Source organism: Teleopsis dalmanni, chromosome 2, assembly GCF_002237135.1.
Source record: "Teleopsis dalmanni isolate 2A chromosome 2, ASM223713v2, whole genome shotgun sequence".
In the NCBI taxonomy this organism is placed as follows: Eukaryota; Metazoa; Arthropoda; class Insecta; order Diptera; family Diopsidae; genus Teleopsis; species Teleopsis dalmanni.
In genome coordinates this window covers 148668137-148740225 of record NC_051847.1, presented here as the reverse complement: position 1 = coordinate 148740225, position 72089 = coordinate 148668137, and the positions used below count along the sequence as shown (strand labels likewise).

The following is a 72089-nucleotide window of genomic DNA, read 5'->3' as shown; positions in this document are numbered from 1 at the left end:
ATTATTATGTCGAAATTGCACATATATTTGTTTGTAAAATATTCATTAAATGTACAAGAGCCATTGTATTTGTCTCAAAAAAACTTGAAATTTAAATATCACAGACAACACATTCGACACCACAACTGAAATGATTATTGTCACACGACATAATCAGGATCATTGTCTATACTATACGGGGCTGAGCTAAAAGTTTTATTCCCAGAATATGCATTTAATTTAAGCAGAAATGTACCATTTGAGGATCAAGTGGAGAGAATTTATTGCATAAACTATCGAATTTCATTAATTATTGATTTCACATCCTAAAGTTTCATTTCGCACTATAATACCATTTTGTAACAAAATTATGATTTCTTAGAGATTATGTTTAATATTTTAAACAAAAAATTATACTCTTTTTAAATATTTAATGTCGCAAAGTATTCTGATGTAATACAATTATCAGCAAAGCATCTAGCAACTTTGTAGTCAAAAAGAAATTAAATACTGTATAATGAAAAAATGCTGGAAATAGATTGGGAACACACTCCGTAAAAACCCCATTAATATATAAAGAGCCGCATTAGAATCGAATTCAGCGGGTAAACAAAATGTCGCTTTTAGCAGAGCTTGAGTCTACAGGGCTGAACTGGTCAAAAATATCTCAATATACAATAAGATACGTAATTGCTTTCAAGTAGTGGGAATAGAGGGGGCAAAAATAAAACATATTGCGAAGTAATTTCTTCAATATAATTTTAAAAATTTATTTTCCATCTTTTTGAATTGGTTAAAAATATAATATATTCAGTAAAATTTATCTTCAAAATCCTGTTTTATTTGCTAACAGAAATTGTTTAGTGCATCTTTTTCGTTGCTACGCAATTTATGTTGCGTGAAAAGAGTAAGATATTTCAGTCACCGATTTGTGAGCAAACTGCTATCCTTTTGTATACTCAGCATAAACGAATAGAAAATTATTTGTCATATTTTTTTGTGCATGACACCATAAGTACTGAGCTCATGTGATAAACATTCTAGCTCAAGAATAATGATACACATTTGAGGAAATTATAGTTTATATAATAATCATAAACTAACTCAAAACTTTTCTAACTTCGCCATCAAAGAGATTGAAATCAAATACTGAACCATCTACTGCATGTCCACTTTCGCAGTAGCAACTCACCTACCGACAATATAAATTTTGAAATTTCACACCAAAATACTACAGAGACTGATTTTATCTGCGAACAATTTTGTTTTTATGTTAACTTTTAAGACTTTTTAACATCGAAAAATTAAACGAAGTAAAAAGAAAAAATTGAAAACTTAATATTCGCAATAGAAAATTTGTAGTCCCATTTGTTTTGATAGCCGGAAGAGCTTAGAGAAATGTCCTTTACTACAAAATTTATGTACATTTTATGTTATTTAAAAAAATGAAAAATTTTATACTTTATGTCTTTGGAATTATACTCGCCGAGCTTAACAGACACACTTACTTGATTTAGTTCATGTTCAAGTAAAAGAATAACGACCGAAAATTAAAATCAACGAAACGTGAATAAAGTTGAATAACACAAGAAAAGTCCATTAACTTTTCATTGTACTCTCCTGCTTCGTCCTGTGTTTTATAGCGCAAAATTCCTATCAATATTTTTCAATTTGGTAGCTGCTGAATCAGATTTTAGTATTTTGCTTTATGTTGCTTTATTTTTGTTTATTTACATTTTTTATTTATTATATTATTTATTCTTAGTCTTCTCGGTCTGTTTCACCAGTTCTGCGCTTGTTTTTATTTTAATCGCACTTGTAACGCCATCACAAAAACAATCAAATTTGCTTTGCTCAAACTGGAATCAACAAAAGGAGCCCAAACAAAAGTTACGACGGGATTGAATTGTCAATCCCTGAGCTGATTCTCTTGCTGTGGGAAAACTGAGGAAAAATTCTTTGTACTTCTTCAGCTAAATGGGATAGATTCAAATTGGTAGAAAATAGTTGAAAATATATTGAAACAAGCTCAGCTTCGACTTTAATCCTTAATCTGCGAAATCGTAGTTCACTACTTGGCCTTGCCTTGCACTGTAAATAAGTGCGTTGGTCTTTGTGCTCAGTTCAAAAAGGTTCACTGACTGCAGGATTATTTTTAATATTCTTTAAGAATAAATAAATAGCATGAATTAAGAATAAATAAATCACAAATGTATTCGAATTTTTACAAGCACTTTTTGCACTATGCTTACCCTTTTTTGTACCCTTCAACCACTTGCAGACGGTGTTATAAACTTCTCTAAGCACAGAGTTAAAAGTGACTACTATAAATGAGTTCAGTATAATTAATATACTATTGGAATAAAAGTATGCTCTAAGTATTAATTTTTTACACCCTTTTAATAGTTTAATTTGCGTTTATGGAGTAATTTAAGTAAAGAAAACTTTGTAAATATGTTTTACAACACACTGATAAAAAAAAGTAAGTGGTTGATTCAAACATTTTTATCTATCTATCTATCTATTTTTATCTAAATCCCACGTCAATGCCGCTTTACGCAGATGACACGTGCTTGATCTACTCGGATCGGGATGCCATAAATGTAAGCAACACTTTGCAGGGAAAAATAGACCTTATGGTGCAATACTTCCAAAAATGGAAGATTAAAATTAATAATGACAAAACCAAGGCTATATTTATAACTCGAAAAAGAAGACAGCATCCTCCAAGGGTGGGAGGATAGCATAAAATATCTGGGGGTCACTTTTGACAAACGGTTCAATTGGCTTATACATTTGAAATACAAACGGAATAGCTATACGGATGTGTTACATATAGCAAAGTCTCAAATACTACCTTAAAGCAATTACAGATAGCTCAAAACCTGGCCTTAAGAAGACTGTTTCAGATTCTATGGTATATTAGATCAACAGACATACATAGAGATCTTAGGATTGACTCAGTGAAAAAATATATCAGAGACACAGCTCTAAAATTATTCACTGAAGTTGATACGCTACTTAACCCCACCCTAACAATCCTCAAGTCCACATCTGGATTCTCAGGAAGATATGCTGATTTAAAGTCCGTCATCAACTAAAAGACAAATAAATGATATGATTTCTTAGCCTAGTTAAAGCCTAGTGTGGGGTAGTGATAAGCCCCCCAGCCATTATAGAGTAAAAGGGCGTAATAACACTAACTCAAGAACAAGAAGAAAAAGAATTATCTAAAAACAAAAATAAACAAACTGACTGTGCTTCTCTATACGAAGCTGTGCGTAGCTAGAATAAAAGTAAAGTTATATTTTTGAATATTAATTTTTTGAGAAGCAGGACCGATTTCTCTATTGTTCTTTAAATAACAGCATCTAGCAGGAAGTAAAAAACGACTATACATTTCATGAAACAATAAATGCTAACACTCTTTCTGCATAATCTCAGATGTTAACAGCCACTACGTCAGTCCCTAACGGCAACAAACCAGTTTCCACAACAATCGACTTTTCCAACACACTTAGTTCCCGTGGTGTCAGATTCCAGCCAGAGTGGCAAGTAAAAACCCACTTGCTACGACTTATATTCCGAAACAGCATAGGATAGTGTCAAATTAAAAATAGTCGCTTTTGGCTTATATCGGAATCATTTTAGTCTCTATTCTAAATTGAAAGTAATGAATGTGATATATACAATTTTAATAAAACTTCTCAATGTTCCACTTCTTACACTATATAGTTATTTAAACAAAAAAAAAAACGCAACGTTTCTTAATATTTTTATTAAACTTCAAACTTTTATTAAATTAAAAACTATTTCAGTCAAAAAAAAAATTTAGTCTTTATGAATTTATGTTTAACTTTAACTTTGCAAACTTATTAAATTTATCAAACTTATCAAACTTCTCAAAAACTATATATATTACTATATTACTTATATTACTATTTTACTTCTTCTCTTCTTCTTATCTTGCTTTCATTTCAATCTTTACTTTTATTTCACTACCTTATTTCCCCTATTACACTACTTTATCTACATAAATGTACGACAATATTGGAAAAAAAAAGATGATCAACTACCATACTCGGAATATACACAACGAGATTATAAAAAATTTAAATTAAATATTGTATGCGAACCAAAAAATGGCAATGACGCAAAATTAAATATTTTATTATAAATAATTAGTATTATATTATTAATTTTGTTTTTAATCTAAGTTGTTCTGTGGGAGTCAGTGTACCCTACCATTATTGTCATTTCTTAACACAATATGTGATACCACTTTAGTTTCTATATATCTATGTACATAGAACTGAAGCTATTAAGCTAAATATCAACTCATTTTAACATAAAGTCTTTGCCAACTAAAAACTGGCATCTCTATCTCCCGGTCAATTCATTCATCTAAGAAATTCTACTTTTATTGATAAAGTTGCGCAAGAACGAAATAATGTAGTGACTTTAAGCTGTAGCTGGTGACTTTAAAGTTCGAATGATATTCTACAAGAAGAAATTATGTGAGTCAAGGATATAGTTTTTTATATTCAGTTCCTGTTTTTATCTTTGCAGATATCTAAAAAGATATATAGATAAATAACTGAAACATGGGTTTCTATATTCTGTGTAAAAACCAATCAAACTTTATAATATGAAGATCTTGTTGATCTTGTTTACTGGCGCTTTAAGAAAAAACACCAAAACATTTGTTGTACTTTTATCCATGCTGATTTAGATCCAGTTTTAAGCTTACACTTTAATTCACCCTGCAATATTTCTAATAATTAATATCGCCAGATGCTTACATACATTTATCAAACTGTCTAGCTGGTTCTAGTTTGTCGAACCATATGTCCATTATTACGACGAATATGAACTCAAAATGATTTTTTTCGTTAATTAAAAATAAATCAATCTCCAATCATTTTTACAACGTCACTACTTTTTAATATAAAAACAACGTGTGAAAAATATCACGTTTTGCAAATAAATAATGAATCTTATTCACCAAGCCCTATTCCTAAAGCTAAAACCACTAGCTGAACAAAAACAATTTAAGTCTATTGCGATAATGAAATAATGTTTTCAAAGAGAAATAAACGTTACACCTAATGACTCCTACTTTACTTTCACACAAAAAGTATTTACTTTTTTAATTTTGTCTTTCTATCAATACTAAACATGTCTAAATAAATTCTATAACCTCCAAAAATCGATATTTCTTGAATTTTTATACCAGACGATAGAGACATATTTTAAATGATTTAACTTCAAGTAGTTTGGATACTATTTAAAACATCAAATTTTTATATTTGATGCGCATAGGGAACTTTGAGTTGTTCGCGATCAATACAAAATCTTGAAAAACCTTGCCCTCCTGAAAGGTGTAGCACGTGTAATTTAAAATTATCCTTTTATCAATTTCAAAAGGTTCGACAGAATATTTTTCGCACACAAATAAAATTTTACAATACAAACTTCGAGACCATCAAATAAAGCAGAGAAGATAAAACTAAATTCCGAATTGAATTAAAAGGACTAAAAACACATAAAACAAAGAAGGAAGTGTCAATTTGCAAATTAATTTTTATTATATGTGATAAAATTCTAAAAGCTTTTTACTTCAGGAAAGCATCAGAAAACTCATCTCAAAAAAGTCAAATACAATAGAAGTATTTAAATTAAAAGAAAAGGATTTGTGCCTTCACACGAAAGTAACAAGGATTAAAATCTCTAGAGTTCCTTTTCTTTTAAACTTCACAACCTTAAAGCTAAATAAAATACTTTTTTAATAAATTTCAAAATATTAAACATTTGACAGAAACATGAATTTATCTCACCTTTTTTTTCCATTATCGACTGAATAAATCTGTTATCTTTTCATACCCTTTATATAACAATGTAAGAGTTTCATCGAAATGTTTTTAAGTTGGTCAAGACAACATCGGATATCGTATTAACCCTTGACATTTCAAATCGAAACGGATCTTTAAGTGTTACGAGCTGCTGCAGTTACTTGCAGTTCGGTAAATCTTTATTGGTTCTGCATCGCAGTGGAGTTGTGGGAAATGAACAAGCTGATGAGCTAACTAGAACTGCATCAAAAACTGCTTTCACACCCCCTCAACCTTTTTGTGGATTAAACTAGACCAGTACAAAACCAATTATAAAGGATAAGGAAAATCATATGCAGCTGCAGTACAGGGAAGAATTGCCTGTACTTCGACAAAGCAAAGCACTGATCAAACCGTACTCCCACAAAAAGGTTCTTAAATTCCCAAAAAATAATTTAAGATTGATAACGGGTTTCATTACGGGTCATTAGGGTCTGAAAGGTCAGCTTCATAGACTACGATTATGTGCTAATTCGAGTATGTGTAGATTATGCCTTGAACAAGAGGAAACTACTATGCATATACTTTGTGACTGTCCAGCTTTAACAACGCACAGAAGAAACTTACTTCATATGAAATTTCTGTCACCAGAACCGATTAAGTGCTCTTAGATTTAGTTCTGGACATTGTTTAAAGCTTCAAAGGGCTTTGTGTAATCAATAGTGAAATTTGTACAATAGGATTCTTCTGGCCGCAGTACCGGCTGTTGGGCGACTTCGTGGCAATAATTTTAATAAAAAAAAACATTGACATTTAAGACTAGAATGTAGGCTTAAAATAAATCAAGTTTATTTATGAATGAAATTAATTGACAATCTACATAATATGGCCACATTAAACAGAGATATCACAACTTATCTGTAACTAATAGATAGAAATTGTATTAAATTTTACATTTACAAAAGTTTTGAAATTATTTTGATGTGTAAATTTTTTTACTAAAAATATCGAAAAGCAAAATAACGAGTTCCAGCAAAAAATTGGATGATAAATAAAAACGTTATTTTTTAAAAACTCAAGCTATCGATACTCACACCAATAATCATACTAATCATACAGCATCACCTGACTCAGAAACAATAAAAACAAATTATAAATAATTCTAGTTAGTTGAAAATAATAAAATTTTGTTATTGCAATTCATAACTGTTTGAAACATGTCTATTATTACGTCATAAATTCCTTGTTCAATTAAATAATTTCGACAATAATAAACAATTAACGGCTAACTTTGAAGCAACCTAACCTGTATATCAACTACGCTGTTACCAGCATTTTAACTTTTTTGCTAAATAATTAATTTATTTATAAATTATAAATTATTACTGAAATTAAAAATATTCTTATAATCCTGAACCAGTAACGATGCATGCAATAATTGGGAGGGTTTGCGACTATTCCACAACACAACACTAGAACTGGAGACGCATAAACCGTACTTATAAGCTTTCTACCTGAAGTGTGTTTTATTGAACAATAAAATCACTTTAGTATGGACTTTTAGCAATTTTGAATATCTTTACTATATTATATCCTTATGTTCGTTGTTGTTTAGAATATTTTTTTAATAAACAGCACCTAAGAGCACAAATTGGACACAGCAATTTTTTTTTGTTGTATTTGAAAATATTGTTTTTTTAATATGGCACATATCGCAAATCAGATATACTCAAATAAAGGAACAATAATTATTGATCATTCTTTCGTTGATCCACAAGTCGCAATTTTTGGAGAATATGATAAAAATTAAATCTAGATAATACCTATACTATTATATTATATTACTAATAGTCAACAATTCCAAAACAAGATTTCGCAGTTTTTGCTTAATTTATTTTTATTATTTTATTTTGTATATTAACAATTCTAATAAATTCGTTAATAAATTTCTTTTAGAAAGGATCACGTATAAAGTATGATGAACATATAACTTTGTTATCTGTTATTATCTTCATTATCTGTAAAAATAGAAATCCGAATATTTCGTTTCGTGTAGTTATGCTCATTTAAGTAAGTTAGTATGCATATTATGAAAATCATATCGTGTTTTTTTATATATCCGACCTATATTATAAATTTGGTCCCAACTTCAAAACAAGTCACACGGTATTTTGACTTATTTTACATTTAATTCAACTGAAAGGCTTAACAAATTATTAACTATACTTGTTTTTATTAAAAAAATTTTTTTTAGAAATGAATTGTTTTTATTTTTTATTTCCGTAATATATCAAAGTCCTTATGTATACATACTTTACACATATTGCAGGATTTTTTTGTCAATAGTAATTATTAATTCGCAAGAAAAGCAACTATTGCCCTTAATATTCATAAGAACTCCTAATTTTATAGTACAAATCACAACAAAAAAATTAAGCTCCTTTATGAGTAAGAACACTTTTAGTAGAGAAGCAATAAATGTTCCATTTCTAATTTAGATCCCTACTTCAATTCTGCGTAATTCTGCAGTTCTGCATTACAGTTCTTTAACAAATTCTTTTTCTTTAGTTTTGCAATCAATTTTTTTCTGGAAATTTTCTTGTTTTATGTTAACAACCAAATTGAAAAAAATTGTCATTTTTTCAATTGAAAGATTAGAAAACTTGTGCATGCTCTGCTTCCCTCGCATGCCCGTATATGGCAGTGTCTTAAAGTCAAAACTTTTAGAAAAATACAAAGAACTTTTACAGCTTAAATCGTAGAAATAATGCAAGAGGAACTTTTCAATGACATCGTTTTGCAGATATGAACATAAATTGAAATTTATTGCTGCTGTAGAGATACGAATGCACTTAGAAAATCCAAGTAGAAAGGATAAGGAAATATGTTATACGCAATTGAAATAAGAAACAAGATTTTTATTGAAATTTTTTATTGAGTAAGTACAGCTCCTTAGTTGTTTAAAAAATTCAAAGTAAATGTTAAAAGGAAGTGATTTCTATTAATTTTCTTTTGATTTTCTTACAAACACACACCTTTATTAAAATCAATTCTTTTTTAAGTTATGCTTTCTATAAATTTAAATTTTTATTCAAACATATTTTAAAATTTATTTAAAAACTTTCTCTTATCAATATTATTCATTAATATGCAAGCCCTCATAAAATGTATGTACTCAGTCATCAAAATCTATTTACTCAACCAAAAACCGCAATCGAGCACCAACGGCAAAGTTTACTAATATTGAGCTCTACAGAAGCCACAAACAGTTTGTATCTTTGATGTCACTTCAAAGACTCGTTCCAGTTAAGTATTGCGGTCAATGGGGCGCAACTTAAAAATATTATATTTGTTATCTGAATTGAATGTGTGAGGCTGTAAAACATTCAATATATCCAAATAACCCGATTTATTTTGTGGTCAATAATTTCTTATTGGGTACTACTGTGTAAATAATTTAATTTGTTTTTATTGTCATTTTTATTTCTAAAAATTAGTTTGAAATTAAAAAAGTACAATATTTAACTAGTAAATGCTTCTTATAAAAAAATTACTATTACATATTTTGTTATTAAAACGAACACTAATGCGTTTGTAAGGATCACTCGTACTAGGTATATAGAAGGCAGTTGGGAGCTGTGTTAATAATGCAATCAATACCGCGACAACGGAATAATTAGATTCTAATAGAATAATGACTATTACAGAATAATAGAATAAGTAAAAGAAAACCTTTATAACTTTTAAATAGATGATTACATATGTAAAACAAAGTGATTTCGTTGAACTCTTCGGAATTTAAACTCAATCTAAAATCATATGTAAATAGTTTACCTGTAGGTATTTATTAAACTATAGAAAACATTGAAAATTTGAAAATATAAAAGTTATAATTCAAATAATTATTTTTGTAATATTAATATTTCTTATAGGAAGCTGTATCGAAATTCAAAATTTTATTCCTCATTTTAAATTAAGTTATACTTTAAACCATGTTCAGATTTGTTATTAATATTACTTTAAGGACATTTGTACGATAATACACATGTTTATATAAAATCTTTTATTAATAATTATAAAGTAGAGCTGTGATCCACAATAATACTTACGATAGTAATAATTGTGCGGTCGATAATACATGTAGAGGTGTTGTAAATAAACAGAGTAACATTGAAGGAGAAAAGTCACTGTCTGAAGAAAATCAAAGTCACTATTTGAATAAAAAAGTGGAGACATCACTAAAATAACAAAAATAATGACATTGCATTGTCATTAAAATCATGCTGTAGACCGGAAAATAATGCAAAATACGCCTGCTCTTTCCAGAAAATTGTTGCATAAATTTTAGTGAAAAGTACTTTTCCGTGTGTGTAGTAATGTAATAATACAATTAATTAATGATATTTTATTAATTTAATTTTCTTATACAAAAAGTTCAAAATCAATTCCAAGTAATGAAATGAAGACTCTGACGTATTCATTAAAGATTGCTATAGTCAGAATTTTGAATAACAATAAAGACATATCTGTATATACTTGTATGTAATTAAAAATATATTTTGTTCTGATTCATATATGTTTCAAAATTCAAAACTGCAGTATATGTCTATATGAAATTGAATAAAAATATAATGCATATTGTTATTCCTTTGATTATAATTATTACTGACGCAGATTGCAATTTATAGTAAGCAATACAAAAAACTTTACTTACGAGTATATAAAAAGGGACATAGATTTTTAAAAATATTATTCACTGAGACCGTACTAAAATATTTCAGCTAAATCGATTCATATAAGATTATGTGCATTTAAGATAGTAAGCTTTAATTTTTGATGCCAAAACCAATGAATATTCCTCCTGCTTCTTTTAAACCATCTATGAGCTATATGACACATTTTTTGATAAATTAGAAAATGTTATCCATTAAATTGGCAAAGAGTATTCTGGTCGACAGCTGATTGAGACTTACTTGGTAAATTAATCAATTTAATAAGCACAGTTCACAATAATATTAAATTCGTTGAACTGCAATAACTTATCAATAGTAATCCCATTTCTCCATTTAATTACAAGGTTTAGTAAGGACCTGATAAGACTTCGCTCGCAGTGAACTTCAAAACTAAAGCGGCTGTTCCAATAGTTGAGAAAACTACTTCGATTTTTTTAAAACTAAAGTTGAATCAATACGATGATTTAGTCGTCCACTTGATTAAAGTCGTCGAATTTTTTTTTAAAAATAAATAAATAAAAAATAAAAATAAATATTTTTTTAAAAATAAATTTTTCACTATATAATATTTACTATATAAATTATTTTTATTAAATGAATTAAACTATATAACTTTAAATGTTTAATGAAATGTAACCAGTTGAAGTTAGTGAATAAAGCTTTTACTATTTTCTCTTCAATTTGCTCTCATTTATGATGAAATCTATCAGACATGATGGTGAATAATAAAAATTTCAGAAGCTTCACAAATATATAACCACTATATTGTTAACCCAATGACATATGGTGAAATTAAACAAACAAAGATCACCTCTAAACTAAGCTCTATTTAAATATACACCGGACAACGTCAACGAAACAACCAAGGCTAACGTATTGCATATTTAAATATTTTTACCTAAATTAATACCGCAATATAATGCAATGCATTTAAAAAAAAACATTGACTATAAAAAATGCGTTAATCTTAGCCCCTACCATGAAGTATCGCATTATAACAAGAAGAAGATAAGATGAAGAAAAGTGGAATAAATAATATAATCTATTTTACAACTGTTATAAGAACAGATGTGAGTCCTAAGAAAACTACAATAAAGACAGATTACTGAAGCGCCACATTATAGAGAAGCAATAAAATTTCCTTTCACTCTCAACTTTACATGCTGACGCTAATGTTTTCGATATTTTAGTAAATATTTTCAAAATAAAAAAAATCTGAATAGATTTTCGAGTAAAGGATATGGTATATGCTATCACGTACAAACATTTTGTTTCTACTTTTAAATCATAGTTTGATTATAAGTTAAAAACGTGCTTAAAAAATAATATTAATATTATATATTAGACCTAAAAAAATTTATTTTAAAGATTATTATCTAAATTCAATTGTTAGTATAATGGAGTTCATATTAGAAAGTAATTACTTCATATAAATTATTTTTCATAATTTATATATTCAATATTAATTATATATTACGCCTAACTTATTGATCGAAAAATATTTGCTGATATATATTTTTTGTATTTACATGACAAAAATAACTATTAATTCCAATATTTTAATTTTAGTTTTGTGCTTTCAATTGTAAAAAAAAATTTTATTTTGTATTGCCATGAAATCAAGTTTTCTATACCGGATGATAATTATACCTCAATCAGTTGTATGATGTATAATAGAAAATATAAAAAAACTTAAATTAATTAAATTTACAATTTTCATTAAACATATTACTAAGACTTTGAACTACATAGTAACTCTGCATTATTATCTGCAAATTTAAGAGGTTTCCACTTAAATAATTGAGAATTTGAAAAACAGTAAGTAGATGCACTACAATATAGGTGCAAATTCAATTCAAAGCCAAAGTGTAAGTGCACTTGAACCACTGCCTTAAGTGTACAGAAATAAATAAGTACAAGTATATTTGCTTTTAAGCCATAAACACTTCGCATAAAAGTTTTTGTCTGCTCTTGTACATCCTATAGATTTCTTTTATAAACATAAATCACTTTAAACCGAATAACAAAAATAAAAAAAAATTAAAACAGATATCCGTACTGCAAAATAAGGGAAAAAATGGATGCAAAGAAAACATGGAAAGAAACCATTTTTATTTGCTGCAATAGCTACTTTGTTTCGCAGTTGACCCACCCAATAAAGCACAATTGAGAGCATCGTATGAATACGCACGACTTAAGAGGCCACTTCAACTAATGCAGACTATGTTCCGACTATGTTCCTGTCACACAGGACATAGCTTGCCTTTCGAAGCTGCAAAATTTATAACTTATACGCTACAGTCATGCGGTTGACATTTAAGCTCAGATTTTCAACAGGATCAACAAACACATTTTGTACAAAAAACAAGCAACACACTCACACACACAAATACACATGAGCGAATGCCGACACACTCATACATGCCTGTTGTGCATATATGGGAATAAAGAAAATTGAGGGAAGAGAATGTCATGCTTGACTATAAAATGACAAAGGACGAGGTTAAGTGCGCCATATAACATTTTTCTTACGCTTTTCTTAACTGTTGCTGCAGCTGCTCTTTGCGATTATAGTCGGCGTTATTGCTGCTCACAGTGCTAATCTAGCTGACTTTTTGTTACTGCAGCCGCTGTTTATTCCCTGACCTTTGGGGAAAAAATATTGATGGCTTCTTTGTGTGTCTCAAATGCATAAATCTTTTTATAAGCATTTTTATAGAAACGTAGATCAATGCAAAAGGGATACTGTAATGCATGTTTGGGATATGGACATCAAGTAGTTGGGGAATGGCGCTAATCCATGTATATTTATTTATAAAATTATTCGATTTTTCACAATTTAATTTATTTGGTCAAATGCAATAGATGTAAATATAAGAAATTTTGAATATTTAAAGTCTGTTAATCTTAAAAAAATTAATTTAAAAAAGTTTAACCCAACATCTAATTTCTCAAAAATAATACTTCTGATTTTGGAATACTCCATTGCGTTAAAAAGAAGAGCTTTGGTAACTTTGCATATCTTATAATATATAAATTCTAATTCCTTCCTATATTCCACATTGTCTATATTGTGTACTGAAAGCAAACGTAACACTTTGTGTTTTGACAGCAGAAAATATTTGACTATCTTCTTCCAAACCAATGTCAAAATCAATTTAAAGTGCAAAATATTTTTGGCAAGTGCAATTCCATTTCCTTTTGCTGCAGTGTTTCATGAAATATTTTTGTCTGAAACAATTTAAACACTCTACATACAAAAAAATAATGGTCAGTTCGTTTACTGAAAATATAACTGAAAAGCATAACAAGCTTTGAAGCAAAATTTGATAGCTGGGGGGTTTTTGCAGAGTCCTACCCTTCTCACTGACTAATTTATGTATATTTCTCAAAAGCTTCTTGAATATTCGTTGACTGATATATGATCTGCGTATCGCCCCATACGGCTAGAGATGAGATTATTTTGAGATTAGATATTGCTAAGTGGAGCAACCAGTGGGTTTTCTCGAAAAGCTTCAGAGCTCTGTCCGTTATATATTTTTTAACCAAAATGTACCAAGACATGTTATTTAAGTTATTTAAGAAATTTTAATATATCGAAGTTATACATTAAGACTGAAAAGTTTTCGGAAATTCTCATTTAAAATTCGCGCGCTGTATATTTTTCGATATTTTAAGTTTATGTAGTTTGGCAGCACTGTCCTTAATTACTATGCCAAAAATGAGCGCGATCTGTCAGACAGTTCGTTTACGGCAGCTGTTGAAACCAGTTCACCTCAGTAGTGCGTTGCGAAATGTCTTCGACGGTCGTACGACCGTCCTGAAAGGCTTTGTACCACTCATAAACTTGAGTTTTCGATAAAACTGATTCCCCATAAGCCTTTTGTAGCATTCGCAACGATTCTGCACACGAAATTTCGTTCGAAACACAAAATTTGATGCAAACTCTTTGTTCAATATTTTTTTCCATTGTTTTTTTCGCAACGCACTACTGAGGTGAACTGGTTTCAACAGCTGCCGTAAACGAACTGTCTGACAGATCGCGCTCATTTTTGGCATAGTAATTTTCCTTAATTGCTGCCAAACTACATAAACTTAAAATATCGAAAAATATACAGCGCGCGAATTTTAAATGAGAATTTCCGAAAACTTTTCGGTCTTAATGTATTGTATATAATAAAACTGTAAAACATGTGTAAACAATAGAAAACATTGCAATAACTTTGCAACGGAACTTAGACCTAAATATATATATATAAATATAATATATTTATGCATTACAAATATATATAAATTTAATGATAATGATTTTGATAATTTAATGAATATAAAAACTTTAAATAAAGAATTTATTTAATCCATAATCCAGCTTATATTTAAGAGCACTGCCTATTGTTTAAAATTTCATTTAATACCAGTGTGTGCTGTATCTTAAAGTCGTTCTCTGTCAAAGGAAGTGCATATCTTCCATTTTATAATTTAGCGAAGTTTTTAGCAAAATCCATTTTAAGTCCATTGAACTCTCATTGTTTTAATTTAATGCAGCTGAGCAAGACAACTAGGAACTACTTTAGCACTAACATCGAATCAAATTATTTGCTAAATTATTAATATCCTTTATGCAAAAGAAAAAATCATGAAACGTGATTTAGAAATCAATTTAATAATATTTTGCATTAAAAACGGCATTTAAAAAATTCCGTATTTGGCAAGGTTAGCTTTAAAAACTTTTCAAAACAGTTTATTAGAATTCTAATAGACAAAATTTTTGTGAAATACTGCTAACAAAATAGTAAAAGGTTTAGAATAATTTAAAATGATATAATGATTTAAAATTTAGTTTAAAATTAATATTTTATCATATTTTTTTAAACTTACCTTATGCGATCTGCCCTTATCAAAAGGTAGATTCTTCACTGTTATAATGATGACATTACTGCTTCTGAAGTGGCAATATATTTGTTGCTACTTACTACACGTCGACACTAATTACGCACTGTTAAAATTTTTAGATTCGATACTGAAATTTTCAAAGATCTATATAATGTTTTGGTTTGCAGCAAACACTAAAACTTGTAAGTATTTGAGAAAAGGTAAGAGTGTATGAAAAAACTTTGTCAAAGTTTTTCTTGTGTTGAGGTAAAATAGATATTATATGATTAGTTAAAGAATTTTATAAAAATTTTAACTTTAAAGTCCAATTTTCCTGAAAAGCAAAGCAAACAGTAGACTTATTCGTTAGTAACTAAATTTAAATGAAAATCGATCAATTAATGTTAGCAAAAAAAGCCACAGAACCTAGACAAGAACATCTATATTTGCTGGGGCTTTACACCAAAGCTACTACAGTGTCTTTATACAACAATTATCAGGTTCATGATTACTTATGAAAAAGTAATAATAATTAAAAAACAAAATACAATTGGGTTTCAATCACCTAATTCGGTTTATCATCGGCATGCAAAGGGTAATTACTTAACCATATAAATGAAAACGATGCTATGTTGTCCAGGATTCCTCAAAGTTCAAACAGTTTAAAAATTTTTTTCCGTAGAAGCAAGAGAACTTTTAATTTCTGTCAATATTTCGTTATTATTTTTTCACACTTATCTAATTATAAATTATATTAAAATTTTGTTCAACACTTCCTAGTAATAAGAATTAGCTGATGTTTTACCGAATACAAAATAACTTTTTAAACTCGATGCCTAGGTAGTTCGTTACCGAATTACCGAGCACGTGTGTTTTATATTATTCATCTTAAACACAAATTTAATAACTAAAATGCATTGGGCAATAATAAAGTGTGAGAGAACTTTTGATTTCATTGCATTTTTTTATATCCCTCTTTTTTAATTATTTTTAATTAAAGCACATAAATGAGTTAGTAAATTCGAGCAATAAAACAAGAAAAGCTATAAACAACAAAAATACAATTAAATATACCAACCCCACCGAAGTGTCCAAGTTCTTAATTTTGTTTAAGACCATAAAGTGAATTATAAAATAGAAAATAATTCATGGAATTCCCTTGTATAATAAATTAAGTTTATCTCCAAACAAAAGTTTGTGGCATTTATTAATTCACCACAAAATCAACAAAAACCAAAAACTTTATGAAACTAAATTAAACAATTCCAAAGTAACTAAAGCCCTAACCATTAAAGTCAACTATCGACCCAAAATATTTTTTGGAAATAATTCGAAGCTTAACAAGTTCGGTACGGGTATGACAATGGTAAATCCAGTTCAAATGACAAAATGGCAGTGGCATTAAGCATAAAGGCAAGCAGAAATATGAAATCCTTGCAGCAACATAAAAACAAAATGCTACATGCCCGTACTGAGAACCCTATAAAGCACTCAATACACTGCAAATTTATTATTTAAGTTCAAATTCTTACTGGTCGTCATATTCTATATTTTTCCAGAGAATTTCTACCAAAATTAATTTTAATTTTTTTTTCCTCTTTTTATTGCTATACGTATGGTGTATCTGTACTTAATTTATTACTCAAACTTTATTTTCAACTTGTATTTTATAGTCTTAGAAAAATTATTTTAAAAACTTGCTGCATTAAATATCTCAAAAGTCTTTGCGTAATAAATTAATACCACTCAAACACTCACACACACATGCACACAAACACAAATGTAAACACATATTAACGCAGCCAACAAAGCCAATTTAATAACATAAAATGGCGTTTTTAACACACATTACGGAGTGGAAAATTATTACGAGTTTTGTATGGAATTCAAAAAAAATATGTTTTATTTCACTGTAAAGTCGGTTTATTGACTTTTCATTAACCACAACAAACGACCTAAGTGCACCATTAGAAAACAGCAGCGATATTAAGTACAACAACGACTACAAAGGATACGCAACTTATGGACTACAAAATGATACGATTCCTACGGACTACGACGCAGTCACAAAAACAACAATTGCTGCGAAATAATTTACTACAGTCAGTCATAATTGGTACTCCTGTCTGGAACATAAATATTTGCTATCTCAACTTCAACCACCAATTTATCCTTATCCCTAACGCCGTCACCATCACCGTCACTATTATCACAGGCAACGAAATAAGTACCAATGAGGCCAGCAAAAAAACTTTCAACTTCTCAACATAAATTCTTTTACTTCCGGCGCCAACATTGTCGCTTTGTGATCCTTTTTTAATAAATTGGATACTTAACTTCCTTAACAATTAAATAACTACGCCAACGGCAATATAACGAGTCTACATTAGATTCAGTTATGAAATATTATGAAAATATTAAAAATACAACAACAAATAAATAAGAAATTTTCGTAACAGGAGTAATAACAAACAAATAGAGGAAAACAAAGTAAAATAAAACAATAAAATTTGTTTAAGTATCAACAACAATTACCGGTAGTACTGTAAATCCTTGGAATAAGGCAAAAAGTCGGCAAGTCTGCATGGTGACTCATTTTGGAGCTTTTATCGCTGTTCCGCTGCCTTGCCCTTCAGCATTTTTATGCAAATATTTGCGATTCCAAGAATTTTTAATAGTTTTTGTGTGTAGTTCGGAACAATGCAAGCAATGCAATATTTTTTCATTTCAAATAGCTAAAAAGATTATAATCACTTTATAAGGATATTTTGATTTTCAACGCTTACGAAGAATACAGACAGTTTTCAACTGGATATGAGATTCTCTCTTGTGGGAACTTGTAAATACAAAGCCAATAAATGGACTTTCAAATAATCTGTTTCCGAATTTTTGTCATTTTAGATCAAACCTACCCCTACTTACACCCTAACACTATATCAGAAAAATGCATATGGGGGATATATCCCTTCATAGTATCGTCCACTTCACATTTTTGTAATGCCTGTGGATTTTAATAATAGCAGAGCTTTCTGTTTTTTCCAATTAGTGCATAGATAGTCTTTTGTTTCCCCTCACCTGGTCACAAAAACTTTCAAAACTAACGCGCAGATGACAATAAAGTTAGTTTCTTAAGATCAATTTGTGGAATATCTGTCGGACTCATTAGTTCGCATATTATCATAATGGAATATTTCAATATTAGCAAGTCCATATTAACGCAGCCAACAAAGCCAATTTAATAACATAAAATGGCGTTTTCAACACACATTACGGAGTGGAAAATTATTACGAGTTTTGTAGTATGGAATTCAAAAAAAATATGTTGTATTTCACTGTAAAGTCGGTTTATTGACTTTTTATTAACCACAAGTGTTGTTGGGCATCTTATATGGATAGGCATATTAACTAATATTTTGAGTTTGATACGTGTCGCTTCTCGGTTGGTGCCAAAAAGCTGATTTTCATTTAAAAAAAGCGTCATTGTAATGGCCAAAGAGATGATTTCCAACGCACATAGTCACCCCACATTCATCGAACGCATCATAACTGGTGATGAGACATGAGTCTATGAATTCGACATGCCCACCAAACAACAATCTACCGAATGGTGCTTCAAAGGTGAGCCAAAGTCGGTCCAAAACCAAGATTATGCTGACTGTTTTCTTCAATATTCGTGTTGTGGTGCACTATGAATTCCTTCCGGACGGTCAAACGATCAATACGGAGTATTATTTTTTCGTTATGCGTTGTTTGCGTGAGGCCATTCGCAAAAAGAGGCCAGATTTATGGAAGGAAAACTCATGGATTTTACACCACGATAACGCACCGGCTCACACAGCGTTGGTTATGTCGCAGTTTTTGACCAAAAACTCCACCAATATCATTAACCAAGCACCGTAGTCTGCACATATGGCCCCGTGTGACTTTTTCTTCTTCCCCCGACTTAAATTGCCATTGCGAGGAACGCGTTTTGAGTCCATAGAGGCCATAAAAGAGAATTTAGCGTGAACTAAAGGCCATACCTTCGGCGGCCTATAAAACTTGTATGGAAAATTGGATTAAGCGTTGGCATGCATGTATTGCCGCAGGAGGAGAGTACTTTGAAGGCGATAATAAAGAAAATGATTAAAAATTAAAATTTTGCGTTTCTGATTTTAAATTCTTGTTCTTTTTATATATACTTATTTATTAGTTAGATTAGATTTTCAAAAAAGTATTAGTATATAATATCAATTGTTATAAAAAAATTAATTATAAAATGGAAATAAATATAAATAAATACGAAGTAGTAAAACAGAACAAAGGAGAACAAATTTAGAGTGCAAAATTTAAATGTATATAAAATACACTATAATACTGTAATAACACTCAGTATTGTTATTGTTCATTATAGAACATATAGTATTATTTGTATAACTTCAATTAAATAAATCGAACAATCTTTAACAAGTGTGACATAACGCTGGGAATTCGTCTCTTCTGTCAATCCACATTCTGTTATAAATTGTATAGAGCCCCTTTCGCAATTTCACATCCAGTAATACTTGAACAGCCCTAATAATTTTTGGCTTGGACAGGATTTTAATCAGATTATATAAATAACATAACTTCTATTCAAGCATAAAAAACTCGTCATTATTATTTCTGATATTTTCTTGGTGTATTAAAACTAATTCGATTTCTAAATATTCCATTAACTTCTGTATATTTTATTGTTACTAAATTATGTATAACCTTACATTCTTACTTAATTACTTGCTACCTTATTTTAGAATTAGAAATCGTATTTCAATTATAGTGTAAGTGGATTTCAACATACTTAATCAAAGTTAGCAGAAGTTTGCAGGAACAGCAAGAAAAGCGAGTACTACAGTCAAATTATTTGTTTTAGTGACAATAAAACGATTATGCATGATAGCAATAGCAGGTATTGGCACAAAATTCTGAATATACTAGTAAGTAGCGCTATTTCACAACTCATGATAATCCTGATCTGTTCTTAACTTGGCAACATAATTGCATAATATGTTGTGGAAAATAAAAATTCAGAAGTCTAATGCTAAACTGTTGTTGGAAGCAAGACTGGATTTCAAGATCTGTATAGTACTTAACATTTAAACATTTTAACATTTTAGCTGAACAATTTATTAAGTGCAATGTTGTCATCTATTAACTCTAATATTTTTTTAAATTTTAAAATATTTCAATTAAAAAAGATTTTGCACCTTTAAAAACTCCATTTCATTTTATCATTAAAACTAACTTTCTCTTTGAAAGTTGCACTAAGCATAATAATTTGAAAACAAAACCATAAAAAACGCACACAATTTGGGGAAAAACAACAATAACAAGAAAATTTTTAAACTTTCGGAATGAAGACTGTAAAATTATTACAGGAAAATCGAATACTTTAACAATTTTGTATGAAATGAAAGAAATTTCTCCGTTTGGCACGTGTACCGAATGCAAATTATTTCAATACCTCAGGGGAATTTTGAGAAATTTTAACGTGTTTTACATTTTTTGAAATGCATTTAATGATGATGATTGCAGTACCGACAACTGCAGGAAGGAGACTCGTGTCAATAGTGTAAATGCAAATGAAATGGAATAGCATAGAACAGAAAATTACGGGCACGGAATAAAATGCATGAATCTCCATTCTTGTAACACATAAAATATTAAAGGCTTTAGGGCTTTTTGCTGACACGAAATTTTCAAAGTATATCCATTGTTTTCGTAATATTAAGCATTAATTATGAGTTTCATTATTCTTTTTAAAGTCAGTGCTTTTTAATACTACTTTGGAAATACTGAAGTCATTGAATTTTCTATATAGTGTACAAAAAATCATATTAAACTTGTCTTACTATATATGTTCACAACATAGAATAAATACTATAATAAAAATTATAACGATTTTAAACTTATTCAAAGGGAGTCTGTTCACCAACCAACTATTTTCAACCATTCTTACTCTGATAAGGAATCTATTAGCCCAATTATTAAATACGGTAAAAGGACATGATTTTTAAAAAAAATTAATGTAACATGTGATACTGAACGACCAAATTTTATTCTGTCAATTTGGCTCACGGTTGAAACAAATATATTAAATTCTTCTCTTCCAGGGTTTTTAGGCATTTTTTCGAACAACTAGGAAATTTATTCGGAAGTTTATTACTCAAAACTCAAAACTCTCAAAATAATGAGTTGAAAACTGAGGCATCGTTGTTAATTTGCCTTCTTCCAGTCAAATTACTGTCAAACAGCAATTTATTACTATTAATTAGATTAACTTCCCATTCTTAGTTGTCATTACAGATATTGACACATTATTAAAACGAACTCCTTACAGTGCATTATTTGTCTATCAAAAGTTATATCAGTCCATTTCATATACTTTGTAAGTTCTTGAAATTTTTCTTTTTTACTTTTCACGACTGAGTCATTATTGATATTGAAACATTTTTGTAACGTAATCATTGTAGTTGATATGCCCTTCATTATTAACGTCAGCGTCTTTTATCATTTCTTCTACCTCTTCTTCGCTTAACTGTTCACCCATTGTAGTCATTATATCTTTTAAATCAGCTACAGTAAGGAAACCGTTTCCATCGGGATCAAACACACGAAACGCTTCACGAATTTCATTTTCAGTGCTGACATTATGCATATACCGTTCCATCATTATAAGAAAATCGTCAAATTCCACAACTCCTCTTTTGTCTATATCAATTTCAGTAATCATGTCACGTAGTTCGCTTTCTGTTGGATTCCGACCAAGAGAACGCATAACAAGACCAAGATTTGTAATTGGAATATTACCGTCTTCATTTTTATCAAAGAGATTAAAACCTTCTCTTATTTCCTCAATCTCCTCCACAGTTAACTGATCAGCCATCTTACCCTTAATAAAATGATTAATAATCAATTCCTAGCAACTTAGAAACATCTTAAAACAAACCTGGAGCAATAATGAAATCGAGCCAAAAACTACTAAAATTTAGAAACTATTTCCAAAAAAAATGTTTTACAAATGAAAATTTCATAACAAATTAAGTTAAGTTTTTTTAAATTAGAAAATACGGTTACTTTTCTTCATACATATCAAAAGTAATTTTGAACTACTTCATCGTACTTATCGGAGGACTTTAGACCTTTTAAAACTTTGCGAGTAAAACAAATCATAAGTAATATAATATAAATAACAGTCGAAATATTTTATTTATTTTTGGAAGCTGTTTGACTAATAAACAATTTAGAAGTATACTTAATATATTTCTGTTAATATTAATTACCAAACTTTATTCTTCGCGATTTAGTCACACGATTTTCACTGCATATTCATCATAGCAAGAAAATCTTGAAAGTCTACTTTTCCATCGCCATCGCTATCTGCTACACGTATCATCTCCAAAATCTCTTGGTCACTAATGTTTTCACCCAAATTTATCATTACAACTTGAAGTTCCTCAGCGGTAATGAATCCATCCCCATCTCTATCGAAAACTTTAAACGCCTCCCGAATTTCTTCATTTTCATCATTTTCTTGCATCTTTTTTGCCATCATAATCAAAAATTCATTAAATTCAATTGTCCCGTTGCCATCAATATCAACTTCGGCCATCATGTCTTGTAATTCCACATCTGTTGGACTTTGACCAAGAGAATGCATTACGACACCCAATTCATCCAATGTAATTCTTCCATCACCATCGATATCAAACATATTGAAAGCTTCTCTAAATTCATCAATCTGTTCTTCCGTTAAGTTTTCAACCATTTCTTCTTATAATATAAAAAATAAAAATTAGCGAAAAACTTTTGAAAATTTTTTTGAAAACAAAACTTGTCTCTAAACTATGTGAAGACAAGCTTGAAGATCTTATTTTTCAAAAATAAAAATATTTAGTAAATTAAATCCTAAATAATTAAATTTTTTATTAAAACTTACAGTGCATACCAGATGCAAATTCGTATATATATGTCATATATATGAGTATTTTCCACATACATCTGATAGCTTAATCCAAGAGAAGAACAAAATTGTGTTGGAGAGAGGATATGTTGTTAATGCAGACAATCAAAGAAAGGGCTACTAAGAAAAGGTTTTCAAACAAGAAAATGAAACGAGTCTTCACTCATCTTTGTGAAAGAAACAAATATCGCTTTAAATCAAGCGTATGAAATCTGTGTAAAGAGACGTATAGGAGGACTGCGCTTTAATATATGCAACAATAAAATGTATTGCATATCTTTCAGTGATTTAAGAAGCGTGCTAGATCTTGGGGATACAGAATAATTATAATTCGTACAATCCTGATGAAAAAACAGTTTGTTCTTTATTTAAGTCAACTTTTTGGCAATCTTACCAGATATCAGATATCACAACAAAGCGCTATAATATTTCTTACTGATCGTTTTCCGTTTTATATAGAAATCATGAAAGTCAAGTAAGGCGTATTATGATTTCTGATTGACTTTGGTGTGCTTAGTGTTTATCTTACGTCGGTTCCTATCCATTCAGTTGACAAATATATTTTAGCAGTATTCGCAAGCATTAACGCCCATTTCGATACCAATTTACTAATGGCTTAATCGTTTTTTTTTTACAACTAAGCTTTGCAATCGTTAAAAAATATTTGTGTATCTTTTCAAGGTTTTTCAAATTAAAAGCCTAATTTGAGTAACGACAAAATACGTCATTTTTGAAATAAGTACGATTGCCTTAAAAGATTACTAATTCTCTAGCGGAATACATCTCATAAATGTGGGTGAATATTTCCCTTTAATATTAGCTAACAGCAAAAATCGAATGTCCAAACCACACTTTATCCAATGTCTGGAAAATTGATTCACATGAACTTATCAATTAATGATCAAATTTTCAAATACACCATGCCATGGTTGGTATAGGCACTTTATTTTAATACGAGATCCTAAAACCTAGAAGCCGACAAATGAAATAAGATCTACTCGTATATCATATTACAATCAGTAAAATAAAACATCAATTCGAAATTCATGAATTTCATGAAATAAAGTAACTCGACTTTTCTTGCTATTGCCATGTATTTTGGTTTGTTTTATTTCGTTTATGGTTGAAAGAAATACGTGTATAAATAAAATTCCTCTTCCAGGCCAGCTTTTTAGCGAGACAATTTTTTATTGTCAACATCTCTGCATCAAAGTAAAGGCTGGCAGTGTGATTCGGTAAGCTTCACCTGAACATATCATGACATCTGTATCTCTTCTACAAGGAACTGTTTTTCACAAAATTAACGTTTGGACATCATTTCTACGAATTCATTATAATCAATTTGACCATCACCGTTTAAGTCAGCTTCACGTATCATTTCGTTCGCCTCTTCTAACGTTAGTTTTTCACCCATATTTGTCATTACATATCTAAGCTCCTCAGCCGAAATAAAGCCATCTCCATTTCTATCAAACACTCGGAAGGCGTCACGAATTTCCTGATCACTATTTACGTCTCTACTCATTTGTCTGGCCATCATAGCCAAAAATTCTGGAAACTCAATGGTTCCGCTATTGTCAACGTCAACTTGGGTAATCATTTCAGTTAATTGTGATTCAGTTGGGTTTCTACCAAGAGATCGCATTACGACACCTAGTTCATTTGTGGTGATAAAACCATCCCCATCTTTATCAAATAAAGTAAAAGCTTCTCTAAATTCTTGAATTTGCTGTTTCGTCAAACGTTCTGCCATGTTGACTTCAGGAAAAAATTTTAATGGTTAATAGTTTTCTAATAGCAATAAAATTAGAATCAAAGTGTACTATAAAAAAGAAGGCTGAAGAGGCCTGGAAGAGGAACTGGTTTAAACGGTTTAAACTGGTTTTAAAATTTGGAGACTATTTTTGATAATAAATTTTTAAACAAAATAAAAGTTTAAAAATATTTAACTTTATTCTTTATATATTTAAAAATTTTAAAGGTTACTTCTTTTTCAACACAAATAAATATTCATTGAAAATTAAACGTCAGATGTTAATTGTAAATGTGAAGATCTCTTGAATTATTTTAACTTTAAAGAACTGTAAACAATGGAATAAATATAAATTGTGAATAAATGGAAATTTTAAGTAGTGTTCTGAAAAACATAATGCATCTTCCCTTTAATCTCAAAATAATATATTTTCTTGACTTCTTGAAAGATAAGAAAAGTAGTATTTAAAATTTTCATGTACAAATCCTGCATTTGATATTATCTTCAGCAGTAAATTCATTTCAATGTAAATAAATGAAAGCAATAATAAACAAAGTTGGTAAACATCGTACTCAATTAAGATCCCAATTGGACGTAAAGCTAAGAAACTTATTTACTTTTCCAGAACAGAAGTTAAGTATGTACGTGGGTCGCTATTTATATTTTGAGCCTTAGAATGAAAAAATACTAACTCGTTGTTGAAAATTGCTCTATTGTTTCTCAAAGTATTCTCCTTTATGATTAGTACTTTTTTGCATAAGTTCGAACCATTTTGTCAAATCATTTTTTCCAATCTTATTCGGACACCTCCAGAACATGGTTTTTAAATGCAACAGCAGATTCTACCGCCGACAAAAATCATGAGTGATTTTGAAATTTTGTGTAATGATGGGGAATTCAACGAGAATAAACCTTTTTCGCGGCTAAATGATCATATCAGCACCACATCAATGTTTTCTGGCACAGCAACTAGCAATTCATTTTGGACGACCTTCACGAATTTGGTCAATGAGCGAATTGCGGCCACGATTAAAATCTTTAAACTACAAAGTGGATTGAGCAAAAGGTCCTCCACCAACATAAGCTATTTAATATGCAAGAGAAAGGAAGGGATAAAATAATCAATAGTTGGAAATAAGTTCAACAAAATCAAAGTAGCATTTAAATGGACAGAAGAAAATATCATCCACTTATATTAAAAATTACCTCATCTGTATGCTTAAAGAAAAAGTTAATCAAACCGAGTAAATCAAAAATTTAATAATTTGTGTCTTTTTTGTGGATTTATATTTAACATAATAATATACATAATCTTGTACATAAACTGAAGCTGTTAACTATGGAACTTTGAAACTTTGAAAGACATGATAATTTCAAACATTCCTAGTTTCATGATGATGTTCTATCATTTCGAAGAAAGATTTAAAAAAAAAACGGTCATGGCAAGAAAAGAAAAAAAAAAGATCGTTAGAGGTTTAACAGGAGAATGGTTCTACATATTTACGTTAGGGCTGTATGAAAGCCTATATCACAAAACATTATAAAACATTGAAGTAGAGTTTCACCGTTTTTTATAAACATCAAAACTAATAATAATTTGTATATATCATGAAAGCTGAAAGAATATTTTGTTATTGGAAAATTTTATTGCAAATATTTTATTCTAATTATCTGTGTACACTTTCTTAACTTTTAAGAAAAATTTGAGTATTAGTAGTTCATATCCCTTCACATTAAGCCATGTGCATTATCATATCGCGGTACATAAAAATATAAAGATATAGATAAAGAAATTTCAACTTTTTATTAATTTTAAGATTAATTATTTGTTTAAATTTTTTAAAATGACAATCATTAAAAAAGTTACTGCTATAAAAAGCATTTATATTCATGTTATTGTAAAGAGACTCACATCGTACTGTGTTCTTAAAAATTATTTAAATGTTAAATGACATACTCTTGTAATATTTTCATTTCCTAATATCGAATAACTATATAACATATATGAAATACATACATCAAATAATGGACTTTGTATTTTTCTGTGAAAAAAATTTGATTTGATCTAAAGAAACACCCAATTTTAATTAGGAAGGACTAATGAAATTTCAACCATTACTACCGATAAGTGATCTTTAGAATTATTAAGGATATTTGCAACTTTCTACTTTTACAAAAATGATTTTATTTTATTTATATATTTTTTTTATTTAAAAATTATTTTAAAATTTGAGACAAAATTAATTCCTTTAAATTGAGTTAAAATTTACTTATTTCCATCAAATATGGTATCATTTTGTGTAGCACTTAAATTAAAATAAATTAGAAAAACATATAGTTCTGAGTTAGGTGCTACATTGAATAGCTATGAAGTTCACATTTCATTATTTATTTTTTATTAAACGCGTCAGATTCGATTATTCTCACTTAAATTATCTTTTGGATGTCCACCGGTGCGTATGATTAACATTCTTTGTGTGTGTTTAAAATTTTTTTTAGAAAACTATTCGAATTCGAAGTTTCAAGGATGCATAAAAGGATTTTTTTATGCATGCATACGTTAAAAAAATTTCCATAACATAAATATGTTAGTATGCTTATTTATGTATGTATATATATGTGACGTGCAACATAAAAATGAAAGTGGAATGCATTTAAGCATTTTTTATAAAAATTGCGTGCATAATTTAAGCGCAAATAGCACTAGTCTTTGCTACACCAAACTAAAATTTTATGTATCAGATTATGTATAAATTCGTAGGTATATATATATATATATATATATATAAGGATGTACAGACTTCTGCATACAGTTACGTTATGCTTAAACTTACGAATATGCAAAAAATTTGAAATAGCCCAACAAAATTATTCCTTTTACATATTTTATTTTTTTGGTTAAAGTAAAATATTATTTGCTATTGTGACCGAAATTTATGCAAGCCTGAAGCGTACTTTAGCAATATTTTATGTGCACGAAGCAGGAAAAAAGACGTCCTTGTTGCACCTGCTTTAGTTGATTTTATTCACACTGCAGTAAAGCTGATAAAAAAATGCGGTAATCTTAACAAAATTGAATTTATGACTGATGTCACATGCAAGGCATGGCAAGCATGGCAATGCAAAACAAAGCGTAAAAAATTACAAACGCTCAGCTAATTTATGCCACATGCTGCAACGTTGCATGAGTTGGCAATATTTTTAGAAATATTCTTCTTTTTTCTAAATAAAATGCAGAAATTCGGGCAATAGAAAATTTGATTTGTTAAACAAGTGCGTCAAAGCAACGGAAGTGTCAGGGATTATAATGTGATCTTTAAATCACAAAATGTAGAAAATATAAAGTTTTATTAAAAAAGTGTTATTAAAGGATTAAAAATGTTAATATGTTGTTTAATGTTTTAAAATGATTATTATTATTATTTCCGTGACTCCTTAAAATATAATATAGTTAAAGCAACCAAAATTGCAAATATGAACTATCCACTACAAATTGTTATTTTTAATACAACTACAACATAGTTGTTTAATTGCAATAGACTTAAATCATTAAGATTTCCATTTCCATAAAGGTCAATTTTTATAACGTAAAGTTACGTTAACCTGGTCAATAGCTAAACAAATCTCTGTTAAACACTGGGAAACTAGATGAAACTAAACTTTATACACATTTTTATAAGACATCAGATGTCAACGGTTTCTAAAATCTGACATTTGTTTGAACTGAGTTTATTGTAGATTGTAGAAGTCATAATATAAAATGTAAACACTTTTTCACAACTAAGAAGTGCTGCAATGCATTTCAAGTATCCAAATTGCGAAACCTCCGAACGTATTGAAAACGTTCCCAGTAATCCATACATAAGCATAAGACATGCTCCAAAATGTCGAATATTCCTATCTCCCTGTATATCCTTCATGTGATACTATTGGTAGTTTCTGTCTTGTTTGCGTTCACTACTACTAGATTGTGGCTCTTCAGCATAGTTATTATAGTTCTACAATCTTTCCGTGAGAGTGCTAATATATAGTGTATGTAATAAATAGAGTATAATTTTCTTTATTTGGCCTACACTTATCTTTTTACGATTTTGCAGCTGTATCAACTATTTCACTCCGCCATTAACTGCATTTCACATTATTATCTATTGCGTGCTTAAAATCTTTTTAAGGTGTTAGTATATAGTTTTCTTTTTAAATTCAAAATATTTAGCAAAAAATTATTATTTTTAATAGAATTATTTAAATATAAGTGAAATTTCGTCCACAAAATCTTAGTTTCGAATTTATTTGATTTTTTGCTGACTATGCCAATTATCTGTGACTTTTGAGTTTTTAATAATTATTAAATCAACAAATAAAGTGAAGCAACCGAGCTGTTTAAATTGTAAATCAAGTTAAGTTGTGTATTAAAAACGTGTGCGAGTTAGGCTAAGTTGTGTTCTAAATGAGGGAAATTCTAAGTTGTGCCGATAATGTATTGATGTGTCGATTCGTGTTGATAAATGGCTAAATGTCTGCAGTGCACAAAATCCCAAAAAATCTCCCATTTGGTTTAGCATCAATTTAGCCTAACTCGCACACGTCCTAAATGTAATGTATTAGCAATTTTCAAATTTAGTAATTAAGTTGCTTATTAAGAAAAGTTTTTGTGAATTAAGTTCTGTTCTTACTAACTCGTGTTTGATGGGTGTTTATTTTTTTGTGTTTAAACTATGAAACTAAATAGCTACAACAATAATATTTTTTCTCAAACAATATAACTATTCATTTATTTTAACATTGTTTTCTTTAACAATTACCTTTAGTCATTTAATATATTTATCTATAGAAGAGACATATATTTTCTGCAACTTATTTCCATTTGCAAATTAATAACTGCGATACAATCCATCAGCCCCGGCAATAATAACAAACAAAAAACACTACTAACAACTCTAATTTAATTTAATTAATGTTTTTGAAAATAATATTAAATTGATAGGTACACAAGCATAATGTAGAGTACACAACAAATGTAACAACATTTAACACGAGTGTTCTATGACAACGAACAGTGATTTGCATTGTACTTGTGACTGAAGAAAATGACACAAACGCAAACGGAACGTGCATGACAATATAATCAGAGTTAGCAACGACTAAAAAACTGAAGCTTTATATTGTCACAACTGGGAAAATTGGAAAAATTATATACAACTTTGGCGACACTTTGGTAACGAAAAGTAAATATGCGCTTTTGAGCAGTTCACATGCCTTTCTATGGCCCAGTATATCAGGCAACTTCCCTATAAGAATTGTGATACACCAGATTCCACCCTTACGCATTAGCATGGCTTACATTTCGCTTTTCTATTGTGTAGACCGTGTCATATGCTAATTCACACAAACCTCGTGTAATATTTTCAGTGTTTTTGTGCTTGCAGAGGACCCTTTTCATATTTGTTTGTGTCACGTCATTATAATAAAACTTTATAAAAAAAAACATAGCAAGAAGAAAATAAAGGCACAAAATAGTTCATTAGGTTCAGTATTTTGCATTAATAAGTGTATATTGTATGTTCTGCAATAACAACAATGCGACTGCAATTTGCAACTACAACTCCGGTATTAACTACTTCATAAAATTGCTTTATGTAGCCAACACATGCAACTTATACGTTATGCGTTAGCTGCATGCATTAACATAAAATGCACTACATCAACATAGTCACCGTCATATTCATACGTATATAATCATATAGACGAGAAGTATTATAGATTATTTGATAAAAATTTAATTTTACATAAAGTCCTTAATCAATCCATTAAAAACCACTGAGAGCAATGCATTTATTCATTCTAAATAAAATAATTACAGTTTTCACAGGAATAGAACTATATAATGATATTCGATTATTGCAAGAATGTACTGTACTATTGCAGTATATTATATAGAATTAAATATTGGACTCATTTAGTCAATTTATAGAGATGTTGGTTAACATACATACACATTTTTTATACATGGCCATACTTAATAAGAATTTATGGGGTAGAAATCTGTGCTTTAAAAAAAAAAGGCGTGATCCTAATTATGTTTAAACAATAGTTTGAGCACTTTAACACATTTTTTCAAGTTTCATGTAAAATAGTTTAATATAGTTAAATCAGTTTAGAAATGTTAAAATATTCATCACAATACAGAAAATTTATATAATTTTGACAAAAATAGGTACCTTTACTGATAGAACAGCCCTAGTTGCAACAAAACATCGATAACTAAACTACAAACTATGGTAGGCTAAGTGGATACATTGACGAAAATATCGGGAATTAAACTAAATAACAGTAAATCAATCCATGTGCAATACCCCAAATAAGAAGCAAATTATCACCCAACAATTTATCTAGGAGCTCCAATCCCATACCTAACATTACAAAATATCTTAACAAAATATCTTAAATCTTAATTTGAGCTGACGGTTACAAAAATGTACTAGCTGATACAAACAAATTCTAAAGCACAGTCTTAACGTGGATTGTGCTACCCAATGCATTATCAACAGAATTTAAAAACAATAAAACAAAAGAGTAATTAAGCATAGCCAAATCAGAATACTACAATACACAAAATCCGATTTTTAAAATTTATGAAGTTCAGTATTCTTACAAAATCTATAATTAATCTATTTATTAACAAAATAAAAAAACAAATCAGTTGTAGTCAATATCAATGAAGGTAGCAATATTTTCGTTTACTTACATAGTATCTTAAAGATGATAGATGATTAAGACACTTGGGACAACAGTAGCAAGTCAAGGAAAAACTTATTATTTTCCGGTTAGCGATTCGATATACTCCTTATGATCCGCCTATCATATATGATGCTCAAAATTTTTTAACAGTCAGCCAAATTTCATTAAATTAATTAAAATTTTTGTTGACTTTTATTGTTCGAACCCTTCTAACTTAAAAGTAGAGTCGTTTCGTCATAAGAAGAGCCATATTCAACAAAAGAATTAATATTGAAGTAAAGTAAATTGAAATTTCCTAGGAATTTCTTGCACTGCACTTATGTGAATATTTATTTATTTATTGCAATTATATATTATAGTTTTACCTAATTTAACTAGATAAGATTAGATTATGCTGGCAGACCAAAAAGAAAACGAGTAGACCATTAAGGTCCACTCCGATACCAGATCAGAGTCTTATTTTAGCGATTGTATGCATCACTTAGGATTCGCGTTTCATTAGCAAAATTTATTAGGATTCCAACAGAAACCTCAGGTATGTGCTCCAGTCCTGTAAAATTGACAGCCCCCAAGTATTTTTGTCGAGTTCTCCAGACAGCCGGGCAATTACCCAGTAGATGCTCCAGAGTTTCTTTTGCATTCGGCTCGTTGCATTTCCTACAAGCATCACTGTGAGTTAGGTTTAGTTTTCGGGCATGTGATGCGATCAGACAGTGACCTGTCAACACGGTTAGACGATATAACATCCGTGGTGTACTTTTCTTCTTATATGTGTCTGCATATGATTCTAGCTATTCTACAGATGGTTAAGTTCCGCCACCTTACCTTTGATCTTTTTGTCATGTGCTCGTCAAGAAGTTTATGTATTTGTTTCAGAGGTCTGAGTACTTCGCTCGTTTGTTCCTCTAATTTAAATAATTTTTATGTTATTTACCCTACTTGAAATCCTGGTAAATACCAACATTCGCTGCCATACCGACATAATTTACTATTTCCCTTAATTTATCATCAATTTACTCGAACTCGCACACGGCTTTAATTATAATGAAGATTTTTAAATATTTATTATTATAATAAAAATATAATAATACTCTTCATTAGATACGCTTTATTATTATAAAAATAATAAAATTTAAAACCAAAAAGATAATATAAACGGCTCCATAACATATTAAGACTGTAAATTCTGAAATTGTATCTAAAAACGAATCATATTTTGGTAAAGCTCGAAAACATTAAAACAGAAGTAAATTATTTCCCTCACAAATTTAATTAATTTAAATTTGAAAACTAATAAGTATTTGTTATGGAACAATTTTTGTGATTTTTATAATATTTTTATTTCATAATAGAATCAATTTCGTTGTAATTTTAAAGCTAGTCAGAAATATTAATTAAATATAATTAAAAGGAGGTTTCCATAAAATCTTTAATTTACTTAAAGAAATTTATTGCACACATGTAAACTAAGTAACTAAGTAAATTACTTTTTTGGTTTTAAGATCAAATAACGATGTAATATACATTTAGTAATAAGTTATATACATAATAGTAATAAAATCATAGTCATAATTTCGTTACTAAAACTTTGAATGTCATTAACTACAAACGCAAATATCCTTGAACTTTGGTCCTTAAAATATATACACTTAATAAATTCTAACATATCATATAACAATATAATATACTCATATTAGTGACATTTATCACGTTTATTTCTATTAATATATTTTCTCATAAAACCTGCATACTTACGACAAATATTTAAAATCAAATTAATTTTGAAAATCTAATACACAATGCGATAGCATGTCCTTCAAAGTGTTTTAATTGCAAAACGCTTCAGCTCAATCTTACAAAAGACGCACAAACTAAAAAAATATATACATTTCAAAGATTCATTTAAAATACGAATACTGAACTTTTTGTTTATAAATTTTATGCCATTTTCTCATCAAAGTCAGTTACTGTTCTCGCTGTCAACCATGGCTGATGTGCATTTCGTTCGGAGCACATGTCGTTTTGACATTTGCAATTAGAATTTCTATGTTAAAAAACGATAAAAACGATAAAAAGTGAAATGGAAAGCGCACAGAGAGCAAACAGCAAAGGCCTCCAACAATATTGAAGCGACATCTTGATAGGTGCCATTTGCAGTGCAGCTGCCAGCAACCAGCATCCAGCATCTAGCAACTACCGAACGAACTTCGAAATATTATATTTTGAAATCTTTTTACTATTTTTCAAAATAAGCGAACAAATTTTGACTGCACATGACAACGAACACTCAATGTTGACAGATGTTAGTTTGTTGAAATATTGAAAACTTTTTTCGCTGACATTAATTTTTATTAAACTTGCAGTTTCTCTCATATCCTTTGCGATTCCCTTTGATAACGGCAAAAGAGTCAAAGGATATGCTCACATAAATCTTAATTAGCTTTATGTTGCCTGGTAAAAACTCAGTTATACAAAACATAATTTCTTGGAACATTGCTAATTAACGAATTTACTCCTCGTAGCCATTACACAAAGCGTACGCAGTTATTCATTTCGCCATTAATTACAAATTCTAATAAGATGGCGGAAAAAATGTCTTAATACCGATTACACGCAGCTTAAAAGCTTTTTAATAATGTTACATTCACTGCAGTGTAAGGAGAAAAGAAGAAAAGGAAACTGAGGCCAATGAAAGAAAGTACAAAAAATTGCAAGGATTTTCATAATCCGTAAGATAACCACTACCTGCCTTACTAGCCTCAAGACCTATTAGTTTTCAGAGTAACCATAACCTCCTTTTACGAACGGACGAGAGTAACAACAACATTGTAATTTCAAAGATTAAAAGTCGTTAAAAGTTCAAAAAACAGCAAAAGAAAAGAATGAAAATACAACGAAATTAATGAAAATGATAATGAAAAGAAAAATCTAATAAACGCCCATCATAATACAAGGACTTTTGCATGCCTCATTAAGGACATTAATTACGTGCTTTTGAACTATTGCTATTTGTTGGCATTTTTATTCGTCGAGTAGTGGCCATGTACTTCGCTTGTTCCTATAACCCAAATAGTTTTGCTCGGTGTCGCATACTTGCAGATATTTTAGTGCGGGTAATAACAATAAAGAGTGCACATTTATCATGATCCTTTAATTGTATCCAGAACATTACCATTATAAAGGATGTGTATACAATTTTTATGACACGAATAAAACAAAGTTCTTAAAGTAGTACGCAATTATTTAGCTGCGAACGAAATAAAGCAATTTGTTAACAAAAATTACTATAATTCAGTAAGAAGAATTGAAAGCACCACAAAGTTAAGGTCGCATAAATGGATTTAAAATAAATTGTGCAGAAAAGAAAATTATTATGGTTACTAAGAAGAATTTGATAATAGTTTAGGACTATTAAACAAAAACATTTATTATTATGAAATTCACTTTTGTAGTTATAATATACGATAACTTAAAAGCAGTAAGAACTATTTTGATATCATTAGATCAGTCAACACTTGAATAAATTCAACATTGGGAGAAAAAAAATAAATTAATGCATCTTTTATATTTTATTTAAGAATATATTAAGCTAGAAAAGTTCGAATAGAAATAAAAAACCAACAAAAATTTCAAATTTTAATATCCTATCTAAATTTTTATTGTTGTCTTTTCTTTTTTTTCTTTTCGAACTCTTCTAACTTTTAAATAGTTTCTTTTCGTAATAAGACACATCACTCTCGGCAAGAAAAAAATTAACATTAGAAAATATTAAGTATTTAAGATATTTAGGGTTTTGGTGTTATATTAAAGTGTGGTACCATGAAGTCTGTAGTGTATTTAGCGTTTTACTATTTTATTAAAGAAATAGTGCTATATAGTGTATAGCTTCTCCATACATCGATTTGGTTTACAATTTGGATGTAAATCGGGCAGAACAATGCACTGTGGACCCCGTATATCAAGTTATTAACCGTATGGGTATACAGAATATAAATTAATGTTTGATTGATAGGAAATAAAAAGACTTTTATTTAGAAAGAAGCGTTTTTCTTCAGCACGACGTAGTAAAAAATAATCGAAGGTTACTAAACGAAACATCTTAACCCGTATTACAATCTGTACAAGTAGGCTGGTTTGAAATAAGAGTATATACATTATCTCGGTCAGCAAAGTGATGAAAGTTCTAGTCATAATCTTTATGACAGTCTCATTTTGATCTGGACCAGCAGCAGAATAAAATAATTGAAGCTCATATTTCCATCTCAGATTAGAAATCTTCAAAAAAACGACATTATTCTCCACACGTAATGCATGTTGTATGGGAATAGTCTTAGAGGTTGTAGAATAATAACAAGAAATTCAAAAATAATGTTTGAATATTTAAGATTCAGACATTAGCAGTTTACACTACTATGCTATAACTAACATAGCGTTTGCATAGTTTTTCATTCTATTGCAGAACTCTTAAGAAGATATCGCATTGTTAATAACTATATTACACTAACGAGGAATTGAAGATTAAACAAGTTTTAGGCTTGTATTAAGACTAGAATATTTACAAAATACTGGGTCTCAATGATTATGCTGTGGTAAATAATGCACTACCTCTTTAAATCGTAAAATCGTCACTGTATACCATACCTAACTAAAAGCATTGATTGTTTTTGTGCAATCACTTAGGGCTTGTAGAATATCAGTTAATATATGTGAATTCAGAAAAGTTAATTATATATTATAACATATAAAAAGTTACATCATGTAAGGAAGTGCAAATTCATATCTAGCCCATAAATTATTTATGGGTTAAGGAATTAAATTATATTTATTTTTCTACTAAATTTGTACTTCATTTTATTGCAATCATATCTAGTTTATCCTGATACACTTGATTTTTATCTTTACATGAAAAAAGTTTTGCTACAATTTAAGATTTAAATGTTTTAAATTTTTAATTTTAGATCATATACAATATATATAGAATAACAGTATTAAACGATTGAACATTAGAATCAAGACGCATTATTTAATAGTCTCTACACAATGCTAATTAAATTGACATATTTTTCTATCAATGACATTTTCTTTCCATAAGAATAAAATTTTATATATAAATAAAAATTTTTATCTTAATTGTCGATTCAGTTTAATGCATCACTCCGGCAATATTGAGTACACAAGGAACATGAAATTTTCCGTTTAAGCCTATGACCTACTGACCAAAAAAGCATATCGAATCGATTTAAAGTAAACATTTAAGTATCTGAAATCAGTGTATAACATTTCAGATTTAATTTAATTTAAAAACATTTTCACAACGAATATAAATAATTTAAAGTATTTTGCAAAGAGGATAATATTTAAATAACCTTTTTTGAATTATTTTTTAATTGGTATTCGAGTAAAAATACAACCCAACCGAACCAGGACGACAAATGTGAAAATAATAAAAAATTCCTTTGAGTCATTCGAATTCCTCCAATTCCTTTTTTTCAATGCTGAAGCATTTTCGTTAATTCGTTCACTGCTTTTTGCTGCCACACGCTCAAGTTGCAGACGAAATTTTTTTTGCTACCGTCATTGGCATAACTGCTGTTGTTGCTGGTGTTGCTGCTGCTGTTGCTGCTGGTGCTGTTGCTTTTGCTATTATATGTGCTAAAGTCGTTGCTATTGCCTTTAATCAAATTGCTGCTTTGCCACTCGCCTCTTTGTATCTTACATGCCAAAACTTAAGTAAGGAAGAAATTTACATTGCGTGCGATTAAGGAATGTACGGTATAAGTAATGAGTAGGAATATTTCAAAGGAATTAACAAAGGCCGAGAAAGGATACCTACTAATAATAAAGCATTCAAGCGATAAGCTTAATGCACACCAAAACACCAAATAAAAGAAAAGGATTTCAGACAAAAAAAATTTCATCATCAAGGATGTGGTAAAAAACATAAATTTTTTTCAATGTAAAATACATATAATAAAACTCGAAAGATTATAAATTTTAAATGAAAATTAGGTATTGTGTATGAGTATTTCAAGAAAATGGTTTGTCTGCTTAGGCATATAGTGTAAATGTGAAATGGTTTATTTCAAGAAAAATATAATTTTTCCAAGCATTAATCTAATTTATTCATAATTTTGTACTTAAGCGTTTATGTCTAAGAGCATATAAATGAAAATTAAGAATAATGCGTATGTGTATTTAACATATATTTAGTGTACACACACATCCTCCACTGCCACCTCTAATCCATATACGAAAATTTAATATTTGTTTTTATTCATTCATGTTCCTTACTTGAAATCACTAACACATTCAAGAATATGATATTTTTCATAAGGTTTATATCTTTATTTACTCAAAGGATTATGCAAATAATTTTCAAGTGATTCAGTGACTTTGATATTTCATACAGAGATTTGAATAAATTTTTTACTGTTGACATTTGAGACATAAAATCGCACACTGTGAACAGTAAACAGCGAAGAGTGAACGCTGAGTGGTGCACAATTACGTCTGAGGAACACAGCGAAGGACTCTGAGAAACGCTGAACGCGAAACGTAGAACGTTGAACAGCGAACAGCGAACAGTGAATGGCAAATCTGCGACTTGCGTGTATCGCCAAGAAATTGCAATTTTTATTTATTGTGAAAAATAAACGTAATTTCTCATGTTTCACTTTCATATTGCCAATGCTTTTTAACGACTTTTTATAGAATTTTTTTTTCTGTGCTTATTTTTTCTTCTATAGCAGAGGTTGGCATTTTGAAATGTTATCCTAACGCCTTTTCTTACCAATAAAATATGTCCCGACCAAACGCAAGTAACGCAGTGAATTTCAAAGTAGTGTAAAAATTTGTACACAAGCATGCTGATAATATATCCTTGTTCAATTTCTTTTTCATCTCATATTATTTTTATCTTTTTACGCAAAAACGCTTAAAATTATTGCGCATCAAAGACACTTTGACGTATCAAATCGATGGGATTTGGTGCTTAGAGTTGGATTTTGTGGAAAGAATTATTGGCCACATTTTTCACAAGGACCAAAGATATGAAAATAAGCAAATCGAAGATCACATCAAAATATATAGGAAAGTGATTGTTGTCATTAAAAAAATATGCATGTATAAATAAGCATACACGCGCTTTCATAATATATACTACGAGTATATATTGTATTTATATATTGGATATTAAATATTTAAATATGTGTCTTATACACATATTTACGTAAAGAAAAAAATTCAATCCTTGATTAATGAACACCAATAACACATTTTTTTCATAAGCGCTTTTACTTAATTTAAATATTTTTTAAAACTTAAAGGGAGACTTAAAATTTATGTGAATCATTTATGCACATAGAAAAATAAATACAATTATAAAATTATATTTGATTTTAACATCAATTATGAGAGCAGTGACTATTTTACTTAAAGGAAACAATTATAATATGTAAAAAAAGCGAGGGCTTGAACTGTTCCAAATTGCAGCACCAAAAATTAAAAATAAGAAAAATGTTTATTGTTACAATTCAATACTGTTCGAAACCCCTCTTTAATGTTTTTATTAAAACTTCCTTTCAAAAAATTGTTAATGCATTACATTTGGAGTAAATTTTATCATTTTAATCTAACATTTCATTGGGTTTTGCCAGCATATTTTTTTTTTCACACTAGGCAGAAAGCATCAAAACTCACAGTGTAAAACTTGAAACCACTAAAATCACGTCTTAGGTAATCGCTGTAATTTGGCAATCAGTTTTGGTAAATCTTAATTTTTAAGCGACTTTTTTAAATATAAGCGACTTTTTACACTCATAAAAAACCCAAGTGCGCTTTATAGCTACAGCTGGTAACGCTGGTAATGGTTTTACAGTTGAAAATGCCAAACTGTGTTCACATTTCTCTTCATTAAGGTTTAGCAATTCATTATGAATTATTTACCTTTATTTAAATTATTTAACAACACTTCCAAATTGTGAAAATTTAGTTTCAAAAAAATAAATCTGTTCGCAAAGTTGAGATCGAAAAACTGTGTTTAGTGATAAAGCTCATTTCTGGTCAAATGGGTACCTCAATAAGCAAAATTACTGTAAATGGAGCTATGTAATCCTCACGCCGTTAATGAATCACCATTACATCCATAAATCACCGGAATAGTTAAGAGGTAACTAATAAAATGCGAAAATCGACCAAGTTAGGAGGAGTTGCAGTAGGCTGATTAGTTTCAAATCAGATACTAAAGAAAAGCCATCTCAAAAACTACATTTTAGGAGAATTTCATTTATATACCTTTAATGGTTCAAAAAAAACAGAATCTGGATCGGCTAATTTCTGTTTAGAACACTGTGCGGCATCCAGTTTTTTTTTTTTTATATATAAAAATCTACACACAGGACCAATATTTCGACAGTTATATTAATATATAACGTAGTAAAAAAAAAGATATATTTGAATTTAACAAAATGGTTCGACAAATGACGGCGCTTCTGTAAACCGCGATCGTAAAAATTTCTTTCAGAAATATAATTTCATTATTTTCATTCGAATAGATTTCACACAAGGATAATTTTTCATTTAGTATACTTATATGATCATCTTCTATTGAATAAATAGATTTACTTCCTTAAATCTTTAGTTCAAAACCCTAAAAACGCTGTTCTTGATTATCTTGTTTTTTTTTTATTTTTTTTTAATGAAATGTTTTTGTCCTGCCTGCCTTTAGTTTAAAGACACCTTCATGACAATAAGTTTTTAACTTCTAACATTGTTTCATTAATTAAGCGTCCGATATGGGGCTTAATATTCTGTTAATGGATGGATTATGTTTTCAATAACTCCAAACCTTCGGAAAATTGGCATTTCCCTAAAAGTTCATTAACTTAAAAACACAAACAAAAATTAAATTAAGTAACTCTACCGTACCATTTTTCTAAATCCTCTACAAGCCCACCAAAGTTCATATGCAATTACGTACACACATATCCGTATATGTAATAATGTAAGGTGTTGCCATGTGTATATTTAAATTCGTGTGAGCCCTCGTATTGTTATTTGAATTTTGAATTGAATTTGTGTTTTCTAAGCACGTTCCCCTGTTTATGCGTACTCCTTCAACTGCAAGTTTTATTTGACAATTTGTGGCAGACAAGCATTAGAGAATTGTGGCAGGCAAGCAAGCAGATGTGGAGATTGGGTTGGAGCTGGGATAGAGTGGGAGAGAGTGAAGTGTTAAAGAAAACAAACTCTAGGATTTTTGTTTGCTTTCTTATAATCCTCAAATGTTTATCACCTACAATTCGAAAAGACTAAAGTGTGCACTTGAGGCTCAGCACTAACAGCAACTCATAGGGATTCAAAGATTATATGTAAATTGAATGGGTTCGGTTTTCAGCTTGTACAAGACAGCCTCAAAACACACCTTTGGGATGTTATAATTTGCCTTCATGCATAAGTCGTGATTTAATAGTTTCTTTTTTTTCTTTCGATGTTTCACTTTTTATTTGAAATCTTTTATCTTTTTTGGTGCTGTTTTATTGTTATTTCTCGTGTCTTTACCTTCGCTTTTTTCGTTTTATTTTATTTGTTTCCCAGTATTACTTAAGAGGATTGCGTGTGATTTGATTGCACTAAGGATTTGTAAATATTGCACAAAAAGCGCTTTGATCACGTTTTTATAATATCATTTTCCAATTTTGGTATTTTAAGTATTTTACATTTTACTTTTACTTTCCACAGTTTATTTTTGATCTCCCCCCTCGCCGAAAGCTGTAGATTGAGGTGAAATTAAATTTACTTTTTATTTTTGTATTTTTCCTATCTTTAACATGAATTTTCTGCTTGACACTGTTTGTGCCTGCCTGAAATTTTTAATTATTTTCATATACAAGTAAATATTTCTAGTAAATATGGCCTGAAGTCCTTTAAACCTTTGGGAAATGCACGTGCGCCTGCCTGTGTGTAAAATCCTGAACGTGAGTGTGTTTAGAAAAAATTTTTTACTTTAAATTGTTAATTTATTGTGAAAAGGGATATGGTTCCTTATAGCTTTTGACACACACGTTTAATATCAATTTAGTATTTAATTTTATTATATTTTTATATAAAATCTGAGTGCAAAATTATTGAACTTCTTACAGGTATAACATAGCTTGGGGCTTTTATGACAGATTCTACCAGTCTTTTAATTAAGTCCGTTCAAATATTTCAATTTTAGTCATTATAATCTGATTTATTGGGGCTTTTACGTCAGACTTTATAAATCTCTTAAGTTCGTTCTAATTCTTCAATTTCAATCATTATAACTTGGTTTTGTTAAGCTTCAATCCGACGAATTTTTTCAATTTTAATTCATATAAGCAGGACTCTTAGAGTCCTATAAAAAACATTATATTCTTAATAACCTAATTCGTTTAATTTTTTTAATTTAATTCACATGAGCATTCCATTCTGTCAAACCATATAAAAATATTAACTAATGCCATGTTTTCGGTATGTCATTTTCAATGTCAAATATTGTCAGTACAATGAAAACAAATAGTCATATGATCTTATATTCGCATTTTTGTCATATAATGAAAATGCATTTGACACAACAGCCAATTATAATCGTCATTTAAAATGAAATAGTGAAAACATGGCATAAGCTCGTTAAAATTGTAGTCATTACAAACTGAAATTTTTTTGAAACACAGCAAATAATTACAATTTGGATGTTTGTTAGCTATTGAATTAAAAATAATTTAATCTTTGGAAACTATGTATTGACATTAGTTCGTAATTGATAGTAACAAAAAAAAGCGAATGATTTATTCGGTAACTTAAGAGAAGCCAGAGTTGCTAGTATCAAATAACAAATTATTTGTCACGAAATCCTTATCCGTATATGTAAATATCGTCCGTCTAACTTTTAATCAGTGTTACCGAATTGAAAACTTTTTTATCCTAATTATTTTCCATCCAATTAACGGAATTTCATAGACTTAATTATTTCAATATAACTTTAAACCTTTTCATAACATTTAATTCAACAGTTGTTATCAGTAAACATGACCCATTTCTCTTTAAAACTCATAAAATTTCACATCAGTACTGGTCATTCTTAAAGTTGCCACATCATATAATCGCATAGATATGATAGAGAACTTGTTAGATAATGAAGAAATTATCAATAAAAATTATGTAATAATTCGACATTTATTATCCATAAACATGAATAAACATTTTTTCTCATCGATATTGTCATCAATCCGATTCAAAATAATCTTTAACATCTTTACAGTTTTTAAAAATAATCGAAAAGAGTCATTTCAAATAAACCTATGACATCAATATTAATCTGAATCAAGAGGCAGTGATATAATTTTTACAATTCTCTTTTTATAAGGAGTAAGGACAAACTTTCATATATCTGACATATATTTTACATATACTGGTTTATTTTTTTCATGGTCATGATTTAGCAATCTTGTTTCAGTGACTTAAATTAAAACAAAACTATTATCCAAGGGTATATGAATTATTTAATTACTGCGAATTGTGTGAAGTTGTGAAAACTTAAATTAAAAATCAGAATTTTGTAATACTTTCGCTTCGTGCTATAGCTTGTTTAAATGTAGATGATATATTCGTTGCTTTAAAATCCTTAAGTTACGTCCAATTTATATCTAGAACGGTTTTTGACTGCTACACATCTCTAAACGAAATGTCGAAGCAGCTCAATATCTCTATGATCCCGGTCATAGAGATATTTTTGGCAATTGCAGGACAGACGAGCTAGCCAGAAAGGGTGCTCCAGGACCTTACTCGGAACACCTAGACAATCTGGGCATACCGCTAACATCTTATAAATTATTACTGAACTCTTTCTGTACAAAAATTTTTAACAAAAGATGAGAAGACTCAGCGATATTTAGACATCTGTATGCAATCTAGCCACTTTCCGATAAAAGGAAATCTAAAATTGTCATTGAGATATCGCACAGAGATATCGGTCTTTTGGTAGGTTTACATACAGGCCACTGTGAACTAGGGAACCATGCTAGAAGACTAGGTCTTACTTTCAATCAAATCTGTCGTAGCTGTGGGGAAAACGATAAGAGTGTCTCTCATCTACTGTATTTTTGCCCAGCTCATGCACGGCGACGACTTAACACTTGAGGAATCCCCTTGCTTGAGGTCCTAAACCAGTTACAGGACCTGTCACTAAATAGCATTTTAGGCTTCGCCAAAGGTTCAAGGTGGTTTCAAACCCTGAGTTTCTCCCATATATACGGTAACACAATGGGCCATTACGCCTAAAAGGATCCACTGGTATACTCAGTTTACTATAGGTAAAATAATGAATAAATTTGAATGCATCTTCGCAATACTCTATTAGCTTAAAATAGTACTCGTATTTGTTTCTTGGAAAATTGAAAATCAATATTTACAACATTATGGCGTCTTTTGCAACTAGATTTATATACTATATCCTTCCTTATATATTCTATCTTCTTATATTCTATAGAATTTAACTAATGTAGAAACTGAAGTTGGGTAATAATGCAATGGGTAGAATATAACCTTATTGAGTGTTCGAATAATAATATATGTGCAAAAATTTTTCACATCAAATTTTCTTCAGTAATAATGCTTATTTTTATGCTTTGGGAATATGTTCATAAACAGAATTATTGCAGTTGTGGAAACGGAAATTCAAAAGCAACTGTCAGAAAACCACTATATCCTCAAACACACTTAATAGTTTGGTAAATGGTATGGAGTTGTAGCACAAGGCGTGAGATCTGATCGACGCAGTTCAATTATTATAAATTTTGTAGCATAAAAATTGAGGAATGAATGTGGAATCTATGTGTTTCAACAGTATGGTGGCACAAGATCCACAACACAACCTGTTTCGGATTTATGGAAATTTTCAGGATTTATAATTTCATGTTTTGTTGAAGAAATTTGAAAAAGCAATACATTTTTCACAACTGACATTTTATTTTGTACGGTTACACAAATGTCACGTTTATATGAATAATGCTCAATATCTTTTGACTTCGAAGACGAACATTCACCAAATTATGGTCAAAAGACTGATAGGTATGCGCCGATATATTTGGCAAGATATTGAAAACTACCTAGGAGATATCATATTTTGTAAACTGTGCCATGTAGAACATTTGGGTTTAATTGTATTTTACATCTTATAGCAAGATCCAAACATTATATTGCTACAAAAATTTGTCAAAGCCTCAGTCACAAGTATGTTATAATATATTTACATAGACGTTCAATATCACAAAATCTATAACCCAGTGTAAAAAATCTCTCGATGATACAAAAAGACTTAGAGGCTCTACTTAATTGAAAATAGTAGTAAAATTATTATTAATCGAAAAATATTTCAAATGATTCCTTATGAAAAAAATTTATAATTTCTGAATTCATCAGGTTGTATTCATGTGATTCATAAAGATTTAATGCAGAAGGAAACATGTTTGCGTACAATGAATGCCAATAAATTAAAACCCTTAGAAATCACAATATGCAAAAATCAGAATATTTGGAATTAGAAAATTAGAAATTAGATTCTACAATTCGTTAAGTACTCAGAACTAAAAATTTGTGGTTCAAATTGGAAATTTTTCTTTTATTTTAGATTTTTCTGTATGTACGTTAGTGATCAGTAATACAAATAGGGAATCATAGTCTTGGTTTTTTTTATCTGTGACTTTAAAAACACTAGTATCTGAAAAAAAAGAATTAAATGATTTACTTTAAACACTTGACTAATCTTTTGACTTTACGTAATGACTTAGAATTTTAAAGAATCTAGAATTCTAAAAATTAACCCACAACATTACAAATCACAGATTGTCATATGTAAAACAAAGATTCATTTTAATTTTATTAAAAATCTAATAAATACAGCAAGTAAAATTGTTAATAAAAACTTTCATATCAAAAGTAACAAAACTCCAGCAAAAATATGCGAACATAAAAAGTCAAGTACGGCTTTGGATCAGTTGGTTAAGGTGCGCTGATTCTGAGCTTCATATTTGGCAGGACCCGAGTACTTGCAGTCTCAAAAATAATTATTTACGAATAATTAAATATAAGAATTATTTCCAAGACCACTGATGAAGGGTATTTGGCAATACTCGAAAAAAAAATTCAGCCAAAAATTCAATTAATTAAAATATTAAAAAAAAAATAAATTTTTGTTGTTGTTTGACTTCTGTTCGAAAACCTCTTTATTAAAAATTTATAAAAAAATTATAAATTTAGAATAAATTTTGCATTGTTTTTCATTTTCATAAAAAAAGAGAGTCTAAGAACTAGAATATGTGGAAACTAAAGTCACCGGAAATTGAAACTAGAACGAAGTCTGGTACTATTTTATGAGCGTTTACAATATACAAATTTATGACCATTTTTATTAAAGAGCATAACCTGTGATAATTCCAACCTCCACAAATTTATTACCAAAAACTCTTACTTTCTTCAGCGAAAATAGGAAAAATTGCTTAACTTTTACTTTCCTTCACTTCATTCTGTGCTCATCTGTCAGATGTCAAAGTACATGCCCGTAAAAATGCTAACGTTGATATAAAAATTTCCATGCACTTGTATGCAAACTAAATTTGCAAAGAAATGAAAAATAAAAATGGTATAAAAACAATGCAATAAAAATAACACAAAAAGACAGAAAGCAAATAACAAGACGGAAAACTTGTATGCATTGTGATAAATCGCCTCATGCAACATGCCAAGGATTCATTTATGTCTAATATTTCACTCAGACTATGTGACAAGATATATACATAAATAAGGCAAGTGTGAATTATTAATATGGGTCAGAGTGTAAAATTCTACGCCATTAAAATGTGACACAATTACAACAGTTATTATTGCAAATGACCGTCATTAGGTGACAAAGGACACTGAACATTGGACGGTAAACAGTGGATGGTGGGCGAGCTGTAAACAATGCCCGCGTAGAATTTGTGATGCCGGAATTAGATATGAAAAGGATTCAATGTTCGTTGATTTTTCAGCGTTTGTGTATCCAAGTTATTTAGTAAATTAATATATGAAATTGAAGATAATACATGCATATGAATAATTTAATGCAAACGTGCCAATTTTCCTTTGAAATCTAACGTAAATCATTCTTATCATAGTGAAAAACACATAACTAGAATGTAAAGACCCATATATCGTAAGGTTGTGATATACACGCTCGACTGTTAAGAAATATTTTTTTAATTATTGCAGCAATGACAGTTTAAATATAGTCATTTTGTATTCACTTAGTCAATATATATGTGAGAGGATGACCTGATACTTTGCTGTAGCAAGGAATAATAATACAACGTACCAAAAAAAATTTAAACCAGATATTTTGTACGTAAAAATTTATACGTTATATTAATATATAGTTATATTAACAACTAGTACGGACAAATAGTTTTTAATAGTTTTATAAAAATGATGCATATAAGAAAAACATAATAGGGACGTTCACAATTTCGTATAAAAAGCTTGATAACCAATTAGCATAGTTACAGTGCTAAGCAACAAAACAATATATTTCAATTCATGTATGTTGTTGTAGGCATTTGTTGTTGTTGTTATGATGCTACCATATTACCATGGTAATATGGTAGCATCATTGGATATTGAACATAATCAATATCCAATGACAGAAGGGAAATGTGTTACCCATAGTATGGAATGAGAGTAAAATGTTCAGCATTATATAACTATATAATTCCACAACTTAAATATTTTGGATTAATTTTTATAGCTATTACATTTCTGTGTATAAGGCCAGAACCCTAAAAGGCTTGAACCGCGATTAAAGAGATATCGGAAACTATATTTACTATATATATAACACGAATTAATTGTTTTCTCTTGACATTAACTTAATTCTAATCATTTAGAATTGTAAAGTCTAAATCTAACGAATACCGTATTTACGGAATCAATTCGAAAGAGTAATTCGTACAATTTAGCCTAACAAAAGACTTGATACACGACGCTTAGTCTTAGAAAAAGAGACAATTATTTCTTCTCCATATTAGACCATTGTGTCTCAATTTTTTCCTTTAAGCTCACCAATTAGGCTATATAGCTACCGTTTTTAATGATTTCGCTGTTCTCAAGGTAGTCGATGAACAAAATCCAATGCACACCCCAAAACAAAAACCATATAATCTTGACAGCTGTCACATACATTTTTATTCGTTTCGTTGTGCTGTTCGTCGTTTGCTGTTAACTCAGCTGCCGATTCGACTTTGGACTTAAGTGGTGGATCTAAGGTTTGTTTTTGGTTACATCCAAATGCAAATAGTTCTTTTTATATCCTCACAATATCTCCAAACAGCTCTTAGCATCATAGAAACGATGTTATCTTTGGTCAACTATTAGCAAACACGGCAAGCACTTGAAAAAGAGTGGATGCCCCTTTGATGCCGACACGTTTTTTGTAATCTTTAAAATGTCAGCTATCTTCTGCAACTTCTCAATCCTCAAGTCAGCAAATTATATTATTAAGAAACTATTATTAGGGCATCTGAAAATACGTAGATTTAAAAAAGTCTGAAAGCTGATTGTATAAAGACAATGCTACATCATTACAAACTTGTATTTCAATATATATTTCTAAGATATAAGACCAATGATTACAAAGCGCATTAAATATTTTAAAAAAAAAATTTGCGGTAAATTAGAATTCTTAACCATATTGGCTTAGAATTATGAAAATTTTCAAAGTCTTTAACGTAGAATTACATATAAATTTTATAAAATAATATATAAAAAATAAAATTATATAGACTTTAAACTGATTTTCATTTAAACAATTTTAAAAACTTATCCAAATTAACAAATGAAAAAATTTGTTTCATTTCTAGGATAAAAAAATTGCTTTCAATTAATTAATTAATTAACTTATCTATATCATATTGATATGAAATACCTTACACTGAAGTAATATCTTATTTTTTTTTTATTACTATAATTAATAACAAAATATAAAATCTTATAACTAAAATAGGAAAAACGAGCGCTGAATCTTCGGCTCGTAATATCTTAAATTATTTTCATTTGCATCAATTTACAAATATTTATAATTTTCTTATTATATTGAAAACGAATTTCTCCTCCTCCAATAATATTGTGTCTTGTTATGTTGTTTTGTTATTATTTGTATTATACTTTTTATTATTATTACATATAATTATTGCTACCATTACTTGTATGACAATGATAAGAAGATTGATTCGGAATTAATAAGCGAAACCAACAAAGAAAAACTTCGCATTACTTAATGAAATTAATATTTCACAATAATGATTAAAATTCATTAATTTAATTTATTAAATTTTATTTAAAAAAAAAAAATTTTAATGTCATATCTGAATTCTTTTGTTCATGGAGATTAATTCAAAATTCGAATACATACAGACATTCAAAATTTATAATAAAACAATATTCTATGCTGTGGCATCACTAATTTGCTTAATTAAAACCTCAGCCAAAATATATGCAGAATAAAAACAAAAAGAAAAAATAAAAAACCTTATCACTTACTTGAATTGCGTTGCTGCTATCAACAGAATGCCTCCATATGAAGCTAACTAATTACTTATTTATATTTCGCTGCTATCGTCGACTGAAGCTTTTTATTTGGCTCTGCCAGCGACTGAACGCTGGCTCATAAACTTGATCAGTTATTTCTGTTACGCTACCGCAGCCTAAAAAAAAGCTTTTATTTACTGCTGATATGTTTTTGTTTGCTTCTTTGATTGTTTAACGCAGTTTACATTAATGCCGTTGTGTTTTTATTGTTTCATTTAAAACGGTTTTTGCGGTTTTCAGTTAAAATGGGTAGTCACTTCAAATTTAAGTTTTTAGTACAAAATTTTTCTGCATTTGTTAATTTTACTAATATTTAATATAGAAAAGGGATAATACTTATTTATGAAATGCTTTTAAAAGTTTTAGAATATTTTAATGTTATTGAATAAACATTTCAAATTAAAATTAAATTGAACATTATTTATTTATCACAATATTAGTTATTTCAACTAAAGCATTTATATAAACTTTAATGGATTATAATTTATTGTGCATAATAGCATAGTTGTTATTTCATACTTGTAAAATTGTTTCATATGCGAAGAGCAAATAATTATACAATACCGTGATGTTAAAGTTCTGCACAGAATAAATAATGGAAAATATTTAGACTTGGATCAAAATTTCTAAAACAAGCACTAAAAGAAGTAAAAGCTTTTGCATTGCATTTTGCCTTCCCAGTAAGAGAGAAATTTAAATGAAAAACAATTTCTAATATTAAAACAGTTCGCTTTTTTATTTTGCCCAAGTACACCATCAAGAGGTCCGCAACAACAATTTGCTGTAGTCAATCAACACAAACCACATTCTCTTGATGTCATATATATTGTTAATATGATATTAATAGAAATTAAAATAATTCTTTTAAAGCAACTAAGAACAGAACATGCATTTGAAATTGATGTTTATAAGGCGGCTTTACTAGACAAAGGAAATTGTTGCTAATTTTTGTTGCTTTACTAAATTAATGCTTCAATGCTTTCCATAATTTTTACTATTTATTAGTAAAATAAACTTTATTTTAACTTCGAAATAAAAATAGCATATAAAGAAAATATATAATTGATTGAAGTGATTCCCCATATAAATTTTTATACATCACAAATATACATGCCATAATTTATGGTAATTCTAAGCATTTGTTTATGAAGCTCCTCTTATTCATTCTATGAGTTGTTTTATTTATAATTAGAAATAAAAACGTATATTATTTATTTAAGGAAAGTGCAAATTTTTCTGACAATATCTGTCATATATAAACGGCAGTACATGGCATAGTTTTATAAATTATTGTAAGCAACTATAAATTTTCTCAACCAAACTTTGTAGAGTATTAAGTTTTTCTTTTAGATTATGAAACCAGTTTTCTATTGTATGTTTCATATTTTAATTACAACATACAACAGCAATTTACGTCATTGCATGTATTGTATCATGCAGTCAATATTCAATAAGGCTTTCATATATAAAAATTCCATAAAAATGATTGCATATTATATGATGACACAATAAATGAAAACACCTACGCATCCGAACACTTAACTAAATAACAAGGCACACTGCGTCAATGAGAAAGTGCGAGTCTGTTTACGTTTAAAAATACATACTCATATTATGAAAGAACATGCTAACCCAAAAAGTATGCAACAAAAATTTCAGGCTTTTTTCTCACTTTAACTGTAAAATTTCTGAAAAATAAAATGTTTCAATAATGTTTTTTGTCTTCAGTCTGGGATAATGTTTAACAATGGCAAGAATATTTTCACCTTTTTTGTTCGTTAAATGTGCCGTGTAACAAGAAACAAAAAAATAGAGCTGTGCAAAAAAACCACCAGGAATGAGAAACTTTTAATGATAAACTATGTTCAACGACACTCTAACAATAGGTCACAACAGTACCACATGTGGTCTACAACAATTTAACAACAAAAACAAGTAATGTCAACTACCGCACAAAAGTGTTAAAGGTATTTAGTCAGAATGTAACCAAACATGAAAAAAATAGCGAAATTCAAAAATGGAAAAAAAGTTAATGTAACTATCTGTTGCTAGGTACTCTTGTTGTGGATTTCAATAAAAAAAATTCATCAAAAAAAAACCTATATACAAGGACTTCAACCAATTTGTAAGCGTATTCGCGCTTAAAATCTAATCTGGATTTCTTACCGGTGTACAAGTATCTCTATGAATAAGGTGGTGTATACATCATCATTATTTTCCTTAAAAATTATTAAAGTTGTTAAGATCTAAATGGTACATTGTCGCAGGTAAAGCAACGACACACAATTTCAAGTTTCTAGCAAATGCTTTTATACAATTTGTCATAAAATTGAAGCTTTGGTTAAGTGCGGAAACAAATTAAGCAGACCATAAAATGCATTAGGTATGCTGCATAATTTAAACAGCGTAAATGTATGATAATCACAGTCTTCCAACCAACAATAAGCCAAGAAGCGTATTGCAAGCTTTATAGTATATAAAACTTCTTGACAGTGTGTCACTTTTATTCTGCTTCTACTGTACTTACAAGTAATTTGCACAGCTTTTTTGCTTTGTAGATGGCTAAAACGTCTAAAAACGTTCATCTTACTTTTTATGCTCGTTAAATTGTTAAATTGCAGTTAAATTGCAAATACACCATGGCAACAGTGGAGGTGCAACGTGGCGTATACGTAACGTCAGTCGGTTATGCGAGTAGAAATGCCAATATTTTATGGCTGTAAAAATGTTGCCAGGGAAAAGTAACCGTTGCCGTTTCAATTCCTTTTTATTTTTGGCATACTTTATCCCAGCTATTAAAGGGAAATGTATACCATAACTTACCGAACACTAATGCCGCGGTACGTTCCGTGAGCTAACGAAATTTGCACAGATTCCCTTGAGGTTTAATTTCGAAATTAAAATTATTACGCCGCGCTATAATGACCCAGTTAATTTTTATTTGAACATTTTAATTCAATTTATTTTAAATTAAAGCGCAAATTGCGTAAGAAACTACGACGAATTAATATATTGTATATTTGGTCTTGCATAAACCTCGAAGAGGTTATCGTGGACCTGACATTGGGTAAAAAAGTTTTGCGAAAACTGTTATAAAATTTTATACAAAAATGAAGTACTTCTTTAAATTAGGTATATCTCTTTAAAATATGGTGATGTATTATAAATTAAAATTCGTCATATTTATTTTACTGGCAAAAATTTAAACATTGACTAAACTACACTTATATGTTAGTGACAAATATAAGTCAAAGCATTCGCATACAAAAGAAGCCATATAAGATGGAACTAACTATATTAAAGTAATCAATGTTTGATTGTAAAAATTGGCTAATAAAATATCTAATTAAATGGATCAAAAACTTTGATACAAATCTATTCATTATTCTCGTTCGTAGAGTAATCAAATTAACTAATACTTTGGAAACATAATTATCATAGTATGTATACTTTTAATAATTGTTTAAATATGCGCATATAAAAACATACATTTCTTATAAATTTAAATATGTTTTTTCATCTGGCTCTATTATATGTTTTATTGTACATTCCTTTTTTAAGTGCACTTCAAACAAGGAAAAATTGTGTCCTTTAGGAAAAAAACAAGTAGAATTTCAAGCAAATCGATCACGTGAATAGCTTGCGACTCATCATTAAAAATTGTCATAAATGCAGTACATCATAGTACATCATTTACATGGAATTGCAATCGACCACTCGGCTTGAAAAATTATTTGCAATATTATAGATTATTTAGTATAACAATGAACAAATTGTCACAAACAGTTAATATTCAAACGCTATGATATCTTTTTAAACCACAGTTTTAAAGCATCCATATTACCCACCTTCCATCGAAAATCATTATCTAACCTCCTACATTTTGATCATAATACCTATGGATTCATTGATATATTAATCCCAATGGTAGAAAACCGGGGATTCATATATGAACTCATATTTCCACTATTTGGATTATGTTGACTTTAAGTAATTCTTTCATACATTTATGTAAAACTTGATAGCATAATAAACACAGCTGGAATTATGGGCTTATGTTTAAGCACTGACCAAAAGTTTAAGGATCAATGCCAACACTTTGTAAATGTTTAAGATGTTTTAATATCTAGTTTAGAATACTATCGTTTATATAGGGAAAATCGTTAATCTCGGTCATTTTGTCGGTGTAACTCTTTTATATTTTTATTGGTTTTTTTTAAATAAAAATTTTAATATGATATCAAAATATTGCAATTTAAATTAACTCCTGAATATAAAAATAAATGCAGGTAATTTACGAAAGTTTCATTTAAATATATTTTTTATTAAAAACTATAAAAATATCTAAGTTACAATTTTTAAATATATTTTAACAAGCAGAAATACAAGTAAGTAAAAATACTTGAGAATATATCTTTCTGGGGGCAAAAATTTAATTAACTTCTAACAAAACCAACAAAATGAATTCAACCTAAAGACGACAAGTAATAGCAGAACATCATGAGGAACAATAAATGTAATAGTTGCAATCATAATAACAGCAGCAGAAGCAGGAGCACCGACAACGGCTGTAACAATAACAATGGCAGCAACTATAACGTCAACGGCAGCAACAAACCATTCAGTTATTTGACACAACATAACCAACAGCCTAACAATAGCAGAAAATATTTTATGTTTCTGTACAATTTTCCACGGAAGACAACTGAATGCATGAAAATTAACATCAAGCAACCAGTAACCAACAAGCACTAACCAGCAACTAGCAACTAGCAACCAACAGCCAAGAAGCAACAACTTCTGCGTTTCAACTTGTCTCAATTTGTTTGACCCAAAGCTACAAGGCAAAGGAAATAAAAGACAAGCTTTATGAATGAAGTAAGCAAAGATGTGCTCGACTCGACTCTACAGCCGCACTACAGAAGCGTAGCACAATTACACACAAGCTACGTCATCAACATCAACAGACAAATTATTACTATTTTTTTATGTTAAGACACTTAAACCTACTTAAAGTATCCACAATTGCAGCTGCTGACAGTACACGCTTAGTCTATTAAAAAATTTACAAAAACATTGTGGGGAGAAATAGTTAAGAACAGGCTAACTGAAGTGTACTAACTGTACTTCGAGATGAAAAGATGTAGTCCCATTCTGTGGAACGAACTTTGGTTTTAATGTGTCCTGCCACAAAACTTGAAAAAACTTGTAATAATAAAAAGAAAATTAATTTAAAAAACCATTTCGTGGTCTACAGAAGAAAACACTTGTGTTTTTATGCGATTAAGTAATAATAGAATAGAATGGTTTCTATTAGTTGGACTTAAATTCGTTGAATATTACTAGTTGGAGTGAAAATTATTCTCCATTTTGAATTCATTCGGTTTTTATTCACGCAAATATAAATTTAATTATTTACTTAAAAGTTCTCTACGTATTAGCACTTCCTTGTTTGTTATCTTTGCCTTTTATTGCTTATACAATTAAAGTCGAAATTTTAAAAAATATATTTCTACTAGCTGACCCAGCGAACGTTGTTTCCCCTTGCAATTAATTTTCTTGGCGTTCCTTGCGTTGCTCTTGACTTTCATTAGTACGTGTGATTGTATCCTGGTTTCTTACATTATCATTGTTTTCTGCTGATCTATTTAACTCCGTCGACCAATATTTCCTCCTCGTCCACGAAGACGTGGCATTATTTTTTGTACGTAATTTATATCTTTATATATATAATTCTTTTTTTTTGTGTGTATTCAAGTGAATTCAACGATAATTTAGATTCACAATTTGGTCCACTGGATAACGGTTTTTTAATTATTATACAGTTTTTTGGTATCCATATACATTTATATTAGACATTTAATGCAACGGCAGTTTTACGATTCATTTTAAAGATTTTAAACTTTTTAAACAAATCAAAGTAAGCATGAATAAATTTTAAATTTCTAATATAAATGTGTATCGATACCAAAAAATAAAAAATTAATTAAAAAGACATTATCCAGTGGGCCAAATTGTGAATCTAAACCTTCCTTGAATCCACTTGAACACCCACAAAAAATTTCATCAAAATCGGTTCAGCCGTTTAGGAGGAGTTCACTGTCAACACACGTACAGAAGAATTATATATATAAGATAACAAAAACAATATATAAGAAAGCAGAGGATTCTTCAAGGATGTATGAGTGTGTTGCTGAGTCTTCCATTCATAGTCTGCATTCGTGGATTTTTGATAGTTTCAATTATACTCTGTTTTAGATCCGTTTGATTCAGATTTAGCAGGTATTAATATTTCCTCTCAGATTATTTCAAGAAGAGCTTGATACAGCGGGATGCTCCCGCCTTAGAATGTTTTTGGTCGATTTTAATGGTGAAGTTAAGTTGAGTCTAGCTATTAAAGTGATTTTTGTTGACACTCAAAACTGGCTTTGGGCTATATGGTTACTTTGAGGCAACTTGTTTTTAGAATTCATATGCCATTTCAGTGTCAATAAAATCACTACATGAAGGTACCTAGTACAAAATCCGTTAATTTCTGGCAACAATGTTTGAAAAAAAATTACTGTTTCCAGACTAGTAAAAAATTACTCGAATATGAGGTTAAAGTTTTAATTGCTACCTTATGTTAATATCTGACATGAAAATTATATTTTGTCGGACATTTCCATTGCATGTAATTATAGTACAAATTTAGATTTGAAATATAGAACCGATTGTTAAGAGATTGACGAATATTTGGTTATCTAAATTGTAAATAATGATGAATATTTAGTTATCTGGATTATAAATTTTCGAGCTCAACAGCTGTTTAGTTTTGGAATTCCAATTGTAGAAACATTTTCAATTGAAGTTATTTCGAGTGTTGGTGTGAAAGTTTCATAATTAAGAACTTAGTATCAGAAATTTCTTAGAGCAGATATATTAGTTAACATATAGTATTTATATCAAAATCGTTACTTCATATTTTATAAATATTGTATATGCATATTTATTATTGTTACAAAAAATTAGGGTCCAATAGGCCTCAAGCGATAAGTAGATTTCAAAAGAAGAAAAATTTATTTTATTAAACTAAAAGAAATAAAAGGTTAGGTTAGGTAATACCATATTATATTAAAAACCCATGGGCTAAAACCATCTAGAACCTTTAGCAAAACTTATGATGCTACATAGAGGCAAAAATAGTTGAAAGGAAGATTCAGTCTCCTAGCATAATTACGTAGAATACAATGACCTGTTAGTAAACCTACTACAAGACTGATATTTCTACGGGGCAACTCTAAGAGAGATTTCAATTTTCTATTGTTGGTCTGTGCCCACATTGCATACAGGTGCTTACATATCGTAGAGTCTTTCCATCTTTTGTTAAACAGTTCGGCACAGGAAGAACTTAATACCAATTTACATGATGTCAACGACATGCCCAGATTGTTAAGGTGTTCCGAGTAGTTCTCTGAAGCACCCCGTCTAGCTAGCTCATCTGCTTTGCAATTGCCGAAAATATCCCTATGACCGGGAACCTAGATTAGAGAAATTTTGAACTGCGTCGAAATCTCATTTAGAGATGTGTAGCAGTCAAAGACCGTCCTAGATGTGAATTGAACTGAACTCAAAGACTTTAAAGCAGCTTGATAGTATATATATATTCCTTTCAAGTATATTACCTACTTCTAGACAAGCTAAAGCTTCCATTATGGCAATTACTTCTGCCTGAGAAACACTACAGTGATCTTGAAGCCTATAATAGGAGGATATATTCAGCTCCTCTGAGAAAACTCCACTGCCTACGCCGCTCCCAGTCTTCGAACCATCAGTAAAAATTTGTAGACCCTCATCCAGAGAGGGACCTCCTGATAACCAACCTTCCCTGGATGGGAATCTAACAATAAATTTCTTATCAAAGTCGAGAATCGGAGAGGTATAGTCAATGTTATTTGGAGTAGATCTGAAAAGTTGTAGAATGGAGCCATGCCCATAGTCACTAGCCCTCCATTGTGATGTAGCCTTGAGCTTAGGGCAGATGATGCTGCCAACTGCTAGCCCAGCGCTGAACCCTGTTAAGTTTAGGCCACTACACAAAATTTCTTTAATTTAAGAGATTTTTCAATAGTACAAGTGAGGGCATAGAGTACTGTCTCTGTGGATTTACCCTTAGTGTAGGCGCGTTGTGTCGAAAACCAAAGATTGGGATCTATAACGCGCCTTATTTCAAAGTCTACAATTCTTTCTAGAGCTTTGAGCATGAAAGCTGAAGAGACTAATTGGACGGAGTTCATTTGGATTGCTATGAGAGGTTTTATCCGCCTTAGGAATAAAAACAACTCTAACCTTTCTCCATTGAGTTGGAACATGATTAAAAATGGGACAGTATTTAAAAATGGTCAGAAGCCGGTTATGTATTTGTTCCCTAGAGTTTTGAAGCTCAATAGGATGTATACCATCCGGTCCTGGTGATTTGTAGGGCTTAAAGCTAAAAATTGCCTATTCTAGAGTTTGTAGGTTTAACTTGATGGAGTTTACCGATGTGTAGTTTAAACATACTGAGGATTCCCCCGAAGCGGAGAATTCCGGAAAGTGGGTATGTAGTATTAAATCTAGTGACTCCCTACTGTTATTTGACCAAGTCGCATCCGGTTTCCTTAGCAACTCAGGGACAGATAGATTTTTAGATAGGATTTTACGTAGACTAGAGGTTTCAGAGTCCCTACTATTCCCCTGACAATATGAATGTCAACTGGTGCCCTTAGACTTACGTAATTCTTTCTTATATTTCTGCAGAGAGATCTTGTATTCAGACCAGTCACTCTCATATATATTATATTTAGCTTTGCCCTATTAAAAAGACTCCTGCATTCTTTGCTCAACTGACCCAAGCTTTTATTCGACCAAGGTGGGTTACACCTCCTCCAGTGAGCCAGAGGTGGCAAGCAGTATTTCACTTGGCTTACCGAGTTTGCGGTAGCAGGTACCATGTCGCTCGCTTTAATTATGGTATCAACAGTGCCTTGCGGTGCTGGTATCATTAGATAAGGATTGCTCCTCATCCGTTTTATACACCCTCATTGTAATGGCTGAGAAACCGTAGTTAATAACACTACCAGATTCACAAAACTGACTGACCTGGGATCCAGGAACGCGCTCTTGGTCGGCTAGGAATTTGTTCCTTAGTAATAACCTTAAGATTGGCGCCTGGCCATGCCTCACCAATCCTGGAAAAGGCTTTGCGAAAAATATCAATAGAATATAGTAGACAATGTCAATAATAATAAACCTAGATGTAAGTTCCCCAACATACCTGAACTGTCTCAAAAAATTTCAAAACTTTTTAAATAAGAGGAAATAATTAATATTGTATTTTACAACTTGAGAACAACAAATAATTTATTCTCAAAGACTAAGGACAGAGAAAAGAAAGAAAATTTATCAAATCATATATATAAGATTAATTTTAATGATTGTGATAAAGCCTATATATGACCAACTAAATATAGTACTAATTTAATTTAAAGTACTAATGACTAAGGTTAAACAACAAAAATTTACACATTTTAAAGATTATTTCGATGTGTTATTTTGTATTTAAATTAATTTATGTAATTATGTAGCACTGATGAAGTCCTCAAATAAAGAACGTAATACTTGCAAACATTTCTAAATAAATGCGTTTCACTGTTCTTGTCTGGAAGCTGATAGAAATATACTTTAAAATATACTTTAATCACCGAAAAATAGGAGCAATAGGAAAAATGTTAATCTTAAGTTTGGCTAGTTTCACTGGTTGCAAAGCAAATTGCAAAACTCATAATATGAAACTTTGTCTTTATGTCTTTATGAAATATAATTGTAATATGAGTACATAGTTGTATTCGACCAGCAATACTGATCAATATCGACTAACTGAAATGTATTTTAGGATTTTTGAAACAGAAAACTGAATGCAAACTTATTTTCATTGCAATGTATCTCAAAATCCTTATCACTTCCAATAATAGGAAACTAAGAACTCAAACATACATTTAAGCATATCTGCCTACATATGTATCAGTGTTGCACTTTAGTTTGCACCATCAACACTCAAACGAAAAGGAAAATAATATTAAATTTTGAAAAGAGGAAGAGTTTACAGCCAATTGCGAAACGGATCCTTAGTACTTAATTTCAAATAAGATTCTTTTAATCAAATCAAACGCGCATTTGTTAATTAAAAATTTATTGATAATGTAAGAATTCCAAGAATTAAATAAGAATTCTGATTGAAGCACTTTTATGTTTTTTTTTTTAATTCGAAGTATTCTATGCCAAACTTTTTACTAATTAATTTCACGTTCTCACTCAGTAAGAACTGACTAAGTCCTTCATAGACAAAAACCAAAAAAAATTTTTAGTAGAGTAATTTTTAAAATGCAATCAAACAAAAACTAAAATTAATTATTTTTTCATATGGACTCGATTTAATTTAATAAGTATTAAATTAGAAACTATTTTAACATTTTATTAATAAACAGAATTAATTACCTTAAATATTTTTGGTGTAAGGAAGGACTATTTGCAACGGATATAATCGAGACCTTCATAAGTTAATAATTAATTAAAATAAAACAAATTGGTTTGCGTGTGCTGATCTCAATAACCCAAGTAAACTGTTACGTTGAGAGCTACGAAGGTCAAACGGGACTTATACAGACAAACAAGTCCCGTTTAGTAGCAATCAGTTGATGGAATAATATCGAATGATAATGCCGTTAATGAAACTAAGCGCAGGGGCTGCATATGAGAGGATGCGGGTGTTAACTGTTAACTTAAACATGAAACAATAATACTATGTTGTAATAAATACCTTGCATCTAACTTTACAGTAATGAGACATAAATGTTTAAAATACTATCGTCTCTCACAAGATTATGGACTGTAGCAGCAAGGCTATACTCTAACAAATCTTATCTAGATTCTATTAACTGGCGCTTGTTAGTGTCGCTTTTTTGTCGCTGTTATTGATAATTCCGTTCAAATTATATTTACCTATCGTCATCATTATTATTACTGTTATAGTTGTACGGACTCTAGCATTGACGCTCCGTGATTCTTCGTCTGCAGTTGTATTATTATATCTTGTATCTTTTAAATGCATCCAGAGGGTTTAGTACAAGTAACCCCATATCTAACCCCGTATATAATGAAAAATGAAAAATTAAAAGGGCTTCCTACCTAATTAAGCGAAGTTCAATGGTCTTCTACTTTACTTACCTACATATCTAACCACTTTCTTAACTTAATTGCTTTAATTGATTTTGCCAATATTTGAAAATTAAATAGGTTTAGGTGTTTGTTATATATTCCTTTATCAAGCTTTATTTCTTGTTCAAAAACATGAAAAAATTGCTTAAAACTGAAATCAAAGAATGCGCAATAACTATATTGAGAATGCAGTTATAATTCACTTTTAAATTAAAACATAGCTCTATAAGTCGGTGCCTCGATATTCGGTAAAATCGTAAAATGATAGACGCATCAACACATCATTTCACTTTTTCTTGGTAAAGTCATAAAACAGAGCTATCAAAAAAATTGATTTTATTCGTATTTGTTTTTGTACACAATATGTAGATTGGATCAAAACAAATTATTCACAATTGTAAATATCAATTGATGTTGCACCGAAATCTCAAACAAATTAACAAACATAATGCCTTAGTAACTGAGTAAAATCGTCGTAATTTTTCAAAAATTTAATAAAAAAATTAACTTGTCCAAAATAAGTAATTAATTTTTGAGTAGTTTTATAACTTCATCAGTGAAAAAATTCAATAGTTTATCTTCGCTGATTTTCAGCTACTTTTCAGTTACCGAATTTTTCACCTTTAAGTCAGTTTGACAAATATCTAAATAAAGAGTAGTCACACGATGCTAGATCCGAGCTTTATAGTAAATGCAGTGAAACTTCCCAAAAAAGAGCCATTTATTTATAGCAAGACATCACAGATATGTATGGACTGGCATAGTTATGAAAGAATACAACTCCTCTTCTATAGGCTGATTCCGACAATTTTTCCTTGATTGTTTCGTTCAAGTATTCGAGTTATGAGCAATACTAAGTCGAATTAATTATTACACCAATTGGGGCATCTCGTAATAGACATTCCCTTCCGTTGTTTGCCGACAAATCAGGCATCAGAGTTGTTGTTCAGTAGTGTTGCTTGCATTAGATGTTCTCGTATTTTATCCATTTTTCATCACCCGTAATGATTCCCATCAAAACTGGTTCAATTTCATTGCGTTTATTTTAATTCATGTTTAAATGATTCTAAATTGTCATGTGGTTGTTGTTCAGGGCTTCAGCTATGCTCTAAGAGCTTGAGTGATGGTCTCAATATGACAGTTTTAAAATTTATTGACTTTTTAATGATTGACCAACCGAAGCGAAGTACATCTATCGCTTTAATACCGAAATTTCCAGTATTCAGTCATAGCATTTTGTCTGCATGAATTTTTCAACAACTGTTTTACTGTTATTTAATATAAAATATCACACAGCTTACTTCAGTATTTCTATTATATTCAAATAATTATTCCTTTCTACTCAAGTGACGAATCAGACAATTCACAAAAACTTTGTTTTTCAAAAACGTGTACGATAGTGTCGTCTGATACATGGGTAGCAATACTTACCATCTAGTAACAAACAATGATGGATACTTTTTATTGTACCAAAAGGAAAAAGTAACATTAATTCTCATCTATCATTATTCTAACATTAATTCTCATTCGAAAAATATCTATTCCGATCATTTCAGGATGGACATTTATATATATATATTTATAGTACATATGTTTGTTGAAAATAACATCATTACTATTATCCGTCCAGTTATGCCAGCGACGGAGTATACCGGCAAACTTGGAGGCGATTATATGGGAAAAACTAGATGCGGATAAAGAGACGAACGGATTGTGGATTGTTGAAGCAATGAGAAATATTTGAGCTAATAGTATCGTAATTGGGAGAACGTTGGTGAATCCGAAAGAAGATGGTAGTGTACCAATTCGATTTATGAATTTATCTGCTGAACCCAAATTTATACAAAAAGATGCGATAATTTGTCAATGTGAGGAAGTTGCAGTAGCGGCTTATTCGCTCGCAAGTTCAGTAGTAATAAAAACGAAGAGACAAAAAAAAGGAAGAAAGAGGAATAGAAAAAGAAGAATAATAAAAAACTTATAAGAGGAAGAAGAAAATTGATTAGGAGAAAGAGAAGAAAGAAAAGAATGAAAAGAGAGAAGAGATGAAAATAAGGAAAAGAAGACAAAGAGATGGAGAAGCAAACATAGAAAAAGTATTCAAAAGACAAAGAACCATAAATGGATCGGTGATACATTCGCATCGTTAATTGATTTACGTTGATTTACGAAATGGTTATTGACACTCGGAACTTAAGGGAGAACAAAAAAGAAGAATTCCTATATAGGTAAGTATAATATTTTACTTTCAAAACTTTTCGTCTTTTACTTACTTAGGAGTAATGTACAAGTATAGATTATATTATTCACATTCTATTTTTGTTCCTTCACAGTTTAAAAATGCAAAATTTATTATCATTTCCTAATCCTTAACTCGGTTAAACTGCTGGCAATTGCATTCCCCATTAGCAAAGTGTGTTAAAGTTTTTAAATGAGAAATAAAAGGTAAGAGTTAGCAACGTCATCGAAAACTTGCCAAATTATATTTGTGACCTATAAAAAGACTATTTTGTCAGAAAATTGCACTAAAGTGACACTCCAAAAATTTCTAAAAGAAAGATTTTCTAGAAAAGCAATACTCACAAAATGATATTAAAATGAAAGTAAGAGTTTCTGGCGCATGAAAGAATCGCATCCTTAGCAAATTTTAATTTAACAGTTAATGTGACATTTTATATGAATGCGTCAACTGTTTGCCGTGTACGGTTATAGGACCATAGGAGTATGTAAGCATAGGAGTATGGGAGTGAATGTATAGGAGTGCATAACGTAATGTAATATGAATGGGTGAGTAGTAGTGTGAATATGTGTCAGCTGCAAATTCCCATCACGTCCAGCAAAATAGAGAAACGTGTTTGCAGCATTTAAGCTACAATTTAGTTGCGGCATTGAAACTCTAAAAGAACTGAAGTAGTGAAGCACCGAGGAAATTGGGTTTCAATATGCTTAACACACAGAGTATGCGGATCTATATATATAGAAATGTGACGGTGGGAGAGTTGTTATGTGTTGGCAACTTTCTTATACACTGACTGGCGGAGGTAGTTCAAGCTATCGCAAAAAGTAGATTAACGTAATGAATATTTGATATTCCCCTGCAACAAGGACATGCTTGGTTGCTTCTGCTTCTTTTGGCTTAACGGTTTCTGGTTACGGTACATTGAAAAGTTGCGCTTTTTCTACTGGAACAAGCATTTTTCTTACGTATTAGTGTGTTTACATGCACTATGTTTATGTGTAAATACAAGCGTATAAGGTTGTATTTGTACGTATTGGCGTGTTTTGAAAAATCTTTGAATTTGTTATGAAAATTGTTTTTAAATTGATTTGCCATCTGGGTTAGTCCTTCTCTTCACATCAGATCAAGGATGATGAGCACTTCCTTCAGCTTCATGCTAAAAACTTCTCCTGGTTCATATATATTTGTTTGTTTGTTATATGTAGGTTTGCGTTTGTTTGAATGTAGTTAACTCTGTTGTACTGTAAGTTGACTGTATGTAAGTTACTGTGAATTTCTTGTGCTCATTTTGTGCTTTGGTTTCATTTGTATTCCCAAAGATAAATTAAAGCAAATCAGTTTTTAGTTTCAGTTCATTTAATGCCTTTCTAGATTTCAATTAAATTGATAACTTTTTGCATTACTTGCAATTGTATAGAAACTTTGTTAAGAGCACTTCAATGAAATTCTACTGCGGTTGTTTTTAACTGCGCTCGTTTGTTTATTTGTTTGTGTTATTTCAGCTGGAATAAATTGGTCTGTAAATTCTTTTTTTTATTTTATTTCATTTTATTTCATTTTATTTCACAAGTGGAAAGCTGTCTTCCTTCGCTTAGTATACGTTTCCCATGCCGCATTCTGTATGTGTGGGAGTATTTATTTCTACAGATTTATACAAAGCCTTATTAAAATATTGTTTTAATTTCTATGAATTTTTGAATTTAAATTTTCAATTTCATAGTTTTCGTTTTATAAATAAAATAAATATTTCCACTTTTTGATTTAAGAGAATATTTACTATTAGATGTTGTTGACTTTGCAGAGTTTATTAATTAAATTTGTGGGTCTTTATTTTGTGTTAAAGTTTTTATTAAATAATATTTCCCAAAATGTAAAGAATTAATTTTGAATTCGATTATGATAACAAATCAAAAACATTTCAACAGGTAAATTGTTTATGTGGGTTTGGCTACAGGCCAAGAAAAAGCAAATTGTTTAAGAGTAGGTGTAAATGTGAAACATTAATATTTAAAGTTATTTATAATAGGTTTTGTAAGTTATTTTAGCGCTGCAAAATTACTTTCGGATAATCAATAATTGAATCGTAAATATCATGGAAAATTGACTACAGATTTAAGAGTATCTTTTACTGTCATAAATAAAACATCTACTTTTAGGCAATTAATAAAAATATTGCGGCTTCTCCAATAATACCTCTTCATATTTTTGATTGTTACATTCTTTCTCCTTTAAATAAATTAAGACACATCACTAAGACACATCATTAAGACACTAATCTTAACTATCAGAAATCTCATCTAGCCAAAATCGTATCTGTCTGATAGATTTTTTTTAAATGTCTAATATGTTTTCAATTGGTGTAGAATTCTTACAAGCCGAAATATTCTAAGCTATATTCAATTTACACATCAAAGATAAAGACATGAATGAAGTGTTCAAATTTCTTTTTTGAAATCCATTTATTTTATTACAATCTGTCAGATATGAATGACAGTAAGTAATATATATAATTATAAATCGTAATAATAATTATTACGATCTTAAAAAGAAAGACACGTATGGACTATGCCCAGTGACATATCCATATATATTTAAAAATAACAGTGTGTGATCTACATATACATATCTAAAATATCTCTCGATGTTTTCCTTCTCAGTCTTGTAAAAGTATTGGAAGGGGACATCAGGTGTGTAACCAGCGGGTTTGGGTGCATATATATGCGATGAGCGTAATTCTTTAAAATACTGGCTATTTCCTCCTTGATTGTCCGAACATGTAATTGTTTATGCAACTGTTCATTCGTTATATACCAAGGTGCATTTGTGATCATTCGCAATGTTTTAGATTGAAATCGCCATAACTCCATATAGGTTTTAGTACAGATTTGTATATAAGCAGCTTATTGTCGAGTGACAGTTGGGAGTTTCGGCTGAGGAACCAAAATAAGTTTCGTAATTTAAGACCCAGGGCCTTACGCTTTTTGAATATGTGTGATTTCCAGGTTAGCTTACTATCCAGATGTTTGCTCAAGTATTTTGTTTCTACAGCTTGTGGTATTGTTTATTAAAACAGGCGGGCACGTAGAACGTTTTGTAGTAAATGTTACCTGGACAGAATTTGATTCATTCGGTTTGAAACGCCAGTTTTTCATCCAGAGAGCAACATTGTTAAGGCAGGTTTGAAGTTTGGTGGAAGCACGGATTGGGTCACTGTCAACTGATAAAACAGCTGTGTCGTGTGCAAATGTAGCGATAACACTCTCATCGGTAAGGGGAAGACCCGCAGTATATGAAAGATAAAGCATTGGTCCCATTATGCTACCTTGAGGTACTCCTGCTCCTATATCATGAAGTACTGTAGTTTCGTTTTCATGCTTAATGAAGAAGTGCCTTGCCGAGAGGTATGATTTTATAAATATAAAAAAATTTAGGGATAGATTGAGTTTTAGTTTGAAAAGAAGGCCTTCATGCCATACTCCATCAAAAGCTTGTCAAATATCTATAAATGCCGCAGTGCAATATTTTTTACCATCTATCGCACTATGGATATGTCTGTTAGTTAGTTAGTTGTGGTGGAGGGAGGACGAATCCTCCTCAAATAGCTAAGGATGAAAGCCGTTTTGAGTCCACAAAAACCTCGTAAAAGTGGGTAGTAGATAGAGAGTCAAACTAGAACCAACCAGAGGCATTAACAAAGGCAAGAATCTGGCTAATGCTGATGCTGGAGATATCGTTAAGTGAGTTGAAGAAAGGGGCCCCTAGAAACTTAAACCTAGTTCTGGCCAGACCTGGACAAAAACACATCAGGTGTTCTGGTGTCATTTCTTCAAGTGTTGGTAGACACGCACTACATGAGGTACCACAGGAAAGGCCAAGTCTAGCTCCATGCCGTCCTATGGACCAGTGACCCGTAAAGATAGATACTAGCTTAGAAACCTCAGATTTATTTCTACAGATTAAGTCAGAGGTTCTATATTTGGAATAAATGGGCCAAGTAGCCCTTGACCTGGCTGCTGACAGAGTAAGGGTCCACTCACTATTTGCCTTTCGCAAAAAATGGTCACAAATCAACCTACGCCCGTAGCTGACAGGGGCAGGAATCGAAATAGGGGTACCCGTGGAAGAGGCGCCTAGCCTAGCAAGCTCGTCGGCGCGCTCATTTCCCACAATATTAGAATGCCCGGGAACCCACACTAGAGTAACCTTGGACCTCTCACTTAGTTCAGAAATAATTTCCTTACATTCTTCTACTAATCTTGATGACAGACAGACTGCTGATAAAGCTTTAATAGCTGCCTGACTGTCAGTTAGAATACAGACCTCTTTTCCGTGAAGGCGCATATTTAAAGCAAGAACACATGCCCTAAGGATGGCAAAAACTTCAGCCTGAAATATTGAGGTGGAATCTGAGAGGTGGTATGATTTACTAATCATTAGGTCCGTAGAAAAGATTCCGGCTCCAACACTCTCATCCATTTTAGACCCGTCGGTGTAGATCGCTATCTTTCCTAGAGTTGTAGGCAAACCCGCCTCCCAATCTCCTCTTGAAGGAATTATGGTGGCGAAGCTATTATCGAATAGTAACCGAGGACATAGGTAGTCTGAAACCCTGACATCATCTATCGGATAGAGTGATGCGATATTACCATGTCCTAAAGCACTCGAGCGCCAACAGTTTAGATCATTAAGCCTCTGCGCGCTGAGAGTAGCAGCTTGCTTGATGTAAATATCAATAGGAAGCAAGTTAAGTATTACATTGAGCGCACTGGTGGGGCAAGATCTAAGAGCCGCAGTGGCTCCCACACAGGCAGATCTTTGCATTCTGGTTAGTCTTTGAACAATGCACTGTTTGTTCAATGAAGGCCACCACACCAGACATCCGTATGTTAATATTGGCCGAACGACGGCTGTGTAAAGCCAGAGAATCACTTTGGGCTGCAATCCCCAGCTCTTGCCGTACATCCTTTTGCACGCATAGAAAGCCACACAAGCTTTACGAATTCTTTCGTCGATGTTGGCTTTCCAGTTAAGTTTTGTGTCAAGAATTACTCCTAGAAACTTAACTTTGTGCGAAAGAGTTAATCTTTGGCCATTTAATCTTGGCAGCGGAAAGTTAGGAATTTTATATTTTTTGGTAAACAGTAACAGTTCTGTCTTAGAAGGATTAACACCTACGTCACACTTTGAGGCCCATTTACTAAGGTTCAGAAAAGCGCCCTCCATGATGCTACTCAGCACCGAAGGGAACATACCTGTTACCAGAAGGACAACATCATCCGCATACGCTACTGCTTTGACTCCACCCTGGTTAAGCCTTAAAAGCAGTGAGTTCATTGTTAAAATCCATAGTAAGGGAGATAACACTCCCCCTTGTGGTGTACCCCTACTGACGCACTTCCTAATGCTAAGATTGCCCATCTCTGCATTGATGATTCTAAACCCAAGCATAGAAGCGATCCATCGGGAGATACAGGCCGGGATGTTCATTTCGCTGAGAGCATCCTGAATGGCTACCACACTGACGTTATTAAAAGCTCCTTCTATATCCAGGAAGGCGGCTAAGGTAAATTGTTTACATCCAAGAGATTTCTCCACCACAGTGACGACCTCATGTAGTGCCGTTTCTGTGGACTTACCTTTGAGATATGCATGTTGAGCCCTTGATATTTTAGCGAAACTGTGTAAAGATCTGATGTGAGCATCGATCAGTCTTTCCATAGTTTTAAGTAAGAATGAAGTAAGGCTGATGGGTCTGTAATCTTTAGCCGTACTATGGCCTGTTCTACCTGCTTTTGGAATAAAAACTACTCTAACTTGTCTCCAGCCGCTGGGGACATGATTAAGTGAAAAGCAGCTACAGAAAATCGCGTACAGCCAATTTACAGCTACATCTCCCAGAGATTGTAACATAATTGGTAAGATCCCGTCAGGACCCGGACTTTTATATGGAGAGAATGAATCGATGGCCCATTTGATCCTTCTAGATGATACCACTGACTGTATAGTCTCGCCAGAATTGGCTGAACGATACGGCAATACCTTTGGGGGATCACCCGAGGAACCAGGAAAATGGGTATCCACTAATAGTGAGAGGGATTCCGTTAGGGATTTAACTGGATTTCCGTCTACTTTGTTAATGAGCGAGGGACAAGATTGGCCATTTGCTAGCAATTTGGCTAGTCTAGCCGATTCTTTAATGCTTTCAATTTGCTGGCAATGAGAATTCCATGACAATTTCTTGGATTCCCGAAGTGCTTTTTTGTAAACCCTAAGAGCATCTTTATATGGAATCCAAACCTTGGTCCGATAGCTTTCGTTGAAGGCTCTTCTCGCATTCCTGCGGAGCAAAGAGAGCTTCTCATTCCACCATGGTGGCCTACACTTCTTCGCATACGAGCGAGGACATGATGCTTCAAAGGAAGAAATAATATTATTTGTCAAAGAGTTGACCCTGCACTCCAATTCCCTAATCGAGTTAATTGGAGCGGGGGCTATGTTGATTTTTCTATTGAGCAATGACCTGAAAGTATCCCAGTTTGTCTTCCTGGGATTACGGTGAGATTGCTTAGCTACCATGGGAATATTCATCACAAACATGATATATCTATGATCAGAGAAGGAGTTCCTGGTTGAAACTCTCCAATCATTGATCGTTAAAGAGCACGAAGTCGAACAAAGGGTAATATCTAAAACCTCTTCCCAGCCTACACGATCATCCGTACTCGGAAAAATGAAGGTGGGAGTGTTACCCTTATTACATACTTCTAGATTACATTTTAATATAAAATCAAAAAGAGACTCACCTCTATCGTTAATTTCCGAGCTTCCCCACAAGGAGTGCCGGGCATTGGCATCACAACCCATCAGCAAGGCTAGCTTCTCGGTCTGCGCGAAATTTTGGACTAGTAGTACCCCTTCTGGAGGTGCCTCATCGTCGTGTGGCATGTAGGCGGATGTTACCAAAATCGCAGGTTTTAGCTTCCGCTCTATCCGGATGGTGGTTATATCTAAAGAACTAAAGTGAGAGCAGAGAAAAGCATTAAGGTGCGTTTTTGCTAAAATGCACGATCTAGGCTTACCCTGTCCTTTGTCATAAAAAAGATTATACCCATTGATGTTGAGCCCTTTGACACATGAGCTATGAACCCAGGGCTCTTGGATGATGGCAAGGTCGATGTCCTCCTCCCTGAGTAAGACAGCCAGATTATCCGTGGCACATTTAGAGTGTTTCAGGTTTATCTGCACGACCTTGGCCATTAATACATCAACAAGGTTTGCTATCGATGATGAGGTCATCTAGCAGCTTACTAGTGCCCTCAACCTCATCCAGAATATTATCCGGTGGCGCGTTTTTAAAGATTTTAATTGGATATGTCTGACAAGTCAATGAATTTGTTCTATTGTGCTATGTTTTTGGCGAAAGCCGAATTGATGGTCAGGGATGAGTCTATTTTTTTGGATAATCAGTGTAAGGCGCTTTAGACACAGGATTTCCATAACTTTCGACAGTATTGGAAGTAGACTTATTGGGCGATATGATTTGACGTCTTCTGGGCTTTTCCCTGATTTCGGTATCATGGAGACTTCCGCTATCTTCCAATGTGGCGAAATAAATCCCCTTATTATCACAGCGTTAAATAGATGAGTCAGAAATACAAATCCTTTTGGTGGAAGCTGCTGCAAGGCCATGCCTGTGATTAAATCGTATCCTGGAGCTTTTTTTACTTTTAACTTTGTTATTATATCTTTTAATTGGAAGTTCCAATTGATAAGGTTCTTGTAGAAAATTTATCCTTTGTTTCATGATATTAGGCATATTTTCGTTATCATTTGGTTTAAAGACCTGGTCTAAATGTAACGCGAATGTTTCTGCTTTTTCAATATCGCTTTTTGCCCATGAGTTGTCTATTTTGCGTATAGGTGATTGATAAGCAATCGGTCTGGTATTCTTTTTTATGGGTTTCCAAAGGGAGTAATTTGTATCACATGAAGCACTTAGGTTTTGGAAGTATAGGGACGTGCGATTATTGTTATACTTTAAAAGTAGGACTTTAACGAGTTTACATAATTTGTTTAAGCGAGTTTTATCCGCGGGGAATCTCGTCTTTTGCCAATGTTTTCTCATCCTACGCTTTTCTAGTTCAAATGAAAACAAAGTATATTTACTTATTGATCATAAATTTCTGCTTAGTCTTCAAAACATAAATTGAAAGAATTTATAATATTATTTCAAAACCAATCTATATATATGACGAAAAATATAAAACCCTCTCAATTGAATGCAATAGTTTCTTTTAAGTAAAATTGTCACTGCCGTCATATTTGACGTTAAAATCAAATTTAACACAAATATATAGGGAATTATCTTTTATAATTAAAAAAATCAATTATCAAAATTAATTTAAAAAAATGTTTTTCCAATCAAAACTTAATTTGAACTTATGATGCCATAAAATTACTTAAATTTCTTGAAATTATTTTTCATCAAATTTGGAAGGAACGTTCTAGAGCAAAGTTAAATAATGATTATGTCATATTTAAGCAATAACATCAAAATTGGCGTGATTTACTTATGAATTTTATATTCGCAAAAAGTAAAATCATTACAAATAAGTAAAGTTTTTGAAAGCAGAAAAGTATGAAAAATCATTTTAATCAAGAAAATTCTTTTTGTGCACACAGGAAAGAAAAATTAAGAAAAAGTGTGTTGAAAACTTTCAAGGAAGCACTAAATCAATTTCAGTTAAAACATCAATTTACAGGGTCTTGTACAAATGTCTCATAAGCTATTCATGCCTGTTGGGGAATTGACTCAATTTAAAATTGCGTTTAGCACCCAGCAATAGTGACTTGAGGAAAATTTTTAAATATGTGAAATTTTGCTGCATCACAAGGGCGCAATGTTAAGGAAATTTAATTTAGTGGGTTGAAAATTGCCGCAAGTGAGCGCCTCCACTTATTTTTTCCCATCAAATAATTTGTATTGTCATTACTAGGAAATTCTTTAAAATAAGTACAAGAATTTTTACCAAAAATAGAAGTTCAATTATTTTGTAATACAACATTTTTGTTGTGTTGTTGTGTTGCCTTC

General features: G+C 30.6%; 3 protein-coding genes across 3 annotated transcripts; all 3 read right to left on the bottom strand.

The window, feature by feature from the left end:
• Nucleotides 1-21462: 21462 nt before the first annotated feature.
• On the bottom strand, nt 21463-22464 carry LOC119682665 (calmodulin-alpha-like). The gene is made up of 2 exons (XM_038096155.1): nt 22383-22464; nt 21463-22325 (listed from the first exon to the last, which is right to left on the bottom strand). Exon 2 carries the CDS (start codon nt 22317-22319, stop codon nt 21867-21869), a length of 453 nt encoding a protein of 150 aa, XP_037952083.1. The 5' UTR covers nt 22320-22325; nt 22383-22464; the 3' UTR covers nt 21463-21866.
• A 231-nt stretch (nt 22465-22695) lies between these two features.
• LOC119679492 (calmodulin-beta-like) lies at nt 22696-23299 on the bottom strand. The gene has a single exon (XM_038091875.1). It carries the CDS (start codon nt 23199-23201, stop codon nt 22752-22754), a length of 450 nt encoding a protein of 149 aa, XP_037947803.1. The 5' UTR covers nt 23202-23299; the 3' UTR covers nt 22696-22751.
• A 1172-nt stretch (nt 23300-24471) lies between these two features.
• LOC119678802 (calmodulin-like) lies at nt 24472-25326 on the bottom strand. Its single transcript, XM_038090864.1, has one exon. It carries the CDS (start codon nt 25147-25149, stop codon nt 24697-24699), a length of 453 nt encoding a protein of 150 aa, XP_037946792.1. The 5' UTR covers nt 25150-25326; the 3' UTR covers nt 24472-24696.
• Nucleotides 25327-72089: the final 46763 nt, after the last annotated feature.

Coding starts and splice junctions, on each gene's coding strand:
- LOC119682665 (XM_038096155.1), bottom strand. CDS start 22,319: ATGGCTGATCAGTTAACTGTGGAGGAGATTGAGGAAATAAGAGAAGGT.
- LOC119679492 (XM_038091875.1), bottom strand. CDS start 23,201: ATGGTTGAAAACTTAACGGAAGAACAGATTGATGAATTTAGAGAAGCT.
- LOC119678802 (XM_038090864.1), bottom strand. CDS start 25,149: ATGGCAGAACGTTTGACGAAACAGCAAATTCAAGAATTTAGAGAAGCT.